At 35.1% G+C, this 72,089-nt stretch overlaps 1 protein-coding gene and 1 long non-coding RNA gene across 5 annotated transcripts; both read right to left on the reverse strand.

Moving 5' to 3' along the window:
* Positions 1–12,581: 12,581 nt before the first annotated feature.
* Positions 12,582–19,262, reverse strand: LOC139889675 (uncharacterized). The gene is made up of 4 exons (XM_071872612.1): positions 19,203–19,262; positions 18,848–19,131; positions 13,624–14,484; positions 12,582–13,476 (listed from the first exon to the last, which is right to left on the reverse strand). Exons 1-4 carry the CDS (start codon positions 19,260–19,262, stop codon positions 12,582–12,584), a joined length of 2,100 nt encoding a protein of 699 aa, XP_071728713.1.
* A 7,350-nt stretch (positions 19,263–26,612) lies between these two features.
* On the reverse strand, positions 26,613–29,853 carry LOC139893045 (uncharacterized). Of its 4 annotated transcripts, XR_011774318.1 has the most exons (6): positions 29,538–29,852; positions 28,911–29,397; positions 28,006–28,804; positions 27,873–27,919; positions 27,446–27,713; positions 26,613–27,278 (listed from the first exon to the last, which is right to left on the reverse strand). It is a non-coding gene; the product is annotated as an uncharacterized lncRNA (long non-coding RNA). The 4 variants fall into 4 exon arrangements; XR_011774316.1 differs by having other exon boundaries at positions 27,446–28,804; positions 28,911–29,059; positions 29,306–29,397; XR_011774317.1 differs by having other exon boundaries at positions 27,446–28,804; positions 28,911–29,059; positions 29,331–29,397; positions 29,538–29,851.
* Between the last annotated feature and the right edge of the window lie 42,236 nt (positions 29,854–72,089).

The following is a 72,089-nucleotide window of genomic DNA, read 5'->3' on the forward strand; positions in this document are numbered from 1 at the left end:
TCTTACTTGTAAATCACTTTACTATCTTCCGAATATTGTTAAAATGGGAAGATTTCTCAAATCCATGTGGACCTCTCAACAGAGACTCGTAATCATAATTCAATGTATCTAATAATTCAATCATTTGATATTATCTTTTAATTCCGTTGATAAATATTTTAAATATATTTTGAAATAAATACGTTCATGTAAGTTATTATACGTCTAATACTTTGTTAACGTTTTCAAGTTATAACATATACATATATACATATATATAATCATATCTGATTATAAAATAGTTCGTGAATCATCGGGATTTGGTCGAGGTTAAATGAATGTATGAACACAGTTTAAAATTCTTGAGATTTAACTTAACAAACTTTGCTTATCGTGTCGGAAACATATAAAGGTCAAGTTTAAATTTGTTCGGAAATTTCCGGGTTGTCACATAAGTCGTTCGCTGAGTAGGATCGTATACACTTCTCTTGACCTAAAAGCAAGGTTGGAGAATTCGGATCTCGGAGAGTTCTCGTTTGGACTTTTTTAGGGAGATCTCGACATCTCGGAATAATCTCGGAGAGATCTCGGACGTTCACTTACGTTGACTTATATACATAAAAACATAAATATATGTATATTTATATACCTTTTGATGAGATTTTACAAAAATATCCGAGAAATGAGCGAGAAAATTTTTAGAAATTACGAATTTTACAAGGAAATCTTACAAATTAGCAAGAAAATCCGAGAAATCGTGACTTTGACTAAGTTTGACCTCGTTGACCGAGAAATCTCGGGAGATGAACATCTCGTCTCGGTTGCCTTCTAAAAACGAGATCTCGAGAGAGATCTCGGGAAGATCTCGAGAGATTTACAACACTGCCTAAAAATATAGCGATAGACATGGCTAGAATAACGCTTTTGTTATAACATTTATCACAAATCAAGTTTCCTATAATACGACCATTGTAGTCTGACTATGGATACTAAGTTTAGCCAACCTATATGTGACATCTCAAAATTTATCCTTTTATATCCTAAATGCATGGGATTTTTGGTCGTTTTTTGCCATTTCAGTTATCCCTCACCTGCACATTAAAAAAAACCCTCCTTCCCATCCTCTCCACATCTCCTAGAACCTTCCTCCATCCCTTTTATTTTTTATATCCTAAATGTCAATGGATTTTTGGTAGTTTTTTGCCATTTCAGTTATCCAAACTACATCTCACCTGTACATAAAAAAAAACCCTCCTTCCCATCCTCTCCACATCTCCTAGAACCTTCCTCCCTCTATCCTCAAATCAAACAACTAATATCATCTCCATCGAACCATCCATGTCCATCTTCATCAACGACTTACAGGCAATTAGTGTAACTCACATTTTCCACTATATCTAGAATCCTCACCAACCCACCCACCTTCTACATTTATCACCTTCATCGCTCCCAGATCTCCATCGCGAATGCCAGCCGGTAGCGCCTCCACCTCCAACACCATCGCTGCCACAAACCCCATCTCTCGACATCGCACCAGCATCACCGCTTCTACTCAATGGTTTTCTCTGGAAGCCGTGACGGTACCAACGAACACCATTACAATGACTGTCTGAAGAATCAATTCTGGGTTGCTCAATCTCATTCTCCAGCTCCCTTTTCTCTAAATTGCAATTGAAATTGTAATAAGGTTAGTTTTATAATTTCTTTTTCAATCAGTTAGGGCTTGAGTTATATTTGGGGGTATTGCGTGTAAAATTGCTTTTGAATTCACGATAATCAGGTTGTCTGTTGAAATTCTAAATTGAGCACATAAGATAATTGATATAGTTCATTTTTTGCTGAAGTACAAATGAAATGAAGTATCTTGTTTGTGTGATAAATAAGCAAATATAATATACTTTGTGATATTTAAGCAAATAAGTGCTTTGAGAACACCAAGCACTGATATATAAACGATTTATATTTCTTTTTTGGTTAATAATTTCTTTTGCATTTGTTTAGGTAAAAATACCCCTACTATCTATTGTTTGCATTATGTTATTAAGTGATATGCTGGCAACAACAGGGTATTGAAAAAATGGATTCTTTTACTGTGTAAACAGGGTGTTTCTTTAGTTATGTTATTAAGTATTTTCTATATTGATATGTTTACAACTGGAAAACTATGCAACACTTGTAAACACTAGGTGTTGAGTGAAATTCTTAATTGAAATTTTTGATTATTTTTGTGGTTATATGTGTGTTATTTGTGTGAAATTATACATTGTTATGTTAGGTTTTACAATGTGTTCGATTAAATGGCTCGAGGTTCAATATGTATTATAGGTAGGGGTGTTCAAAATCGGATATAGAAAATACTTATAGTGGATTTAGTGGATTTGGTCATCCGATATCCGAATTCGAAATTTCGGATATCGGAATATCCGAAATTTTAAATAAAGCATTGTATAAATATATATCTGTTGTCCTCCACTTTCCATGGTTGAGATATCATCTTTTATAATTCTTATATAAACATAACTTCCACACCATGGACTACCTAAGGAACATATGTGCATTACATAATCTATCTATTTTGTACATTGAAGTAAAGTACTGTAATAGTTATTTAAATGATGATGCATTCATTGGTTTTGTTGATAAATTGTATTATTAGTTACTTCATACCTTATGTACATGATCATTTGATATAAGAAAAAATTTGACCAACTCCATATTCGTATGTGTAAGCTCATGACGTTTAATGAACCTGGTGGTTATATATTCAATTGGTTCAAAGCAAGCAGATGAAGCATTTACAGATGCAAACTGGAGAAGATAAATAGAAGACTGAATTTTTTCCCATGTATGTTTTTCACGGTAATGTTTGTTTTTAAATGATGGCTGATAAAGTTTCTGAATTGAAAAAATCATAGTGTTTCTACAGATGCAGGACTTGAAAACATAGGTGATACACTTGATGCATTATGATTGGTCTATGAAAAGGTTTGCTTCTGTACATTTTCCACATGTTCCGCAAATATTTACTTAGGCTCAAGTTTTAGAATGACTGGTGTCGTCTTTATAATCCCGAATGAACATCATATTTTCTTTCTTTGTGATTTGGATGTTGATTAACATAGCAGTTGCTCATGTAAGCATCAAATATGGCTTTGAGGCATGTGATCATTAGTAAATAAACTATTTTCCCTTAATTTGTGGATGTCGTTATTCTATCGTATATATGGTATGTAATTCGCGTGATTAATATTGTTGAATTCACATGATCAATATTTGATTCGTCATTCGTACACTAACATAAATGTTGGCATCTATTTGTGTTGTTTTCCAGCTAGAACAGAATACTAACGACGTGCAAGACCTAGCAACTTTGTACATGTTGCAGGTTAGAAACTACATGTAAGACTAAATATAAGGTACTCCATTCTTTTTGAAAGTGTGTTCTTCATACACTTTAGCAACTATTTGTAATACTTTAGTATGTCTAATATGTTCAAAAAAATTAAATGTACCCTACATACAACGTATGATCGAGTAATATAAGTTATGTAATATCCATTTTGCGTATAACATCATTAGGTATTACGAATAGAAATCAATGTCTACGAATATTCATCCCGGAAGGCCCCGTCGCATCGCGCGGGCCGATCCGGATCTAGTTTCTACTAATATTTTATAGGAAAAATTATTTGAAAATGCATCGAACTTCACCAAATTCCTATTGTATACATTCAACTTTCAAATCTCTTATTGTATTGTATGCATTCAACTATTTAAATTGTTCTATTGTATGTATTTAACATGTTATAGCATGTAATCTTTCAGGTCACTTCAATTTCAGTTTTAGACATTTACATAATTGATCCCTCATGTTTGCAAATCCTAATTTCATTGATCCTTCTATTACATAAAAGATTTTCATTTTCATCCATTCATCATCATCGATTTACAAACCTGAACAGCCGTCTTCATAATCAAACCATATAATTTGTGATGGTGTTGATTTATAAAATCCCAACTATTAAAACTCACCTTCAATCTACACATTAATTTTCACAAAATAATTCCACCATAAAATTAGAAACCCAACAGGTGTCACTTTCCTGAGTTTCTTGATGGATGTGAGCAGGTGTTCCCATACTTCTCATATCACCGAAATCATCATCACAAGCTTATTCCGACACAAAGATTTAAAATACTCATCTTATTCATATTCAGTTAAAAATTTCAAAAATTTTAAGAACCCAGAAATATTTATATGTAGTTGATTAAATGTTGAAGAGATAAAGTTGTTTAGTGGGTGGTGGTGTTATATATTACCATGACAGCTCGGAATTTTCTATACGGTAGTGTTGATGCCGCCGGCAGCTGCTACGGTGGTTCTGTGGTGCTGACAAATAAAGGGTTCATTCTTCATCTTCTTATTTTAATCCGATTGATCCGGTTTTTGTTCCCAGATCATCTACTTTTCAGGGTATGTCTTTTACAGTATGTGTTGTTAACTTTTTTTTTATTTGGATTATGTGTTCTATTGCTTAGGTTGCATTACTCGGCTATAAACCGTACAAGTTAATTGTTCACTTTTCATTTCGAGCTTTATTCAAAGGTGAGTCTACAGTCTCGCTTTTTACATGTTTTCAGGGATGAGAATACACGCTGTTATATTTACGTTTTCAAATACTTTGTATTGACATGAGTACTACACATATGCATTTTGAGTTTGTTCAAAAAGCCTCTAGCTTGAATACTTTTAATACCATCGGTGTAAGCACAATTTAGATGGACGGATCCGTTAGGTTGACAACCTCACCTGCTATAAAAACTGTGGTGCATTTACTTTGAACATTAAATACATTTGAACAAGTGTATAACATTTTACGAGGTAAGGCGGGTATAGTGGCTTCTATACTCGGGTCATTGCTAGTATTCAGGTGCTCGGTTTATGCAAATGATAGAATCTCATGGTCAAGGAAACTAAACTATTTTTCTGATAACTGTTTTTCAGATACTGTTACATTACTTTAAACCTGTAGATTCACCAACATTATTTGTTGATCTGTTTTTGCGTGTTGTTATTCTCAGGTCCTTAAGAGGTATGCTTCCGCTGTGTTTGCTGCATGACTGGCCGTGGAGTCAGCATTTGATTTTAAAGAACATTATTTACTTTCTCATTTAAAACTTTTATACTATTTAAATACTGTTAGATTGTGGTTACGATCACAACAGTGTTTCTATTTTGGGATTATTGACTTATGTTTTTGAAAGTTAATTTTTGAATAAAATTAAATGCGATTGCTTTAAACGTCTCATATAGAGGGCGTAACTGTTAACTGTGAGACCTGGATTAATGCGCCGTCAGATGGTAATTTGGCGGGGTGTTATAAACTATGCACATGAATATAATATATATATATATATATATATATATATATATATATATATATATATATATATATATATATATATATATATATATATATAAATTATATATATTATATTATATTATATTATAATGTAATTTGGTCTTCCACTAACTTTTGTCTAATCTAAAACTAAATTAATTGATTAATATGTAATTTGGTCTTCCACTAACTTTTGTCTAATTTCTATTAATTGACATATTTGTTCTTACTTGTAAATCACTTTACTATCTTCCGAATATTGTTAAAATGGGAAGATTTCTCAAATCCATGTGGACCTCTCAACAGAGACTCGTAATCATAATTCAATGTATCTAATAATTCAATCATTTGATATTATCTTTTAATTTCGCTGATAAATATTTTAAATATATTTTGAAACAAATACGTTCATGTAAGGTATTATACGTCTAATACTTTGTTAACGTTTTCAAGTTATAACATATACATATATACATATATATATTCATATCCGATTATAAAATAGTTCGTGAATCATCGGGATTTGGTCGAGGTTAAATGAATGTATGAACACAGTTTAAAATTCTTGAGATTTAACTTAACAAACTTTGCTTATCGTGTCGGAAACATATAAAGGTCAAGTTTAAATTTGTTCGGAAATTTACGGGTTGTCACATAAGTCGTTCGCTGAGTAGGATCGTATACACTTCTCTTGACCTAAAAGCAAGGTTGGAGAATTCGGATCTCGGAGAGTTCTCGTTTGGACTTTTTTAGGGAGATCTCGACATCTCGGAATAATCTCGGAGAGATCTCGGACGTTCACTTACGTTGACTTATATACATAAAAACATAAATATATGTATATTTATATACCTTTTGATGAGATTTTACAAAAATATCCGAGAAATGAGCGAGAAAATTTTTAGAAATTACGAATTTTACAAGAAAATCTTACAAATTAGCAAGAAAAATCGAGAAATCGTGACTTTGACTAAGTTTGACCTCGTTGACCGAGAAATCTCGGGAGATGAACATCTCGTCTCGGTTGCCTTCTAAAAACGAGATCTCGAGGGAGATCTCGGGGAGATCTCGAGAGATTTACAACACTGCCTAAAAGTATAGCGATAGACATGGCTAGAATAACGCTTTTGTTATAACATTTATCACAAATCAAGTTTCCTATAATACGACCATTGTAGTCTGACTATGGATACTAAGTTTAGCCAACCTATATGTGACATCTCAAAATTTATCCTTTTATATCCTAAATGCATGGGATTTTTGGTCGTTTTTTGCCATTTCAGTTATCCAAACGACATCTCACCTGCACATAAAAAAAAAACCCTCCTTCCCATCCTCTCCGCATCTCCTAGAACCTTCCTCCCTCCCTTTTATATCCTAAATCTCATAGGATTTTTGGTAGTTTTTTGCCATTTCAGTTATCCAAACGACATCTCACATGTACATAAAAAAAAACCCTCCTTCCCATCCTATCCACATCTCCTAGAACCTTCCTCTCTCTATCCTCAAATCAAACAACTAATATCATCTCCATCGAACCATCCATGTCCATCTTCATCAATGACTTACAGGCAATTAGTGTAACTCACATTTTCCACTATATCTAGAATCCTCACCAACCCAACCACCTTCTACATTTATCACCTTCATCGCTCCCAGATCTCTATCGTGACTGCCAGCCGGTAGCGCCTCCACCTCCAACACCATCGCTACCAAAAACCCCATCTCTCGACATCGCACCAGCATCACCGCTTCTACTCAATGGTTTTCTCTGGAAGCCGTGACGGTACCAACGAACACCATTACAATGACTGTATGAAGAATCATTCTGGGTTGCTCAATCTCATTCTCCAGCTCCCTTTTCTCTAAATTGCAATTGAAATTGTAATAAGGTTAGTTTTATAATTTCTTTTTCAATCAGTTAGGGCTTGAGTTATATTTGGGGGTATTGCGTGTAAAATTTCTCACGAACATTATTTTTATAATTTCTTTTTCAATTGAAATTATTTTTTTTTTCGTTTTTTGAAAAAACTTTGTTCACGAACATTATAGATTGGATGAAAATATGAACATTTAATAAAGTCACTTTGTGATAAATGTTTTTATTTTGCGGGAAAAGCTCGAAGAAGTAATATATAACAATTATCGTGTTTTTCGAGCGTATGTTGAGGTTTTAGATATTAGGATAGATCATATCGACGTCCAGAAGTTTGATTACTTCTTTCTTGACGACTTCTTGAATCATAGGATTGACCCTTCTTTGCCTCTGAACTGATGGTTTGAAATCGTCTTCCATAAAGATCTTATGAGTGCAATAATTGGGACTGATTCCTTTTATGTCGGAAATCTTCCAAGCAATTGCCTTCTTATGTGATTTCAAAACTTGAATCAATTTTGCCTTCTCTTGTGGCGTGAGGTCTTTCGAGATGATTACAGGGAGTTGCGACTCTTCTTCTAAGAATGCATACTCCAGATTGTCGGGTAACTTCTTCAATTCCAATTCTGGAGGCTCCTCGATAGATGGCTTCATTCTTGCTATTTCCGCTCTGTCTAACGAGTCATACCTCTCATGGAATTCTGATTCTTCATCATTAGTAGCGGTCACTGATGCTATCTGTTCTTCATTTCTGGAAATTGTCCTTCTTAATACTTCCTCTTCAGAAACGTCTTCTTTAGTTTCGAAGGTTGGTTCAGGAAACTCCTCACAGTCCTCTTTTGACTGGGGTTCCTGATATACCGGAATGAAATCTGTTTCTTCATTCGGTCTTCTCCTTAGTAGAGGTAAAGGAATGCCTTGTCTTAGCGGTGCTATTTGAATAGTCTTGCCAAGAAAGTTACTTTCAGAGAGGGGAGATATGTGTTGACTAAGGTCTATGGTTGAATGGTTGTCGAGATTTCCTTTAGGAGGTATAAAGAACAGATCCTTAGAAATTTGATCTTGACTACATATAGCCATAGTCTCTTCCAGGTATTCATTGACGAGTTCTTGAAAAGAATAAGAGAGATTGATATCTTCTTCGCCGGGGTGGCTCATGAGTCGATCGACATTAAATGTGACTTCCTCACTTTCAACTCTTAGTTTCAATGATTTGTCGTGAACATCGATTACGGCCTTGGCAGTATTTAGGAATGGTCTGCCAAGTATGAGTGGGACCTTCGTGTCTTCCTCAATATCCATAATGACGAAATCGACGGGAAATGCGAACTTATCCACTCTGACTAGGACATCTTCAGCTATTCCCCGAGGAATCTTAACTGATCTGTCCGCGAGTTGGATAGTCATTCTGGTGGGCCTTAAGTCATTTAATCCTAGCTTTTTGAATAACGAATAGGGCATTAGGTTTACACTGGCTCCTAAGTCTGCTAACACATTGCTAATTTGGACATCTTGCAGGTAGCAAGGTACCGTAAATCTTTCTGTATCTCCTAACTTAGGGGGAATTCCATGTTGTAACACTAATGAGCATTCTTCACTTAAGGGCAAGCTAACTATCTCTCTTAATCTCTCTTTGTCTGAAAGCAATTCTTTGAAAAATTTAACGCAGTTTGGCATTTCTACTAAAGCATCTACTAGTCGCACATTCAAATGTAAATTCTTAATAATATCCCAATACTTAGCGAATTGCGCTTCTTGTTTTTCCTTCCTAAGCCTACCTGGGAAAGATATGCGGGCGCGCGGAATAATTTCCGGGGCCTTAGGAGAGATAGGTTCCGGTGGATTGACAACTGGGTCAATTGGCACATGTTCCTTATCGAAAAAATTTTGTATGGGTATATTAACATTTGTTTCCTTCACTCCTCTAGTAATTACTAGGGCATCAAACTCACTACTCTCTAATTCAGCTTTAGCGGTTAAACGTTTAAGTGTAAGCTGAAAATTAATGATTAATTCTTCAAAAGTCTTTATCAAAGTGTCGAACTTATTCTGACATTCTATGACTTGAAGGTTTATAGTGTACTGCTTTTTCATAAATTCAACTAAAGCTTCTTTAGAGAGGGTAGCAGGTTTGTGCAACGGGAGGAGTATATTAAAGTCCGAGATATTCTGTTGTTTATGTGCCCATCTAGGGTAAGGATACCTTAGATTGGTTCTAGTAGCATCGGTACTTTTAGGATTTGATAAACCTTGAAGAGTGAGGGTGAGATCTTGTAACCTGGTTTTCAGCATTTGTACCGTATGAGTGAAGACGTCATCCTTCTCAGCAGCTTCATTGTTCCAATCCTCCTGCTGTGCAGCTATTGTGTCCAAGAGATCACATGCTTCGTCTGCTGTGCATGACATGAAATTTCCTTGCGAGGCCATGTCTAGGAGAGACTTATCATCCTTGGTCAAACCATTGTAAAGCGTGCAGATTATGTCTTTCTGACTTAACGAGTGATTCGGACATCTTTTAAGCATTACTTTTACTCTATTCCATGCTAAACACAATGACTCGTTTTCTTTTTGAGAAAAGTTGGCGATATCATTTCTTAAACAGGTTTGCAGGGAAGTGGATAAAATTTGTTCAAAAATTTAGTGGTTAATTCTTCCCATGAGTGTATTGAATTCAGGTTAAGACCATCAAACCATGCTAAAGCGTGTGAAGACAGAGAATATTGGAAAATATGAAGTTTCAAAAGGTTTTTCTCGTTTGCTTCCTTCTTAAAAGAGTCAACCAGACTGATAAATTTGTTTATGTGAAAGTTTGGATCGTCAGTCGGTAATCCTTGAAATTTACAGATCATACTGACTAGTTTAATCATGTGTGAACTGATTTCAGGAATTCTTTCGATTCCTAAGGTGATTGGTCCTCCTCTTTCTTCTAAGCATGACTTATGCATAGAAGCAAGGGTGTTTTGTTGTTCCATTTTTATGATTTTCTGTTTAAAAAGACTTAAAAGTAACTTTTAGAAAATGTTAATTTACTAAAAGGATCGATAATTTAAAAAAATAACAATTATTCTTGAAATTCGGTCGCTAACCAGATTGGATATCTTAACTGATAGGACTTCTCACAGATTACTTGTATCTAGGTGGCCAGGCCGACTACGGAGAGGCAGGATCCTTTTGGTTCCAATATAATTGGAGACTGTTCGAAAAATCCAACAACCAAGTCCGTGTATAATTGTCTTTCTTAGACACCACCAAACAATACTTTGTCTGTTTAAAATCTTTCTCGATCAAAATATTCGATCCCCGGCAGCGGCGCCAGAAAACTTGATATGCTACTAAGGATATGGCCAAAACGGACGGTTTTATTCGTGCGGTGTCGTAAGGTCGCAGGACGTCTAATTCGGTTGATCAAGGTAGCACGCAGTGGTTTTGTTTATTTATATTTTGCGGGGCCTAAATTTACTTTTACTTTCTAAGGTGTAGAAGGTGTAAGTTAACCTAGTGTCGTATTTGTTGCTGATTGACGAATTAAAGATCAAATGGATAATTGTATTTTAGTTAAATTACCTGGATAAAAGATAGTAGTTGATTTTAGCTAGAGGTCCTAAATGCAGAAAAGTAAATAAAGTGGAAGGATATCCGGAGTATGCAGATCAGGGAAATGTTGATCAAGATATCAGTATTGGGTTAGGAAAAGGTAATTATGCTTATGTTAAAACTATGCTTGGGATGATGTAGATCTGGTTGGATGAGCCAATTACACAGACCTACTTGTCTCTGAACTCTCGGAGTTCTCTTTGAGCAGTGAGAAGTATGTCACTTGGTCGTATAATTGAAAGGTAACAATACCTCGGAGGTTATCCTTAGTAAAGCACTAGGTTTGTTAGTGAGTTAAGCTCTAATCCTAACCCTCGTTATCAGTTTAGGTAACTGAATAACAACGTGCCGTGTTGTTTGAACACTGATCGCAAACGAAAAGAGTCCGTCGGTTTAAGTTGGCAAAACCTTAAATGAAAACTAACAACCATTCCATCATACTAATGAGATCATAGCAATTTAAGCATTATACAGCATCACAGTTAATATACTGGTAGTAAAGCAGATAGAAACCTAATGAATACCTAAACAGTTGATATGACTAAGACCTAAGGCAACAATCAAACAAGAACATGCAACAGGCTTGGGTCACACAGTGTAGGCACTAACTAGATCTTAACAGCTCCTAAGAGGTCTCTTCGGAACAGTCAATAGGCATACCAGGTCATTCATGTCTCAATTCCTAAGTTATGTGTCGTAAAAGCGCATTAAATGCCTCTCGGGAACTCCGGCCATACCGAGTTCATAGAATCTTCAGATACAGTATAATCAGGGGTCTTAATCCTATGAAGTAGCTAATTTCATATAGGTGGACAAGTCCTGATCACAACCTAGGTTGGTCAATCCTTAAGATGCTAGCACACAAATCTATCAGACTTCCTAGTTCAGCATTATAACAGTAACCGTACTAAATTAACATAATTACGCTAATCCAAACTTTTATCATGGCAACATACAGATTAGTTAAGCTATCATGGTAATATCGGAACGCATTATTAAACATAAAAAGTAAGAACACATGTTTAATACAAAAGACAAGCGTTTCGGATAAAAACCTGAAAAGGCTGAAGAAATCTGCCCGAGATCGCAGGGACTCGCCGGAATATCCTCCGGAAAATAAATGCTAAGCTAACTACTACTAAAAACTAACTAAAAGCTTGAAAATATGAAATGAATTACAAATTGAGTGTGTCTTGAAATTGATGGAGAAAGCCCTTTAAATAGACTTGAAATTTGCCTACAGACGGCTGGTAGGCCGTTTGGCAACCCGTTTGGCAGGCCGTTTGGCCAGCCCATTTGCTGAGGCAGGCCGTTTGCTTGGCCCATTTGCTGAAGCCGTATAGCAGGCCATTTTTGAGCCTGGCAAGCCGTTTGGCAGGCCGTTTGGCTTGCCAGGTCAGCATGATTTCCTGGATCGTAACTCGTTTTCTTGTCTTTCACCGTTTTCGCTCTAGATTCTTCGTTTTAGCTCCGTTTTACTTTATTCTTCTTGCATCGCCTTTGTAATTACTTAATCTACAAAATCAACTGACAAAGCGATTATTTTTGCGATAAAGTTTGGAACTTTATAGTTTTTAGGGCTCAATATTGGGAGTAAAAACGTGACTCTTTGCCCGATATCATTGAGCCATTGCAACCAATCGATACTAAGCTTCTTTGATCGTTTGCTTATCCATTCGAAACTTTTACATTGAATTTCACTTAAGATTACCGGACTAAGTGAGTGCTTTTTACCGAAGACTTTGTGATTTCAGCTTTTCCATATTATGTAAGCGCACCCACTTAACCGATTGCCATAGCCTAGCGCTAATATCCGAATGGGAGTATGGAGAGTTGTCGAAAACCTCGACTATAGATAGGGTAGAAACGTTCCCTAACCGCCACCATTGGAATACACGAGTCCATACTTCCATAGCATTTTTACAAAAAACAATAGCGTGTTCTACCGATTCCAAGTCATCGTCGCACATAGGGCACCTTACCGTGTGAAGATCGATTGATTTTTTATCGAGTTCCACTCGGGTTGGTAGCCTTTTCCTGCAAGTTCTCCAAGCAAAGATTTCGATTTTTCTCGGAACTAAATTATTTTTAACAGTAGGATGAGGCTGGAACGAGTTATGGAGTATTTTTTCATCAATTAGATTGGCCATCGAGCAGCATTTGAAGGACCCACTACTATTCATTAGCCATTTCCACCGATCTTGTTCGGCGGAGCTGAAAGTTATCGACGAAATTGCAGTCACGAGATGTTCAAGGTCAGATTGGGATCTTCCAAAGGGTTCCCTCACCCATTGCCATGAGAAGGTTATCCCCGAATCTGACCTACAAATTCTTTCACCTACAGAAGCTTGTTTCCTGGACTCGAGCTGATACAATCTTGAGAACCTGTCCCTGAAATGTTGATTACCGCACCAAAGATCTTCCCAAAATAGAGTGTTAGAACCGTCCCCAATTTCTTTCACAAAACACTGATTTAGCATTATACCAATATTGCTAAAAGTGGAGCCCAAATTTATTATATGAGACCAAGCAGAGTTAGAAGACAGCTGTGAAGCAACACCCAACCCACCTTCCCGCCCGTAAATACTTTTGATTATATTAACCCATAAAGCATCGCGTTCGACCCTAAAACACCACCATCATTTTCAAGTTAAAGCTAAGTTCTTAGCTTTTAACAAGCCAATATTTAACCACACCCCCCCCCCCCCCCCCCCGACTCGTAAGGAACAAGGATATCTTCCCACTTAACCCAAGCCATTTTTTTAACGTCACCCGACCCGCCCCAAAAGAACTTTACGTCTCATACTCTCGAGGAGATTGATGACACATGAAGGAGCCCGGAAGAGTGAGAAGTACAACGGTAAGCTTGAGAGGGCCGATTTGAGAGGTGTTAACCTTCCACCGAACGACATAGACCTACACTTCCAATTCGCAAGCCTTTTTTGGATTTTATCAACGACGGGTTTCCAATCATTAAGTTTATTCATTTTTTGCCATACCGGTAGCCCTAAGTATTTGAATGAGAGTGTACCAGTTGAGCAGCCCCACCTTGAAGCTACCATCTCCGTTTCTTCATTTGAGGCCCCAATTCCATAAAGTACACTTTTCGACGCGTTGACTTTTAAGCCCGAGGAACGTTCAAAGCATTCAAGCAATTTCATCACATTACTAACATTCCTCTTACACCACTTTCCGATGAATATTGTATCATCCGTGTATTGCAAGTGTGAGAGAAGAATCTTATCCGCCCCGATTTCAACACCTTTGATAAAACCTTGGTTACAAGCAGACTTGGCCAGAAAATTCAGCCCTTCACCGACTATAATGAACAAGTACGGAGAAAGCGGATCCCCTTGTCTAATGCCCTTCTCTAGTGTGAACTCCGAAGTGGGAGAACCATTTACAAGAATTGAAACAGTTGCAGACTTGAAACACGCCTCAATCCATTTTACCCATTTGTCTCCAAACCCCATCAATTTCAATAAATCGAGCAAATAAACCCAATTAACACTATCAAAAGCTTTTTCGAAATCGACTTTAAAAATAAAACTCTTACTTTTCCTACGCTTCAAATCAGCCACAGCTTCGTCAAGAACGAGAAAACCATCTAAAATTGACCTTCCTTTATAAATACTATATATAAAAATATGAGTTAGTATTGTCATATAAATACTATATATAAAAATAAAAATTCATGCGTGTAGTGTATTCGGAATGAGTGTACACTAAGTAGAAATGTGGATAATACATGAATCATCTTTTGAGTTATGTGAATGGATGACTAAGGTTCTTACTATCATTGCTTCTATGTAAAGATTTACAAAGTTGAAAGTCATGTTTGCATTAAGGGGCGTAACATATATAGGACAAAAAGGGGTATCCGCCCCCGCTCGATTTCGGGGAAAAAATTGTTACACTAAAAAAAAAAATTACAAAAAAATAAGGGTTTTTTTAGTGTTTACCCCCTTCGATTAGTTTCGCCACATCTTGAGTCGGGGTCAAGTTCCGCCACTAGTACTTGCATTAAGACTTGAATGTCAACAACTTATAGAATGCTTATTCACCTACTTAAAGTTAGTATAAATACATAGTGCCTTTCTTTCATTTAAATCATCGCATCATCATTTCCATCAAGTATAAACATACAGTATTAGTTGTAAAACTAGTAAATCAAGGATGATGTTATTATAGTATAAGGATAAGGTTGGGGAGCTAGGGCTACGATCATTATAAGGTATCACAAGTGCTTAATGATAATTAGAAAAGATCGTAAGTGAATGTTATCGTGTCATCTTACTTATATATAAATTGATGATGTGTTGGAGGTTTTATTTAAATTTCGTGTAGGGTAAAATAATCGATAGCCGGATAAATCACTGAATCGTGGTATCACTTTCCGAAAGTAATTATTCGACCCTTATTGCCTGGGTTACACGAATATCACTTTGGGATAAGACAGAGATTAGTTCTTGTTATTGGCAGTAAACAAGAACTCTTTTGCATAAGAGTATTAAGGTGTTTTTTGTATATCTTATTCTCATAAATGATAGTCCTTATTTATAGGCACCCAAAAATAAGTATTATTCCACGATGGAGATGTTTCACCTAGTGCAGGAATAATACTTCCATAATCACTCAAATTTGTGATAATGGAAAACCACTTTCGGGTCCGGGCAATCTATCACTTAATGGGTGTACACTCCGTACCTCCTAACCCGTTTACAAGTGTAGATTAAATCCCTCAATTACACTAAATTTCCAACAATCCTCCCCAATTTAGTGCAATTCGTTTCATGAGAATTAAACAAATTAAAACAAAAACTTATGCATAAATGAAAATATCTTGAAGATTGAATTTTCACCTTAGTACATTACACATTCCAAATATTCGAGAATCGGGGTGTTCTAAGAATTGAACCCTTCAACCCATTTGAATAATTGAAAATAACATACACATAAGTTTTCAAATACTCTAAAGCTATCCTGACACTTTACAAGCCATGTGTCCATATCCATTCATGAATGTATCTAAAGCAAAAGTCCAAGCTTTGTTGAAGCGGCAAAACTTCACATTCACATAGGTAGTTCATTTCAGTCATGCACCTGCTATTGCACTTTTTCAAATAAACCATTAAGAAGCTAAACTTCATCCTCACCTTCAACAGGTCCGAGTACATACCTTACCTTGGGATGATACAAAATTTTGTACTCCAAATTTCTAAGTATAAGCCTTCTACATTGAATTCAACTTCTAATTTTCATCAGAAGGGAATTGGGTATCTTATAATTAGAAATTTATGTGGACTTTAAACCCATCCCCACAGCAGACTTGTTCACCAAGTCTCTTGCCAATCCCTTCGTCAAGTGATCAGCTAAATTCTGTTGTGACCTCACGAACACTATAGAAATCACCCCATTCATGATGAGTTCACGAATCATGCTATGTCTGACACCTAAGTGTCTAGACTTTCCATTGTACATCTGGCTATAAGCCTTTGCCAATGTCGCAGCACTATCACAATGGATAGACATGGGTGCTATAGGTTTAGGCCATAATGGTATCTCATGGATCAAGTTTCTAAGCCATTCTGCTTCTTTACCAGCAGCAGCTAAAGCAACAAACTCAGATTCCATCGTTGAGTTGGTAATACATGTCTGCTTCTTAGAAGCCCATGAAATAGCACCTCCCCCAAGCAAGAACACCCAACCACTCGTTGAAGAATGATCTTCAATATTGGTTATCCAACTCGCATCAGAATATCCTTCTATTACCGAAGGAAACCCATTATAAGATAAACTATAGTCCATAGGATTACTAGTATATCTACTCAGTTTTCTCACAGCAAAAGCAATATCCGGCCTTCTACAAGTCATGGCGTACATCAAACAGCTAATCACCTGAGAATACTCAAGTTGTGATACAGCTTCACCTTGATTAGGCATAAGCTTCTCACTTGGATCAACAGGGGTACTCACAGGATTACATTCAAAGCAATTGAACTTTTTCAACACCTTCTCAATATAATGAGATTGACAAATCGAAATTCCTTTGCTTTCACGTTTGATCCTAATGCCAAGGATAACGTCAGCCTCCCCCATATCTTTCATGGAGAATTTTGATGACAAAAATTCTTTTGTTAAATCAACCTGACTTTGGTCAGTCCCAAAGATTAACATGTCATCAACATATAGACAAATTATAACTCCTTTACCAGAATCATCAAATTTACTATATACACATTTATCTGCTTGGTTTAATTTAAAACCACTAGATAAAATCACTTCATCAAACTTTTGATGCCATTGCTTAGGTGCTTGTTTCAAACCATATAAGGATTTCACAAGTTTGCACACCTTGCCTTCATTTCCTGGCATGACAAAGCCCTGAGGTTGGTTCATATAAACCTCCTCATCCAATTCACCATTCAAGAATGCTGTCTTCACATCCATCTGGTGAATAACTAGATTGTGAATCGTAGCCAAAGCAATCAGCAGTCTAATGGTAGTGATACGTGCCACGGGAGCATAAGTATCAAAATAGTCAATTCCAGACTTTTGTCTAAAGCCTTGAATGACTAACCTTGCCTTGAACTTTTCAATAGTTCCATCCACCTTCATCTTCTTTTTGAAAATCCATTTGCAACCCAATGGTTTGCAACCAGGAGGTAGATCAGCTAACACCCAAGTGTTATTGCCCATGATAGAATCTATCTCATCATTAATTGCCTCTTTCCAGAATGCAACATCCTGAGACCTCATTGCTTCATCATATGTTTTAAGATCATCATCAACATTGAAACAATACGAATATTGGGTAGAAACATCATCCCTAGAACCTTCAACTAAGTATAGTTGAAAATCTGGTCCAAATGATTTAGGTTTCCTTTTTCTTTTGCTTTTTCGAAGCTCAAGTGACTGATCAACAGCCTTTTTAGAGACTTCATCATTACAATCCTTATTGATTCCATTGTTACTTGGAATCATATCCTTTGGTCTAGGTATAGATGAAAATCGATTTTCATCAAAGATTGCATCCCTTGAATCAATCACAGAATTGATTGAGACAAACTCATTAGGCTCTATTACATAGAACCTATATGCCTTGGAATGTTCAACATATCCAACAAATATGCAATCTATACCTCTTTCACCTAAACTTTTCTTCTTGGGATCAGGTAGTCTTACAACCGCCCTACAGCCCCATACCCGAAGATAATTCAAGTTAGGTTTCCTTTTATTCCAAAGTTCATAAGGTGTAATCTTGTTTCTTTTGTTACGAACTCTATTAAGCAAATAACAAGCTGTTAACATAGCTTCCCCCCAAAATCCTTCACTTAAACCCGAATAGGATAACATGGAATTAACCATTTCCTTAAGGACCCTATTCTTCCTTTCAGATATACCATTTTGTTGTGGAGTATAAGGAGCTGTGGTCTCATGGATAATACCAACGGATTGGAAATACGATTGGTCAATGTATTCACCTCCCCTATCTGTTCTAAGTCTTTTAATCAAAGCCTTTTGTTGTAATTCTACTTCAGTTTTAAATATTTTAAATTTATCTAATGCTTCATCTTTAGTATGTAACAAATAAACATAGCAAAACCTAGAAGCATCATCAATAAAAGTTACAAAATATTTCTTGTTCCCTAAAGTAGGAGTAGCATGCAAATCACATAAATCACTATGTATTAATTCTAAAATCTCAGTATCACGATGTATATTTTGAAAAGGTTTCTTAGTGATCTTTGTCAACATACACGTTTTACATTTTTCATTGTTCATATCAAAGGCCGGTATTAATCCATCTTTAGACATATCTTGCATTCTTTTAAAGTGTACATGTCCTAGTCTAGCATGCCAAAGAATATAATTATTTATGCTAGTAGTAGACATACAAGCAATATCAACACTTACATGTTCAATGTTTAGTCTAAACATTCCATTACTCAAATAACCAAATCCAACAAATAAACCATTTTTAGATAGAACAAACTTGTCAGATTCAATAACTTGCTTGTAACCACAATTATTCAACATACTACTTGAAACCAAATTTTTTCTAATTTGTGGTACATGCAAAACATTAAACAAAGAAACAATCTTTCCAGAACTAAAACTTAAATCCACACGATCACGTCCATGAATAGAGGTTGTTGACTCATTTCCCATATGAAGAATTGATCCATCAGTCACCGACTCGTAAGTCTTAAACCAACATCTATCCTTACATACATGAATAGTAGCTCCAGAGTCAACCCACCACGCAACATCATCATCCTGCACAAAACAAATCTCAGATATATACGAAACATAATAATTCTCAATTGAATTATTAAATATATTCTGACCTTTTGGGGCTTGGTTGTTCGAACCATTTCCCGAACCATTTGTGCTAGATCCCTTAGCATTGTTAGTGCCAAAAATAACCTTGCAATCCCTCTTCAAGTGTTCAGATTTACCACACTTCCAACAAGTCAATTTAGACTTCTTATTAGGATCAACTTTGTTATTACCTTGATGTTTACGTTTTCCCTTTTTTGTCATTATTACTAGTGAACTTTTTATGTTCCACCATATTGACAACAGACGTACCAGCAACTTCGTTGCTCTTTGGCTTGTCATTATCCTGCAACTTGAGGGATTCCTCAATAAAAAAGATGACTACCCAACTCAACAAGAGTTAACTCCTCCTTCTTATGTTTCAAAGAATGTTTAAATTCTTTCCAAGATGGAGGTAGTTTATCAATTATGCTTGAGACTTGAATAGACTCATCCATGTTCATCTTATGTTGTGTGAATTGACCAAGTATACGAATGAGCTCATTGTATTGTTCCAAGACCGGTCTAGAATCGACCATCTTGTAATTATTAAAATTACTCACAAGGAACTTTTTACTAGAAGCATCCTCAGACATATACTTGGTTTCTAAACAGTCCCATAGTTCTTTAGCAGATTCAATATTTAGGTAAATATCAAAAAGGGAATCAGCCATACCATTGAGGATTAAACCTCTAGCGATGTAGTCATCGTTCTCCCACTTGCACCTTTTCCGAATTTGTTCAACGGTAGCATCATCACCATGATCTTCAGGAATTGGTGTGCTGAGTACGTACACCACACTCATGCTGCTCAGAAAGAAGTGCATCTTCTTTTGCCATCTCCTAAAATCAATTCCCTCAAACTTATCAAGTTTGGAGAAATTCGCCGTCATGTGTTTCATCGTAGCCGCCATCGATTATAACAAATAATTACTTTCGATTGTTGGAGGTTTTATTGAAATTTCGTGTAGGGTAAAATAATCGATAGCCGGATAAATCACTGAATCGTGGTATCACTTTCCGAAAGTAATTATTCGACCCTTATTGCCTGGGTTACACGAATATCACTTTGGGATAAGACAGAGATTAGTTCTTGTTATTGGCAGTAAACAAGAACTCTTTTGCATAAGAGTATTAAGGTGTTTTTCGTATATCTTATTCTCATAAATGATAGTCCTTATTTATAGGCACCCAAAAATAAGTATTATTCCACGATGGAGATGTTTCACCTAGTGCAGGAATAATACTTCCGTAATCACTCAAATTTGTGATAATGAAAAACCACTTTCGGGTCCGGGCAATCTATCACTTAATGGGTGTACACTCCGTACCTCCTAACCCGTTTACAAGTGTAGATTAAATCCTTCAATTACACTAAATTTCCAACACGATGTCGCTGAAATCACTATGGATGACGTGACAAATTATGAGAATGAGTTTTTATAATTTGATGATGTCAGCAACTATAAATTCAATTAAATAATTTAATTAATACCTATTATCTACTATTATTTTTGTTTTTAATTTTTATTATATTGAGGCAACCTGTAAAAAATATGGGACCTCGTGAAATTAATACTGTAAAATTTTTTATTGTTAGTATCTGATCTATTTCCTAGACAACTTTCTCGATTTCTCATGTTGCATTAACCACGCTTTGTTTGAAAGGAGATATTGTGTAGTTCCTAGACTAACTTTTCAACTTCACCCTCTGTTAAATACTTCATGACAGTCATCAAACCCTAACTATACTTCCTCCAAAATAACAATTGTAAATTAAAACAACAACAAAACACCGTCTTTTTCTCTACACTGTTGTGCTCTTCTCAGATACATCACCTCTGCATATTTCTTTACCTTTTCGCTAGAGATACTACATTTGATGATGATGCCACCACATTACGAAGTTATTTTTACCGTCTTGCGTGTGGTGGAGGTGGTGTTTAACTGCTTGTGGTGGAGGCGCCATGTTTGAGTAATTTTGATCAAGTTAGTTTTTGATGAATGTTCTGTTTCGTTGTTATGCATTTTCTATTTCGGTTATGGGTTCCAGAATAATGCATTGGAATTACTTATCCAAATGTTTGATTATAATCGGAGTTTGCCCTAACCATGGAGTTTTATTGATTTAATATTTTAACCATGTTTTCACAAAGTTTATCTCGATCGGATGAAGTTATTAGTGTTTTTGTTGTGGTTATTAGGTGCGATTTGATTATCATCAACACACCTCTCGATTCATAAGTTTAAGTTTCGATTTTTTAGGAATAATATAGTACTTTGTGCCTCTAAGCAACATGGCATTTCAACATTTGGTATGGAAATTTGGAAGAATAAATTTTTTTGGCAAATATTATACTCCGTGGTTTGTTTTGAAACTAGGTATGTGGACTGCGCGTTGCTGCGGGATTTTTGGTCTTTGTTTTTTGGTAATTTTGTTGATGAGTTTAGTGGAAATATTCGTTTTTGCTAATTTTTTTGCAAAAGTGCTTGCAAATGTTGAACACAACGCATTCATTTACAAAGTTGACAATTTAATCATACTTTTAACTAAAATTGAAAAGTAAAACGCACCTGCGAATTTCAAGTGGAATTTGCAACCAAATAACAGACAGTTTAAGTTGAACATAAATTCTCTTTTATCCGAAGTATCACACAGGAGAAGATTCAACCATACAACAATCCATCAAATGTTATAAAGTATGAAATAAAAAACACATAATGCAAAATAAGAAATACCGTAGTATTGAGAAAATGACGCTTTACTCGTGTCACCCTCTTCATTTCCAAAACGTCACACGTTTTGTCAACTTTACGGTTTACTCGAAGCAAATTTTACTTCAATGTCAAGTAAAAAAGAGTACCACCTTGCTCTGCAACATCTTGATAGCTTCCACGACCATTAATCTATGTAAAGGAATCCCACTAATCGTACATGTAATTCGTAATCCTTATCAAAACTTAAACATTCAACATAAGATTTGAAAAGGTTAGCAACTTTATCAAATATACATATAAAAATAAATAAATATAAATATAAAAATAAAACTGAAAACTTTAAATATCGAATAACTAACAACTTACAATATAAAACTAACAAATATAGATATAAATATATAACTATAAATATAAAATCAATATCAATAGTTAGACTAAGTTTTTTTTTTTTTTGCTTTTGATAAAACATCACAAACCCGTGCATATTGAAAAAAGTGTATTGAAAAAAGTTTTACGTACATTTTTAGAAGTCTAAAAATGGCTGATTTTTGTGGTTGTTCTATGGCTGAGACCGCAGTATCTTTAGGTTGTTCAATCTGCTGTGACGTTTTGGAATTGCTGGTGCACGTATTTGCAGAGTATTAGCTGAAACTTGTGAACATATATAACCAAACAACACAATGATAAACTGCTACCATTAACCAAAAAAATCAACAACATATATAGAAACTATTAACTAAAAGAAAAGAAAAAAAAAACATAACAAAAAAGTAGCTCACATAGCAATTCAATCGTTAACGCGCTTTATATATCGACATCAGCTGGCCAGCTGCAGTTAACTACAAATTCAGGTCAGGTATTTAAAAAACGTGCACTGTCTTCACAAAGATGCGATTAAGGTGAGGGATTTAAAAAAAAAACCGTTTAATTTGAAACTATACATATCAAAAAGCATGTTGTATTCATCAATATATCAATTTATACAATATAACATTTAGAAATGGCAAAACGACATCTACTTCACCTGTTTAGAAGCCATGGTACTAAGTTATGCATCATTTGCCTGAGATTAGTGAAACAAACAAAACAATTTAACAAACGCAACTTAATGTATCATCTCAATAATCTTGGCCATTTGTGTATGTTGTCAAAAATATTAGACTAAACTTCACATTCTTAATGTCGTAACAAATCAGCTCTACCAAAATAAACAGACATATTTCGAGTTTTAACCAAAATGAAAGAAACTTACTGTACAATGTCGTTAATCACAGGTAAAGAAGTAAGCCACAACAGCAAAGCGCAACACCCACCTGTAAAATTAAACACAATAACGTTTAAAAAAACCCACAACATTCTACAAAGAATTTCATAAGGGTACTACATTCTAGTCTCATTATTATTAGCACTCCCCATTTATGAAAATGTCAATTGATAAATTTCTTATCCTCGTCATCCCATATCCTTACCACCACCAGAAACTTCATTATCATTAGTAACTATAAAGTATGATTCTAAAATAAAGTTACTATTAGGTCTAAAGGTTATAACAGCATTCCTAAGATCATCACAAACATTTGGACCAAACGTTTTAAATTTGGATGGTCGGTATCTGCAAAAAGCAAATTTATATAAAGTATCACATGTCTAAAGGTGACAATTTGGGTTGGATTTGCAGGTTAAAACTACAAACCCAACCCGAATGAGAAATCTATGTTCTATTTTTGTTTATATTCACAACTTGGACAAACTATAATATCCTTCATCCTAAAGCAACACCTTGAATAAAAGAAAAAGGGTTTTTATACCTATGTTGCCCAGAGTTGCACAATAAAGCAACACCTTGAATAAAAGAAAAAGGGTTTTTATACCTATGTAGCCCAGAGTTGCACAATTGCTTTGATAAATAATAAAAATCACAACTATGCTTCAAAAAAAAAAAAAAAAAAACCTAGCAATCAATTTCGCTTACTATCATTTATACATGTCAAAAACCAACTGTAAATAACAAAAAAGGAATCACAAAAATTAGTGATTTTGAAGACAGATACACCAATTTCATTCATGTAATTTGTTTAAATCTTTTAAACAACAAAAAACCCTAACAATAATACGATTTAGGTTTCCGAAATCAAAGTAACAATAGATCCCTAAATGAAAGTGAAACAAAGAATCTTACTTTATCAATTTCAGAAAAAACAGGAGCCGACAAAAAAAAGTGAGGCGGATGACGGAAAATGGTATCTGTTGTGACATCAGCGGCGACGGTGGAGGAGGACACGGTAGCAGCGGTCACCTCAGGCGTTTTAGGGAACAATCTCTGGAAGAATAATAGCGCGATGGAGGTGAGTGAGAGAGCTGAGATGGAGAATGGCGGTGGAGGTGGAGAGTTTACAGAGACATGGAGAATCACAAGAGAGGTCGAAGAAGATATCTTTGAGAGGAAAGGTAGAAGAGGATGGAAGGGTCTGGAATGAAGGTAGAAAGGCAGAGATGGATAGCCAAAATGGAAGAAAATGGGGGTTACTATTAACGAATGGTATGGACCAATTAAATGTTGAAATCATTTACCACAATTTATATATATATATATATATATATATATATATATATATATATATAAATAAATGTGTGTAGCTGGTTCATATTTTTTTTAAAGTATGCTTATTAGCCATGAAAGATCAATTGGCTTCTTTACGAGTGGTATTGGCATAGACATAAATAGCTATATAAGTCATAATTAAAGTATTAGACACACTGTAAGGAGCACTAGTTGATATTATGTTATTAAAATGTGTTTAATTAAATTGATATTAGGCGTCCAACTGAATCGGTGTGAGTGATGATCTACATGACATCTTACATGTTAGTCACTTGTTTTGCTGTTAGTTACCTAATTTATATGCAGGAGAATATGATCTTATGTGCCATTCGCTTGGTAAGTTCTATTATGTTTGTCACTTGTATTGCTGTTAGTTACTTGATTGTCTTGAAGATGGGTTTAAGGTGCTTGTATTGATGTATGTACCTTGCTTATTTAAACTTCTAATAGTCCTTATATTCAGCTCATACATATATTTACCTTTTTGTTGTATCAAAATTAAAAGTATGCTAGATGAATATGCTAGACACAATAATTGATGTTTCGTTTTTCATGGTTCTTTGCAGAATGTTTCTTGAAGTGTACCTACATGTAGTACCATAACTTATCCTGTGATGTGGAACCCATTGGACAATACCCTCCTTGATGGATCTGGCTCACGAATCATTGTTCGTAAGAATTCTAAATGTCTGACTTAATATAATTTAGTTAGCATAAATTCAGGATGAATATACCAATTAGGGACCTTACCAGAAGTCATGTTAAGGTTGTTATCAAACATAGGCCTAATAGGAGATTAGAAATGGGTGGTGAGGCAAAATTAAAATTCCCTAACGAATAATGGTTTAAAAGTGCGGAGAGAAAAGAAGATTTTAACCGAGCACGTGCAAGAATATTCATCTCTAACTCTGGATCTACGCAGGAAGCAGTAGGTGAAGTAGTACAGAGAAGGAGCTGCTTTTTAGATCAAGGAGTAATAGTAGAGTTGCCGTCTTTCGTGACCGAGAAGTTGAGCGGAAGGATCTTGATTATGACTGAAATTAAGACATGTCAAAGGCATGTCTTCTTCATTGCTTATTGTTGTTTATGCATTCCTTTATTGTTTAAAAACCTTTCTCATTGTTAGTGCATTAGAAACGATCTGTTCTTTGTTTTATGTTTGTTATAGTAGCGTAACATTTAATTTTATTTTTATAGCAATGAATTTAGAGTATAGGATAGTACCATGTTAGGTGCATAAGAAAATCGTTTCCTAGAAAAATCGAAGCTCAGAACAGAATGGTAGCTTATATTCATATTAAGTTTATTCAACGTAACTTCTAATAAACAATTTATAATTAATAAAGATATATTATGAATGTTAACAGTTAACGTACATCCAATGTTAACAGTTAACATTCATCCGATAAATGTCAACAGTTAATACATCTAATGCATGTTAATAGTTAAATACATCCAATGCATTTTAACAGTTATGATGACTAATCAACTTAACTTCTAATCGACTGTTTCTAATTTATAAAAGGTATATTATGAATGTTAACAATTAACATACATCCGATGAATGTTAATAGTTAACATACATTCGATGAATATAACATACATTCGATGCATGTTAATGGTTAACATACATTCGATGCATGTTAACGGTTAATACAATCTCATAAAAAATGTAAATTATTCATATTTTTTACAGAGAGTGGGAATGAATTCTATTATTTGATTGACATTGATATAGTTACTAGACCTAAAAAAGAGACATACTTGTAGTTAAGCCAAATATAATTCATCATCAACATAATTCATTACATATAATCAATAGAAGCAATTAGCCATGTGAAAACATTCTCGATGTACTTGCATTCTGATCTATCTCATTTACATGGAGTATTACACAGCAAGAGTCACGACGCTTCATACGACATTCGTTAGTCATGACAGCAGAACATATAAAAGCGAGTCCTATTCAAATTAGAGTTTCTCAATATAATGTTCCAAGTTAATATTAGAGCTTCAAATATGATTCACAAAATAAGTCTGCCAACTCAAATTATAATACAGTAACTTGTTACACTGACAACTCGAAAGAGATTAACATGTCTTCATTTCCAACAACTCCATGTACATAATATGCATAACCTCATTACATGTATAAAGACATAATTTCAAATAAGTGATTACATACAAGCTTACAAAAATTCTGCAATTTTTTTTAGAAAGACTTTCATTAAAACACCAAATGGCCCAAACTGGGCATAAAAAAGTCATGAAAACTTGTACCCATACTACAACACCACTATTAAAAACATACAATTACATTTACATCCGATTGCACTCCCAAAAACTATAAACGCAAGATGCCAATTAGATCTTCAAGATACAAGACTACAAGGATGTTCCTTTACAGTCTTCGAAAGCAATGAACCATTTTTTCTTCTGATTAGTAATCCAAAGATGAGCCAACATTTTTATAAAAGGAAGACGTCTTATTTTAATATTGCAGATCGGCAATCAGCTGAGTTGTGGATCAATTTGTTCCTCCACTTTCAAATCGACCAAAGTAACACATACCTAGATGCTAAGCAAGCTGTATTAACTGGTTCAGAACCCAACTGAAAATTTGCACTACGGAAACCCCATTCGGCACCAAATTATTTGAGCCCCACCAAGTACAAAATTTTCTCCATAAAGAGGCCGAATATCTGCAAGTGGTAAACAAATGGTCCGCGTCTTCACAGGTTCGGCCACATAAAAGGACAGAAGCCACCATTCACACCTACCCCTCCTGCAATGAGATTCGAAATGGTCGCGATCTTGTTTAGACTTGACCTCCAAATGAAAACATTAACTTTTTTAAGAGACAAACAAGCCATTTAAAGGAACACAAAGGTGTATCTACTCCGCATAGCTTATCATATAAGAGTTTTGACATCAGATTAACTGCAAACATACCTTTATGGCTCAAATTCCACCACCAACCGTCCATGGTATCCAAAGATAAATGATCAGCAGCCTGCAATATTACTTCCAACGAATGAAGCTCATCTTCTGACCTTCCACGAACTCTAGATCTCCAATCCCGGATTCCTTCCAATCCAACTGGAAACATCGAGCACCAAATCTGACACTTTGGCTTGCTTAATAGATTCTAAGGCAAACAATCTAGGGGATTTTCAGCTAAGCAAACAGAAAGTGTGGGGATCAATAACCTAATAACAATCTGCAATTAATTCATCATACAGTCGGGTTAACAATTATTCAAAAAAAACTTAATTAAAAAATAAAACATTAAAAAGAAGAATGTAGAAGCTATTTGTTGAGATTAAGTGCATATCAATTAATCTGTACTGAATGTAGGCTATATTAGCTAGAACTGTACCTTTCATATCACGAATGATAATTGAGTTCATATAACGAATGATAACCCTGAAATAAACTTTGAGCTAATAATATATAATGTATTTTTTAAAACATATGACTATATAAATAACTAAAACAAACACAAATCTTACCTGACGTTGCCAATAGGTTACGCTGAATGCAAGTTTTAACACCGAGTTCCATTAACAACATAAGATTTGAAGCTGCAACCAGGTGGGCAGAAATAAGCAGAACTCCAATTACAACTTCTTTTTTCCTTGGAAATTTTTGAAGGAACGAATGAGATAGCAATCAATAGTGAAATAGCGCCCGCAGATGTTGAATGAAAGATAAATAAGTAAATGTATAATCACAAAGATGCATACATCTATACTGTATACTAAAAATTAATCAGTCAGCAACCCTCAAAAGCAATAACTACAACTTATCCAATTTTATAAAAAAGCAGTAAGCAATACCCATTTACTTAATGGCCCAAACTAATAATTAATGTAACAAATTATGAAAAGAAAGTAAGGCTGCACAATTACGCATTCAACACGTATGAAAGCAATAATAAGAAACATATATGATACAGTTGCAACTGATGTGTTAGTAAAAACATGTGAATATCAACACACTTTCATACACAAATAAACGACACATAAATAAAGTAGAAATAAAAAGAGAAAAAAAAACTTCTGGCTGAAGATGTGGTTGTATAACTTGCAGAAAACGATCACCAGAATGGGTAGCATAGAATAGATAAAAGGAACATCATCATTCCTCAAAGAAGCACCTATTGTTACACGCATAACCATAATAAAAATTCCTAAAGATAAAAATAAAGAGCTGCATAATGCAACATGGGAAGTGAATTTCGAAACACTAAGACCAACTTCAGCAGGTCGTATAACTCGATCTTGCAGTGTGTATCCCAGTGTATCCCACCTGCAAAACCAAAAGAAACAAACGACTTAACTTACGCATAAAAAAAAACACAACCTACAAGTCTTGCACGCTTCAGAAGTATATTATAACTGCTTTGGTAACCTACCTTGAGCACAACTGCAACAGTGTCAGGGGTGTTGGTAGGATCTAGGGCATAAATACTGCATTATGAATCAGCATACCTACCTCATTTGTTCATGAACCAGCAGTTTCTAAGCACCACTTTTTCTAAGCTCTTGAACAAACAAGCAGTTGCTAAGCACAAAAATTGCAACAAAACGATTACAATAGAATCAGGGTGACTCAAATTCGTCATAAGATAACTTAAGAATCCAAAAATTAGTTCATGAATCAGTAAACACATTTCAAACTGAAGTTTGTTCATGAATCAATTCAAACAATCACTTAGAATTAACAGCAAACACATAAGGAAAATAACTAAAGACATAAATTCAGAATTCATTACATCTACATATACACAATAACAACAAATTAGCTTACAATTCATCAAGGATGCTTAACATACATCGAGTCCAGAACTGGTTAAGCTCCAACACGAACTCACAGTAGGGTTCCGACATATGATTTGAAAGCTGAATCAAATCAATAGATTTTAAGAATTTAGGGCACCAAACTAAAATTGATGATTAAATCGAATAAAATATAAAACGTAACTGAATTTGTACATGATAATATACAAACGAAACAAATTGATAATTAAATCAGAACTAACATTCGGTGAGAATCACAGAATATGGAAGTTAATCATTGAATAATCGGTTGAATAGTCTAAAAATAAGAATACAAATCGTACGAGCAATGTATCTATGAACAAATTGATGAAGAGAGTGTGTATAATGGATGAAACAATCGAATTATAGTTAATTAATTCAGTAAAATAAAATGACAATAATACCCTTTTTTTCCTTGTAAACAAGCTGAATCGCAGGATGACAAGAAGAAGGGAGGAGTGGAGGAAGATGAAGATAATGGACGGTAGGATCGTCGCTTATTTGCTTATCGCCAGATTAGTAGCTTAGCGCTAGATCTCAGGGAGTAACCATTTGGGGGAAGGGACTTATCAAAAACTATTTTTTTTCGTTTTTTTAAAAAACTTTGTTCACGAACATTATAGATGAGATGAAAATATGAACATTTAGTAGAGACACTTTGTGATAAATGTTTTTATTTTGACGGGAAAACGCTCGAAGAAGTAATATATAACAATTATCGTGTTTTTCGAGCATATGTTGAGATTTTAGCTATTGGGGTTTAGATATTAGGGTTTAGATATTAGGGTTTATAGGGTTTAAATATTAGGGTTTAGAAATTTAGGGTTTAGGGTTTAGATTTAGGATTTAGATTGAGTTTTTAACACGAACGGTTTAGAGTTTAGGGTTTAGGGTTTGGTGTTTTGGGTTTATGGAATAAACCCAAAACACCAAACCCTAAACTCTAAACCCTAAACCCTAAACCCTAAACTCTAAATCGGGCTAAATTTTACTTCACAAAACATGAAAAAAAGACGTTCATATTCTTAACGAACAATATTATCTTGAATGTTATTTTTGTCGATCATTTTCCCGCCTAAATAATGACATTCATCACGAAGTGTCTCTTCTAAATGTTCATATTTTCGTGTGATCTTGATGCCGGAAAAAAAAAATTCCAAAAAAAATGAAATTTTTTTTTTTTTGCTTCCCCCGCTTCCCCCGATTGGTTACTTCCCCATTGATCATGCCCATATATATATATATATATATATATATATATATATATATATATATATATATATATATATATATATATATATATATATATATATATAAACCAAAAAGTTTTTCTTGATTGTGCTTGAAAGTTATTTATGGATTGTTATATGTATAGATTATATATATTATTTACAATTTACAATTATTTATTTATATTAATTATATTAAATAATATAATATTAAATGTACTACAATATTACTCCGTATATGTTAATTTGGAAGGTAAACAATACTAATTTTCAGTTACGTTCAATTGAGCTAAAACACAAATTTTTTCCATATGAAGCTTTGGATTTAAAAGTTCCGTTCCTTGATATTAGTATTTGTATTGTATATTCCATTTAAAATCCAGTTCAAAGAATCAAATTACTTGATATCTAGATATTTAGATTAAATTCAGAATGAATGGAGGAGATGAACTAAATTAAATATTAAGAATTTTTTGTCAATGTTAGATGATAAAATTTGTTAACACCAATCGCTCTTATTTATTGAGAACTAGAAATATAACGGACCGCGCGTTGCGGCGGTTATGTTTGAAACAATATTGGTTTGCCTTTGTTATACGATATGGTACGTTTGCGTTGCATATTTTTATAAGTTCCCAACTGGTTGAGGAAATGATCACCAGATACATAATAGCAATAATCGGTAATTTCTTACATTCACAAAAAATGATTAATTGAACAAATTTACATGCATTAAACCTTAACTTCTAATATAAAGGACCTTTATAACCGGCAGATCGAACACGCGATAGATCTAAGGAAAATTGGAACTGCTACTTGTTACTTATTATAACTACTATACTTACAAACTAAAGACGAAATCAATGTTGAGTCGGGCTCGAGAACAGCCCTTATATGTAGGGTTCCATACCTGTACATATATACGAACGTCATTTGTAACGGCCGTTAGGTAAACATATTCCATTCATGATTAATGGACCAACAATTATAAAATTGTATATGAATACATTTGCAGGTCTCGTATTCCATTCCATTCGTGACTATTAAAAGTGTGAGAAACTCATAACATACCTGATCAAACTTGATCATCTGAAGAAGTGCATGTACGGTAACATTTCTTTAAACTGAATTGAATGCAGTTCATTTTCCCTGGGTAAATTGACCCGTCCATTTTCACAACACTTATTATAATGCATTCGGTGATCAGTGGAACAATCCTGACCCGTTCATCATATAAAAATATTGCCCAACAGTAACTACAAATACAATGCAGTCACCGAGATTCCGTTAGAAATTAGTAAACTTTACTTTGTAACAATATTTACTAAAGAGCAAGATGACACTGAAAAGATATATACAAAACAACACAAATTTAAAACGGAAAAAAAAGGTTAAGCAACAATTTTAATAACAATTTTATAACGACAAATATAATGAAGGTTGTACCTACCTAATAGGAAAATGATATTCCAAACAAACCTTCAACCCGACACAACCCAATTAGACTTTATAATTGATATTGCAAATGATATTTTTGAACTTTAAGTAAAAATAACAATTGGAGGTATGCGGGTTTCTGTTGGTACATCAAACATAAAAAAATATGCCATTTGAACTTACCAGAAAAAAAATCAACAATAGTCCTCACCTTAATATCTCACTTATTTACATGTAGTCAAGTTTAGTGAAAGCTTTTTCTTTTCACCAGATCAAACAACTCACATCATCGTTGCAGCAGCTGGAATTCAGATTCGATAAGTAAATCAGTATAATAATTTGTAAATATATATATATATATATTGAAAACAATAACATAAGACTTACCTCCCTAACTTGGCCTAAAGGTTTCTAGTCAGAAAGAGTAAAACTTTAACAATCTTCTAACTTCCGGCCACTTTGGCTTATAAATCTGATCTTTATCAACGGATGACTGGACTAAAGAGTCACAATTTATGAGTGCCATTTTATAAAAAATGTATAATAAAACAGGTAAACATCAACTTCAATTAAAAGAATTAATAACAACGAAACAATAGAAAGTCACATATACTCTGAAGTGTAAACTACCATAAAGCGCATCAAAAGAACTTTCGCTGACCTATTTGTTTTGTAAGCTGAGTATTAGAGAAAGTGGGATAAGATATAAGGGACATAGGCTCAGTTAAGTGGATAATATCAAGAAAGTGAATGCGAAGGCCCGCGGCTGCAAACTATAAGTTGCCTCGCCACAACGCGAGTCCTTTTTTCTCATTTCTCGACAAAATCCTTACGAATTAATCATCATAGCCTTTTATATAAAACATCTTTCTATGAAGTTTATTCATCTTTATTTGGGCATAGGCTCAGGTAAGCAAGTAATATCAAGAAATAGAATAGGAACCCCATGGCTGCAAACTGCAAGTTGCCTCGTCAAGACGGAGAACCATTTTTTCTCATTTCTCAACACAACCCTTATAAAATTATCATCATAGCCTGTTATAGTAAACTTCTTTCTATGAAGTTTATTCATTTTAATTTGGAAATGTCAGCAACATAAGACACAAATGTTAGTACGGATGTAGTCTGTCACTTAAAAATACCACTCATAAACAATATATTTGCAAATCATTGTGTTAGCGACTGAAACTTAGTTGTCATAGCTGCACTCCGGAGAATGACATGCCAAGATACGAAAATAATTAATTGGTTCGCTCGGTCATCAACGGTAGTGTAAAAAGACATGGAGGCCCATGTAAAAAGATGCAAATACCCCAAAACAGGCAAAAGGATTGACTGTGACACGCTTCGAACCCGCGTGGTTCGATTCAGCATACAACAAAGTTTACCACCCAAGCCAATTAACATTCTAAGTTATATTCCATATATATATATATATATATATATATATATATATATATATATATATATATATATATATATACACCAATAAATTAATGGCATATATAGTGTGGCATATGTCGTTTTGGGGGTTGTTTGTGAATCAAACGGCACAAAAGCGGATAACATTTAGTATATAAGAGTTAAATGATATTAAGAACAATAATTATTAACAACTAAAAACATGTCAAGATGGCTGCAATTAAAAAATTGACATGCCAATATATGATCATGTTTTGTCATTGTAAGGGTCAAGTTTTTTTTTTTTTTTGGGTAATTGTAAGGGTCAAGTTATAACCCTAAAGTTTATCTGCAAAACAGAGCAAAGAACTCGAAGCATTAGAAAGCATCAAAGAACAAACCTGACAATTATAAGTGAAAATTGAGCAGTACCTCAGCTTCAACAATAAATCCATACAACCTGTAGTGAAGCAGAAATAAATATTTCAGTGTTTCAAAAGGTGCAACGAACAATAAGTATTCAACAATAAGCAGTCAACAATAAGCAGACATTTACAATTTTATTTGAATAAAAACGTGCAATCCATAAACCAATTGATATTTACACGTAAAGGCAATTCAAAAGCACCAAAAATTCAAGTTAAGACACCATTTCTCCATATAGTACATGAATTTTTTATTTAAGTGAAACATACTGATGTTTCAAAAAGTTCAACTATATAGCAATTACCTCCATTTTTGTTTAATTAATAGAATGGAAAACCCTGATTAATACGATGAACATTAACTACAACACTCAATTACAAAGCTTGAATAAGTAAGATAAAAAAATATACAATAAAAAAAACGATAATAAGATTACTTGTAAGAAGAAGCTCTGGAAGTACTAACAACAGACTATCCAAACGATAGTGACAAATACTTCAACCTGCAACATAAACATAATTACAATTGATTCGGCAAAAAAATGCCCAAATCAGTAAAAAAGCATAATTAATAAAATAAAAAGAAGATGACACGAATATGAAAGTGCATGTGAAATTAACAGAAAACGAAACAAAAAACACACACAAAAAAAGAATGAAACTTTATCTGGATTTATACCCTGGGTCAATCAATTAGATCGGTAGAAATTTAACCCAGATCCGTAGGCGATCTGGAATGAAATTAAATCGGCGGTGGCGGTGGTGATGGCAACAGCGGTGGCTGCGAAATCTAATTCGGCGGTGGCCGCGGTGATGGCCGAAACGGTGGCTGTGACGATGGTGGAAACGGGAGCGGCGGTGTGGTGATGATGTTGGAGACGATGCAGGCGATGGTGATAGTATCAATTTGGTGAAAATACAAAGGGATTGAAAACCCTAGAGTTGAAGAAGATTCACCTGTAGGAGAGCAGAGAGGAGGGAGAGGGAAGAAATGGGTTTTTTTCTTCTTATTTTATATAGTGTGGGATATGTCGTTCTGAGGGTGTTTGTGAATCAAACGACCAAAAACCGGATGAGGTTTAGTATATAAGATAAATAAATAGATTTATATTAATCAATATTGTTTAATTATTAGTGAATTATTAACATAATAATTGCACTTAGGCAAATTAAACCTGCAGTTAACAAAATGTAATTTAATAATTATATTATATATATTTATATTTATATTACATAATATTATATACTCCGTATTAAAAAAATATTAAACATGAAAAATAAAAATAAAAATGTAAAGCGTTAAATTACTAACATCATTTTTAAAATTTATGAACACTACAGTCTTTTAAACTCAAAAGAAATTTTAACATTTGTCAACATCACGGACTCTTAAACTCCAAATTTTTTTTAACATGTGTCAACACCACAGGCTCCTAAATAATTCTTATATTTTTTCTATTTTCTTAGTATATGAATGCAAATTATATTTTTTTTCACGGTTCTTTATACACATGTGCAACGCACGGGCTCAAAAACCTATATATATATATATATATATATATATATATATATATATATATATATATATATATATATATAAACCAAAAGTTTTTTGTTGATTGTGGTTGGAAGTTATTTATGGATAGTTATATGTATAGATTATATACATTATTTACAATTATTATATATAAAACTTTGTATAGGATACTATCCGTAAAAATAATTGTATAGAAATATATTGTTGTAAGAAATATGCCACATTAGCTATTACACTTATCCAAGCTTAAATTTATATTTACTAATTCAATACAATAATAACTCGAATAATTTAGTTAAGTAATTTTTAAAGACATGACGGACCAAAAAAAACATGAACATAAATGGATGAATAAAGATATACAAAAAGTATTATAATACCTACGTCCCACCAGAGGTGTCTTTGTTAAAAAAAATTGTATATAATAATTCTAAAATATTTTACCACCGTCCAACGTATGGACTCTAAAACTAACACAACGGGCTCTTAAACTCAAAAGTATAATGAAAAAGATATTAATTGTGAGAAATAAAAAAATTTGTAAACCTTAAATTACTAACACCGCTTTTAAAATTTATCAACATCACAAACTCTTAAACTCAAAAGAATTTTTAAAATTTGTCAACACCACAGAATCTTAATTAATACTTATACTTAATCTATTTTTTTAGTATCGCTATTTACATAATCTATTTTTTTAGTATCGTTATTTACATACCAATATGAACTTCAAATTATATTTTTTGCACGGTTTTTACACACCCGTGCAATGCACGGGCTCAAAAACCTAGTATATATATATATATATATATATATATATATATATATATATATATATGAAGGAGTAAGAGAACTATCGGTAATATATATATATATATATATATATATATATATATATATATATATATATATATATATATATATATATATATATATATATATATATATATATATATATATATATGTATATGTATATATATGAAGGAGTGAGAGAACTATCGGTAGTGAGAGAGTTATGGCTCACGAACGGTTATAGCACCTGCCTCTTTCATAGGCGAGCTTTTGACTGACTTTCCAGCGTTTCTTTATGGGATAAATCCTCCCGCAAGTGATTGAAATGACAAGCTTATAACTAATATGAAATCGGAAGACAGTAAGTTGGACGAGGAGCTCACTTGGCTAACCAAGTCTTTCCTATTTAACTTTGAATTTAAATATTTTTATTTGTCCTATTTAATATTTTATTTAAATTATATAGAATGGGTTTAAAAATGTATTTTTATTAATATAACTTTTATTAAATATTATATAATATAAGAAAAAAGAAATTTATAGTCAAAAATAAAATTAAAAATGGACGACACTATATTTGTAGGAGAATGGAGCTTGGCGAATCTAACTAGTCTTCAAAACCTTCTCAAATGTTTTGAGCTATCATCGGGTCTAAAGGTAAATTTCCAAAAAAATTGCGTGTATGGTATTGGTGTCATCTACTCATCTCGGAGGAACTAAATGAAGTTGCTAGTCGGTTGGGATGTCAAGTTGGTTCACTTCCATTTACATACCTCGGTTTGCCAATTGGGTCGAAGATGAGAAAAATCAAAGAGCGGAATTCGGTCATTGTAAAATTCCAATCTAAACTTGCAAATTGAAAAATGCGTACCATGGCATTTGGAGGTCGATTGGTGCTTATTAAATCGGTTCTATCTAGTCTCTCACTGTACTATTTCTCACTATTTCATGCCCCGTCAAGTTCACTAAAAATTTTAGACGCTGGGAGACGCTCTTTTTTTTTTGGGCGGGACGTGTTCGGGTTCTAAATTGCTTGGGTTAAATGGGAAAACGTTTTATCACCTTACCGGGGGGGGGGGGGGGGGTGTTAAACATCGGGTCACTAAAAAGTAAAAACCTCGCCCTTCTGTAAAAGTAATGTTGGAGGTTCAACACCGAAACCGATGCACTTTGGGTAAAAGTTATTCGTAGCATCCATGGTCCGTGTGGGGGCCTAATTGAAAAATTGATGCACGTCAATATCCCTCCTTAGGTACTTGGCAGAATATTACTCTTGCAGGTTATTCTTTGGAAGAACTAGGTATCCCGTTCAAAGACTCCTTTGTGAAGATAATTGGCGATGGCTCATCAACCTCCTTCTGGCATTACATGTGGGCTGATAACAGGAAACTATGCGAATTATTTCCAAGAATTTACAGGCTAGAAATTGAGAAAAAATGCTTTGGTTTGCGACAGAGTCAACAACGACGGTGATGATGTTAATGTGATGTGCAATTGGGCTCGGGAGCTGATCATATACATAGCATTGTATATGTATATTTTATTTACTAAAGGCTGAAAGTAGAAGTTACTCGAAGTATATTCGAAAGACTCGGAATATTCGCTGAAAATAAAGATAGCGGGTCAGTTTCCGCGCTAATGAAAGACTGCGGGTCGCTTCGCTAAGTTTTCGCGGATAGTTAAGCAATCCGCAGACCGCGGATATTTTGAATACTATAAATAGAGAGCTCGGCCACTCATTTATAGGTTGTTGATTCTCTGCTATTTGCCTGAACCTTTGTAATTTTCTCTTGTGATCTTGCCCAAGGCACTTTACATTGTTTTCAAGGTGAATCATGCTAAATAACAATCAAGACCGGATCGGGGTGGTTGATCACTTGATAGTTAAAGTGAAAGATGATCATCGGGGCCCAAAATAATCATCAAACATCCCATCCTCCATTTTAATCTTATTGCACTCAATCCTTAATTAAGTAATTCATTAATTATGGATTGATCAATTGGCGCCATCCGTGGGACTCATTTTAAAATTAAACTCGAAATTTTTTGTTTTGTGCTGACAAACAACTAATTGGCTTGTTTAATTTTAATCGTGTTTCGTTCTGATGATTTGTATGTATTTTCTAGGACGTATCAGTTGATTTGATTATCGGCCATGGCGGCAAACGCAAAGCAAGTAAGTGGTTCATCGAATGCCGATGTGATGGTTGGTGAATCGCAGAATGCCTTGTTGTTCAATTCGCAGACAAACATTAATGCTACTACAAGCAAAACGGTCCGAGAACCGCTCGCTAAAACTTCTAATGATAACACTGCTAATAATGATTCGCAACTAGAGGTTGCTGCAGAAAAAATGGTTGCGCGCAGAAATCTGCAACAAAACTGCGATGAAACCATTGTTGAAGGTAAGCGGCTAAGGGTTTTGGCTAGAAAAGCAAATTTGAAAATAGATAAAGTTGTTGGCAATGCTATTGAGCAAGCTAAAAAAGACACCAAGTTTGGTCGTGAACCTCGCATACCGCGAACTTACTTATGGCCGTTGAATGATTCTGGATCACAGGTTGATCGCTTAGTTGTTGAAAATTGCGATAGTGATAGCGATAATGCAGAAGAGCATGTCGTTTTAAATTCTGTCTATAATTCAAAGAATGCGAAAGCGCCAAGAGAAGAAAGTGAATTTTCTGATGATTCAGATAGTGCGGAGGAATTTGTAAAAATTCCACATGTTAAGCGTAGGCGGCCACCAATACCCTATCCTCGCCATGGGGATGAGGGTGAAGCTTCGGATGCTATGCGCAGAGAAAATGCTCAAAATTTCTTAGCAGATGCTTTTAAAAGCATTGCGCCTAAATCAATGCAACACAAGTTTGAGCAACCAAGTTTTTTACAAGATATGATAGCTAAATTTTGTGCAGAAAATACTGATATCCGCACAAAAAAGGCGACTGAGATTACCACGGCTGCATACAAGTTTGTCCAGCATATCTCTGATTATCCGATTATTACACCGCCTATTGTGCCAGCAACATTGGGGGTTTACTCGGGTTTAACTGATCCTTTGGATTTTTTGCAGCGGTTTGAATGTAACATCTCGCATTTTTCCTTTAAATTTATTTTTAACGCCGTCTTTTTTATAGATAATATCTTTCGTTACCTAATTTGTATCTTTCGTCAACTAACGTTCTTAATATTTCCGTTATTCGATTGTAACATCTCCCGTTTATTCTCGCGTATTTAAAATAATTCGTTTGGTTAATTCCCGCACCCGCTTTAAACTTGGGGGACCGAAGTTGCCAAGTGGGCAAACTAGTTGACTAGGTCAACTAGTCAACCCACCATCTCATCCACTCATTCACTTCTTCTCCTTCTTCCCTCTTTTTATCTCTAATCACCAAGAACACATTTTATCATCTTCAAAGATTCATCATCTATTTCAATTCAAGCAAACAAACATCAAAACAAATTGTACTTTCGGAATCTTTGCATCTTCCTCTACGTTTTAGTACCAATTTCACTACTTGGGGTAAATTTTCTAAAAACTCTAGATTTCTCTAATTCATTTTATAGACATGAAATGGTGTTAGTTAGTGTCTATGGCTCGCTAGGTTGTTATATATGTAATTTATATGCTCGATCTTGTTATTTGAGTAACTAGCATGAACACTTGAAATGGGTTAGTTTAATCTTTGATTTTGATTGATTAAATGTTGTTAGATGTTAAACCTACTGTGTTAAATGTGTTACTAGCATCATTAGCTTCAATTTGATATGTTGATTGGCTTGGTAAGACCTCATTAACATGATTATTGATTTCATGATTCTTGGTTAAGGTTTGATAGATTTTAAAATGAACTTTCGATGCATCAAATGCTATGCAATGTTGTTGGTAAGTGTTTAGTTGTATTTTATGCGTAATTACCTACGAAACGGCATATTATATGTGTGCAGTAGGTTCCCAAATCATGAAATACGTTTTACGAACTTGAAACTTTGATAATGAACTTTTAACGATCATTCGAAGAGGATTTTGGTGTTGTAAATGATGAACTTGTTTGATGAAATGTGCTTAGTTGTATTTCTCGTTAAAATACCTTTTCAGCGATATAAAATACGTGTTTGGAGTGTTTTCGGTTCATAAGTTGGGTTTGAAATGAGTTTGGTTCGAGACTTGTCAAATTTGCAGCAACAGCAATCTGTAACTCATTTGGACGCCGTCCCACACCTTGGATGCCGTCCAGGCCTTCATTGCTGGACGCCATCTAGCCAATCTGGACGCCGTCCAAATGAACTGCAGATTTCTGCTTTGCTTGGTCGTTTACCGTTTAATTCTAACTATGCTACGCACCTCCTATTAACATGAAACTAGGCCAACATATTCATATATGATTACTAATTGAAGAAAAATTTTCGGATACCCGACCTGACCCGTTGACTTTGACTTTGACCAAGTTTGACTTTTAGTCAAACTTAACCAAACACTCATGCAGTCGTTCTAACGTGCTTTTATACTTATATCTTGCATGAAACTTGACAATGTGATTCACATGCTATACAATCGAGTCGTAACAAGCCATAGGACTAATTGAACACATTTCGCCCGACCTTGTGTCGTAACCGATAATTGATACAACTTATTTGTTTAGGTCAAGGCTAAGCAAATTTCATTTGCACAACGTTTAATTTCAAGTACTTTGGCATGCAACTACGGTGAGATCATAGTCCCATCTTTTCAACAAATTTTATACTTTTAAATCATGGGATGAGAAATATATACGGTTTATACTTTTATACGTTGAACACAAGTACGAAAACAAATATTCCACGTGCGAGTTAGAACAAAAAGCCTCAATTCTATTATCATTAGTTACACTTGCAGGGTGTAAGTGCGAAATTATGTTGTGTGGCCATACGGGTTTGACGAACCCTCATTCGGACAGTTCGCTACCGTTAGCGGATGAAATGTAATTTTATCGTGTATAGTGTAGGTTCTAACACTATGATTCAGAGGTACCATTCACTAAAGCCTTGATAATTGTGTGCTCAACATACAAACAACATCTTTGGAATGCAAACGATCTGGATAATCAACTATACTAAATCTTGTGGTTCAAAAACATACTTTACAAATATACCTATGATTTCACCAACATTTTTCGTTGACAGTTTTCTATATGTTTCTCAGGTTCATGAATGGCTATTTGATACATGCTTCCGCGTACACTTATACTTGCTTGGGGTCAAGCATACATGCATACACTCTGATTACTTACTTGGGGTCAAGCATACATGCACACGCTAATGATAGCACCTTTGGATTCAAACTTAAAGCATACATACTTACGCTATTTATAGCAACCGTAATTTTTCAACTAATTATGTCGCAAGTTATTTCATTTATACTTTACAACTTTTGTAAACTTAAACTGTTGTCGAACCGTTTGGTAACTTAAAACTTTGCAAGTCATGCACGTTTCAAATGAATGCGACATAATTTTGGTCAAACGCATTTCATTTAGGGACTATGACCACGCAACGGGACCTAAGTTAACGGCGCCGTCAATGACGATTTTGTCGGGTCGTTACATTGAAGGGGTGGTAAGCACTTATAAATGGGATGAGCCGGTTGCATGTAGAGTATTCCCTATGGTTTTACAAGGGTCAGCAAGGGAGTGGTTTCATAGCCTGCAAGCTCGCTGTGATGCCCCGTACAAAACCATCGTGTACGAATCATCAACAACAGGATCATTACAAGGTCAAATACTATATGCTGTTTCAAAAAGAGTTTGCATTCATGATAAAAGGTGACGTTTTAACCAGCGTCAAATGTTTAACATCCGAAAGTATGCTTAAATGAATAGAAATCAAGAATAATAGTACGTGATCCGTAGGTCGTTACAAATACATTGTTTCAAAAATGACATTTTTTGAATGCAAATTAAACGTTTCATGCGGTGACATCTCTAATAAGCGCAGCGGGTGTCTACAAAGCATGACTAGTACAGCGGAATCAAGCAAACCTTAAGAACCTGAGAAAAACATGCTTAAAAACGTCAACACGAATGTTGGTGAGCTATAGTTTAGGTATAACAGTAATGTAAGGTAGGCCACGAGATTTCAGTGCTTCAAACAGCGTTTCAAAACAGTATGAAAAGTATATGTATAACCGTGGGCACTTGGTAACTAACTTAACGTAAATAACACTCCCTAAAAGTACACTTGGCGAGTGCGTAAGTTTACGAAGTATTAAACACCCGTTAAATGCTAGCACTACTCGCCCGAGTGAGGATGTCAAACCCTATGGATCCATATCTAAGATTCGCGTTCACCGGTTCAAAGACCAATGACTAAATGTTACCGAGCTAAGGGGAGAGTTTATGCCGTTGTATAACCCACACATATATAAAGTTTAAGTACTCGTGCCTAGTATGTAAAACGTAAAATGCGCATGTATTCTTAGTTCCCAAAATAGTTAAAGTAAAAAGGGATGCTATAACTCACACTGGAAAGTAGTAAAAGTCGATACGCGGGAATAGTAAGCAAGTGGTTGGTCCGAAAGGTCCTCAACCTAAGTCAAAAGTTACTAAGTCAGTAAATAGTTCCCAAAGGTTTAAAAATATGTAAATTAGGTCTTAAGTATCATCATCATTCATCATTAAACAAAAAGTGTAAAGTAAGTTTTATTCAAGAATAGAGTTTGAAATAAAGGCTGACTTCGTTCAGTCGCCACGACCTCTATACAAACTGAAATAAGGTCAGACCAGTGTCCATGGCTCCGTATATGAGTCCCCTAGGTACTGACCAATTTCCAGAACCAAACTCATCTTCGTTTGACCGTGGTGACGGTTTAAGTGCAAGTAGGTCAGAAATTTCAGCACAACGTTAATAGGGTGTAGTGACTTTCGGGAGGCCATAGATCCTAAACCGTAACTAGGATTAAGACGAGGTCTAAACTAAAAATCATCTACTCGAACCGAAATAACTGAAAATAAACTTTCTAGTAGCCCAGGTAGTCTGATCAGTTCCAGAAACAGTAAGTAAAGGTGTTCCGGTGGGTTCTTGGTGCTTGATGCGCATCACGGTTCTCATCCTTGATGCGTATAGCCTCAAGTGTACAACTCATTGATGGGTTTGCATCATTTTAACCAAGTTTTGACCATAATAACACTAGTATAAGTCTAAGATAAGTAGCACAACTCATTTAAGTTTTGTAAGTAGTTTGATGAACCAAAGTTACATCAAGATCTTAGATCCGACACATACATGAGTTATAAAAGTAATATTAAGCTACAAACTTGAAAGTAAACTAAATAATCAAGATCATAAGTTGTAGAACTTAGATCTTAGCTAGATTTTAAAAATCCTAGACTAGAAAGTCTAGATCTAGTGTTCTTAAGTTAGATCCTAAGTTATAGAACTTGGATCTTCACTTTAATGAAACCATAAGTTATGAAACTTAGATTTTCAACTTGTAAAATGTATGCAAGCTTGTAAGCTCTTATTTACAACAAAATTAGAAGACCATAAGTTATATAAACTTAGATCCAACATAAGTATATGAAGTTATAACTAAAAAGTTATACTTTCATGTTCTTGAACTTATAAAGTTAACTTTTAGTTTCAAGAAATATGAGATCAAGATTAACTAGTAATACTTGACCAAATTAACAACATCACAACTTTAAAGTACATAAAATGAAGAGATAAACTAAATCTACAAGTAATAAGTTCATGGTTGTTCATACTTAGAAAGATTCAAGCCAAGGCTTTGATCTTTAAGAAAGTATACCTCAAGTTTACAAACATGAACACAAGTATGATTTATAAAGCTCATGAACTTTTAAATCTTTTGATATTTTAAGTGTAGAACCATAAGTTATAGAACTTAGATCCTTGTTCTTGGTTCTTCATCAAACAAAGATGAAAGTAGCCAAGATTACATGAAGATACAAGTTAGAAAACTTGATCTTTAACATAAACAAGTAACAAGTAACAAATCAAGTAAAATGATGATGATATAGGATTCGGTTTTATGAAGGAAAAAGAAAGAACATAAAGCTTATTACTTACAATATTTGAGAGAGAAAAAGAGAGAAAATGAAATGGTGTTTGAATGTGTGTGTAAAAGTGAAGTAATACTTGCAAATATAAGTATCAAAAAAAGAGAAAAGAACCCCTCCATGGAGCATATGGTGGACGGTTTTTCAAACAAAAGGGGAAAGGTCAAAAGCTTGCTTTCATGCATGGGGAGAAGGTTATAACGACCCTCATTTTTCCATCTATATAATGCCCGAACAAAAGATTTAAGTATAATGAATAAACTCTAAGTACTAATAAAAGGTCGTTATATACATACGAAATTAACGAACGTTAAACGAATAATAAATTTTATTCAACAACGTACGCGTAAGAATTTTTATAAAAAAAAAAATTTATGTCATAACATGATTACATATAAAATACTTATATTAATTTTGTATTTAGTTAATATATTATACAATTAATAAATACAAGTATATATAAATGTAGTAACATATATAAAACTAATAAAATTATAAAGTAATAATTTAATTAAATAAAAACCACATTTAGTAATTATAATTTTATAAATACCGAATATATATTTATATTTATCAAAATTCGTATTTAATAATTAAATAAAAATAGAAATTTAGTTAGTTAACATTTTTAGAACTATGATATATATATATATATATATATATATATATATATATATATATATATATATATATATATATATATATAAAGTAGTATTTTTTTATATATAAACTAGATCTAGATCCACTTTTATTTATTTTATTCCTACTTTTAACTTTACTTTTATTTATTTATATTTTGAAATGGTGGCATGACTGGCCATAAATACTTTTAATTTTTTTTACAAGACACTAGTTATTTTTTTATATAAACTTTTGTATTTTTTTTATTTTCTCTTTATCAAAAATTGTAACTATAAATACCATAGCCTAGTTCACAAATTTTGTACACCAAAAACTTGAAGAATTCTCTCTCAAACCTCTGCAAAAATTATTTTTGTAAGTTCTCTATATTATTTTTATAGTTTTTATTTAGTTTTTATCATATTTTTGTGCTAGTTTTATGTTAAATACCAAATAAATACGAAATTAATTATAATAAATAATGTAAATACATGATAATTAGTATTAAGTATCCTAATGACTATAAAAATTATTTTTATGAATTATACATTCGAATTTATATTTATTAAAAATCAAAAACTGATTTTTTTTATATTCGGTATATATAGATAATGAAGAAATAAATAGTAAACAATTTTATATATTATGTTTTATAATTTTTGCTTGTTCCTTAGGTCATAAAAGTAATTATAAAAATTTATGTTTGATTTATTTGTCATTTTAAATAATTAATTTGTATTTTCTTCTACTTTTGCTACAGTACCGGAAAATCTGTTTTAAAAAGAAAAATAGAATTTAATGATATAACATGTTTATGACTACAATAATCAATGGAAATTACTTAGGAACTAATAAGAAAGTTATAAAAATTATTTTTAGAATTAATAATTATATATTTCTATTTAATTCTAAATTTAAACTAAAAACAATACAAAAGTTGAATTAAATAGTTAAACTATTAATATAAATGTACAAACTTTGATTTATCTTGAACCGAAAAAGAAATTAGAAATAAATACTTTTACACCATAACAAAAATTTATAAATTTTTCCTAAGTTTATTTTGGTCAGTAGTACCTAAGAAAAATATAAAATGTGTTGTTAAACTTGTTTATCTATTTATTTGTATTTTAGCTATAAAAAAAATTTAATATTTAATACATAAAACTTAATATTTATGTATAGAAATTTTATATAATGTTTTATACATGTCACTTACTGTTATGAAATCAATAAAACACTTGTTAGCATTTTTAGATAATTATTGGTACTTATATTGACATAAAACTTAAAATTAAACTATACATATTTTAACATATAAGATAAATATATATATATATATATATATATATATATATATATATATATATATATATACATATATATATATATATATATATACATATATATATATATATATATATATATATATATACACACATATTAACTTGATATTAATACATACCCATTCATAAAACACAATTTCTATGTATAACACTTGTTTACCTACTTAAATATATCCTACTTATTATTAGGATTTAAAAACAAACAATCTTAATAACGATAATACAATCGAACTTAAGTAAATACTTATTGTATAGTATTTAAAGTGTTGTATTCCTATACGCACCTAAAAACGTATTGGAACGGTATATTAGATGGGTATAGATCTTGATCTTTCTCGAGTGGATGGACGCTCGAAAGTCTAGGCGGAGAGTTTGGATTACCGAGTTAAAGGATCCTGTGGCTCAGAAACCTATGACCTGAAAAGGCCATTTTAAATTGAAAGTGTTAGATTGGAAGCTTGTCTAGTATGAAAAGCCTTTCCAAAACGATAAACCTTCTTTAAACTTACTATAAAAGAAAATACTTACACTTATCATAATACGGGCAAAACATCTAAACTATTCTCAACTTATTCTTAGGTTGACTTCTCTGTGCTTCGATCATCCATACTTTCTCTTTAAGGAATACTTTCACTCACCGAATTACTAAGGTGACTTTCATAGCCCCACTCTTATTTCTATAGCACTTTTTATACTTAATGGGGTGAGACACATGCTGCTTTTATACTTTAAACAACTTAGACACAAGTACGAACCTAAACTGTACTATGACTAGCTTATGCTACTAAGACCCCACAGTGATATTTTTTAATTGCTTTCAGGATAAGGCATTCTTAATTATTGGGGGTAGGCCTATCGGGAGTAACGTCCCCGATACATTTGACCGCGATGTCTTTGTATTACTTAATAATGATCTAAACATGGTGATAAGGTACTGTCAACTTATCATTGGGGCAACAAAACAAACGTTTAGTCTAAAATATCACGAATCAGTACTACTTTTGGATCTGCGTGATCTACTTTTATAACAAATCTTGTGGTATAAGAACAAACGGTCAATCATATTTGTTAAACCTATGAATTTCACTCAACCTTCTTGGTTGACACTTTTAGCATGTTTGTCTCAGGTACTGAATGATCAGGACCTCTATATCTACTGCTTATGTGATGACTTACTTGGCTAGGATCAAGACTTATCGCATATTTACTTTTCTGCATTTGAACAATTTATAATTCTTGTAACGACATTATTAATCATTCCGCTGCAAATTTGGTTTTATTCATATAGTATTTGTTCTCATTTTATAATATGTTGGTATGTATTATGATATTGAATCACATTTCGCCCAGGTCCTAACTGGGGGTGTGATAGATTGGTATCAGAGCATAACCAGGCTGTTATAGAGAACCAGGATTGCATTTTATGTGTGCCTTACTTGTTAGCTAGGGTACCTTAGCGATCTAGGAAACTATAACCTTTCCTGCCTTAGACTTTAAATCACTTAGGATTACCTTAGAATGTTAAAGCAAAGAGTTCAACCCTACCTCTCATTCTTTACAATCCTAGCTTAAAAATCTAATCAAAATCTCTATCTTAATGTTAGGATGTCAAGCTATCATCAAATAAACAAAATGACTCTTTTCAAACCAGCTGAGAAAGATACTGAAGGATCTTCTACCGAAAAATCAGTTCGAAGCCCACTTTATAGTCCTCCTTCACCACCAATGAACTATAGCCCGAACACTCGTTACAACTCGCGTGGGTCTCCCGAATATTATCCAACCCCGAGAAATGAAAGCAAAGGAAAACATCATGCCAATACTGCTGACTCTCATCAACCGATGAATACTCCCAAATGGAATGCTCTTCAAGACCTCCCTAACTACGATAGTGACTTCTCAGGTTATGAGCCTGAAGAAGAGCCTATTAAAGAATCATCTGAAAACTCATCTCGAAAGAGAAAACAACCCGAACCCGTCGCCACTAGAGAAGCCGATCCATTATTTTGTAATAACATGGAACACGTAAGGGTGAAGTCTGATATCCTCAACCTTCAGCGAAGTTGTGATAAGAATAAAGAGTATAGTAGGCGCCAAGTTGCTCGGATAGAAATGCGTCTAAACAACCTAGAAAAAGAAAACACAATCTTGAAAGAAATCATCAAAGAGTCCTTCGACTCTCAAACTGAAAAACTAGAAAAACTTGTGAAAAATAACATGGACAAAGTAATGGAGACAGTAATGAAAGTGAAGACTGAGGAAGAACGGAATACCCATTGGGGAAAGCAATCTCTTGCCTACCTCCAAGAACTAGTTGAGTCTAAGATGAAAATAGAGAAAAACCGAATCAATCATCAACTGGCTATCAAGGATTTCAACAACAACTTTGTCAACAGCCGCATCACTAACCTCTACGATAATTTTGAATACCTCCACGAGAAACAAAAGGAGAAAAATGAAAAGATAGAGAAATTTATGAAGGAAGCTGAGAACGAGAAAAAGAAGAACTAAAACCTACCTTTTGTTTTCCTATTTTCCATTTACCCATCTATGTAAAGGCTTATGCCTACACTTTTTCCATTCCAAACTCGTGTAATAAAGGCTTATATAATGCCTCATTTCCAATAATGTTAAGTGTTTATTTAAGCATATTGTCTTATTCACCTATGTGTGTTGTGCAAACGTTATAAATCATGATTGTAAACTTATAACATCTTGATTCTTCAACTAATAATGTATTTATGTATTGAAGATCAATGGCTCACTCAACTCGTGGTAACAACAACAACAACAACAATCTTATACCAAATGTCACTCTTTCTACTGAGCAATTTCAATTGCTGCTAGCGGCAGCCCAAGGCAATAACAATAACAACAACAATCATAATGTTCCTTCTAAAACTTGCTCCTATAAAGATTTTAAGAACTGTAACCCACCCACTTTTAGTGGAAAAGAAGAAGCCGTAGAACTGGTTCGATAGTTTGAAAAGCTAGAATCAATCTTCTGTATCTGTAACTGCGGAGATAATGATCGAGTGAAGTTTTCCACAAGTTCACTCACTGGCAATGCTATGACATGGTGGACTGCTCATGCCAAATCTGTGGGAATAGATAATGCTAATACTACCCCATGGGATGAACTCAAAGGCATGATGATCACTAAGTTTTGCCCAAGAAGTCAAGTCCAAAAGCTCGAGGCTGAGTACTGGGAACTCAGAGTTAAAGGAACCGATATCGAAAGCTATACCAATCGTTTTTTGGAGCTTTCTACCTTATGTCCCGAAATGTTCCCAACTGAAGCCTGCAGGATAGAGCGGTATATCGAGGGTCTACCCGAGGATGTTCAAAGGAATGTGATTTCTGCCGAGAAGGTTACTGTGGATGCTGTGATCCACATGGCACAGAGTTTAATGATGGCTAAACGTAGGAGAGTTTCGGTTAATAAACAAGTTGAAGTTAAAAACGGTGACAATAAGAGGAAATTTGAACCATCTCAGGGTTCAGCTCAAAATGTTAATAAGAAACCGGCGAATGGTACGAGACCCGGTTATCAGGGTACTAGTCCGTTTTGTTCTAAATGTGAAAGGCATCATCCGGGAAAGTGCACTGCTGTGTGTACAATATGTAAGAAGATAGGCCATGCTGCAAAGAATTGTAGAACCCTACCTCAGAATAGAGCCATTGTTCCGGCTAGAGCTCCTCCAACATGCTATACTTGTGGTGAAAAGGGGCATATTAGCCCGAATTGTCCAAAGAAGAAAGATACTCCAGCTACTGGAGCGAATGCTACTGCCAAAGGTCGTGCTTTTGTGATTACTGCTGCAGAAGCCATTGATGAGGATGAGGTCATTACCGGTACGTACCTCGTCAATAATTGTTATGCCACTATTTTATTTGATACGGGAGCCGATAAGAGTTATGTGTCAAATGAGTTTTGCACCCTTTTTACTGAAAAGCCCCAAACCCTACAAACCAGACGATTAGTAGAAGTGGCTAATGGGAAGTTAATGAAAGTTGATAAAATATATAAAAAATGCAACCTAATTCTAGCCGATAAGGAATTCAAGATAGACCTTTTGCCGGTCGAGCTAGGTAGTTTCGATGTAGTGGTTGGAATGGATTGGTTAGGTCCATTGAGAGCAGCCATCATGTGTTTTGATAAGACCATTCAAATTCCGTTAGGAAGTGGAGAAACTCTTATTATCCAAGGCGAACGAAGTTGTTCCAATCTTAATATCATCTCATGTCTTAAAGCCCGTAAGTACCTTGTGAAAGGTTACTCCGCCATACTAGCTCACGTTAAAATGATCGAATCCGAAGAAACGCGTATTGAAAACGTCTCGGTTGTTAAAGATTTTCCCGATGTATTTTCCGAAAATCTCCCTGGTCTTCCACCGCCTCGTCAAGTTGAATTTCAAATCGATTTATCTCCAGGTGCTGCACCCATTGCTAAAGCACCGTATCGTTTAGCACCTTCCGAAATGAAGGAACTTTCTAACCAACTCCAAGAACTTTTGGATCTAGGTTTTATTCATCCAAGTTCGTCCCCGTGGGGAGCTCCTATCTTATTTGTCAAAAAGAAGGATGGTACGTTGAGAATGTGTATTGATTACCGAGAACTCAACAAGCTTACCATAAAGAACCGTTACCCGTTACCTCGCATTGATGATCTATTCAACCAACTTCAAGGGTCAAGCGTTTATTCTAAGATTGATTTAAGATCCGGTTATCACCAGCTCAGAGTCAAGGAGTCCGACATTCCTAAGACTGCATTCCGCACCCGATACGGACATTACGAATTTTGTGTTATGCCTTTCGGTTTAACCAATACTCCAGCCGTATTTATGGATCTTATGAACCGTGTTTGCAAGCCTTACCTTGATAAATTCATTATTGTTTTCATCGACGACATCTTGATCTATTCTAAAAGCGAGAAAGAACATGAGCAACATTTACGATTGATTCTTGAACTCTTAAGAAAAGAAAAACTCAACGCAAAATTTTCTAAGTGTGAGTTTTGGCTTAGAACCATACAATTCCTTGGACATGTTGTAGATAGTAATGGAATACATGTCGATCCCGCTAAAATCACCGCTGTTCAGAATTGGGAAGTGCCAAAGACTGCGAAGCATATTCACCAATTTTTGGGACTTGCCGGTTACTACCGAAGATTTATTAAAGATTTTTCTCTTCTTGCAAAGCCTCTCACCAAGTTAACTCACAAAGGGAAGAAATTCGAGTGGTCCGAAGAACAAGAGTCTGCATTTAAGATTCTGAAAGAGAAGTTGACTACTGCTCCGATCTTATCTTTACCTGAAGGTTCCGACGATTTTGTTGTCTACTGCGATGCCTCGAAACAAGGGTTCGGTTGTGTTCTAATGCAACGCAAGAAGGTTATCGCTTATGCCTCCCGACAATTAAAGAAACATGAAGTTAATTACACCACACACGATTTGGAGTTAGGTGCTGTGGTATTCGCTCTGAAGATGTGGCAACATTATCTATACGGTACTAAGTTTACGATATTCACTGACCATAAGAGTCTTCAGCATGTCTTTAATCAGAAATAGCTAAACATGAGACAGAGACGATGGCTCGAATTGTTAAATGATTATGATTGTGAACTAAAGTATCATCCGGGAAAGGCAAATGTAGTTGCCGATGCTCTAAGTCGAAAGGATGAAGTTAGGCGTGTTCGTGCCTTGAATCTTAAGATCAAATCGAATCTCATCTCTCGAATCTGCGAAGTTCAAGTTGAAGCTATCAAACCTACACTTATCGAAGGAGAAGGACCTATAAATTTCGAAAACCAACTGCAAGTTAAGTCCAATGGTACAAGATACTTTGGTAATCGAATTTGGGTTCCTCGTTATGGTAATCTCCATGAACTAGTCTTGGATGAAGCACATAAGACTAGGTATTCTATTCATCCTGGTTCTAGTAAAATGTATCAGGATGTGAAAGAGTTCTACTGGTGGCCCAACATGAAAGGCGACATTGCTACTTATGTGAGTAAGTGTCTTACTTGTTCGAAAGTCAAAGCCGAGCACCAAAAGCCTTCTGGTCTTCTAACTCAACCCGATATTCCACAGTGGAAGTGGGATGGTATAGCTATGGACTTTATCACAAAATTGCCTAAGACTGCAAATGGCAATGATACGATTTGGGTCATAGTTGATCGTCTCACTAAGTCTGCACATTTCATACCAATCAAAGAGATTGACAGAATGGAAAAGTTAGCTTTACTCTATGTTAAAGAGATTGTTACTCGTCATGGTGTCCCTACTTCTATTATCTCGGATCGCGATAGTCGATTTACTTCCAATTTCTGGAAATCCTTGCAAGCATCTCTTGGAACTCGACTCGACATGAGTACAGCTTATCATCCGCAAACGGACGGTCAAAGTGAACGAACTATCCAAACTTTGGAGGATATGCTACGAGCATGTGTTATCGATTTCGGTAAAGGGTGGGATAAACACCTACCTTTAGTCGAGTTTTCTTACAACAACAGCTATCACTCTAGTATTAAAGCTGCACCATTCGAAGCTTTATACGGTCGCAAATGTAGATCTTCGTTGTGTTGGGATGAACTCGAGGACAGACAATTAACTGGTCCTGAACTTATTCATGAAACTTCTGAAAAGATCGTGCAAATCAAGAAGCATTTAGAAACCGCTCGTAGTCGACAAAAGAGTTATGCCGACCCTCACCGAAAACCGTTAGAATTCCAAGTTGGAGATAACGTTATGTTAAAAGTATCTCCTTGGAAAGGTGTTATCCGCTTCGGTAAACGAAGTAAACTCAGTCCGCATTATGTTGGACCTTTCAAAGTTATTCAAAGAATCGGTCCCGTTGCGTATCGATTAGAACTTCCAGCTGAACTAAGTCAAGTACATGATGTGTTTCATGTCTCAAATCTGAAAAAGTGTCTCGCCGAAGATACTCTTGTTATTCCTTTGGATGATATCCGCATTGATGAGCAAATGCACTTTGTCGAAGAACCTATAGAGATTATGAAAGAAGAGGTCAAAGAGACTCGTAAGAGCAACATACCTATTATTAAAGTCCGTTGGAATTCGCGTAGAGGCCCCGAATATACCTGGGAACGCAAAGACCAAATGATACGAAAATACCCCCATCTCTTCCCAACTGTTGATGAAGCAGACGGGAACTCCACTTAAAACTTCGGGACGAAGTTTTCATTAACGGGGAGGTACTATAACGACCCTCATTTTTCCATCTATATAATGCCCGAACAAAAGATTTAAGTATAATGAATAAACTCTAAGTACTAATAAAAGGTCGTTATATACATACGAAATTAACGAACGTTAAACGAATAATAAATTTTATTCAACAACGTACGCGTAAGAATTTTTATTAAAAAAAAAATTTATGTCATAACATGATTACATATAAAATACTTATATTAATTTTGTATTTAGTTAATATATTATACAATTAATAAATACAAGTATATATAAATGTAGTAACATATATAAAACTAATAAAATTATAAAGTAATAATTTAATTAAATAAAAACCACATTTAGTAATTATAATTTTATAAATACCGAATATATATTTATATTTATCAAAATTCGTATTTAATAATTAAATAAAAAATAGAAATTTAGTTAGTTAATATTTTTAGAACTATGAAATATATATATATATATATATATATATATATATATATATATATATATATATATATATATATTTTATAAAAAGTAGTATTTTTATATATATATAAACTAGATCTAGATCCACTTTTATTTATTTTATTCCTACTTTTAACTTTACTTTTATTTATTTATATTTTGAAATGGTGGCATGACTGGCCATAAATACTTTTAATTTTTTTTTACAAGACACTAGTTATTTTTTTATATAAACTTTTGTATTTTTTTATTTTCTCTTTACCAAAAATTGTAACTATAAATACCATAGCCTAGTTCACAAATTTTGTACACCAAAAACTTGAAGAATTCTCTCTCAAACCTCTGCAAAAATTATTTTTGTAAGTTCTCTATATTATTTTTATAGTTTTTATTTAGTTTTTATCATATTTTTGTGCTAGTTTTATGTTAAATACCAAATAAATACTAAATTAATTATAATAAATAATGTAAATACATGATAATTAGTATTAAGTATCCTAATGACTATAAAAATTATTTTTATGAATTATACATTCGAATTTATATTTATTAAAAATCAAAAACTGATTTTTTTATATTCGGTATATATAGATAATGAAGAAATAAATAGTAAACAATTTTATATATTATGTTTTATAATTTTTGCTTGTTCCTTAGGTCATAAAAGTAATTATAAAAATTTATTTTTGATTTATTTGTCATTTTAAATAATTAATTTGTATTTTCTTCTACTTTTGCTACAGTACCAGAAAATCTGTTTTAAAAAGAAAAATAGAATTTAATGATATAACATGTTTATGACTACAATAATCAATGGAAATTACTTAGGAACTAATAAGAAAGTTATAAAAATTATTTTTAGAATTAATAATTATATATTTCTATTTAATTCCGAATTTAAACTAAAAACAATACAAAAGTCGAATTAAATAGTTAAACTATTAATATAAATGTACAAATAATTTTTCTAAGCTTAATACACTATATTAGGCTTACGAAAATTTTAGATGAATTAATTGAGTTGATATAATAATTATTACTTTATAAACTTTGATATATCTTGAACCGAAAAAGAAATTAGGAATAAATACTTTTACACCATAACAAAAATTTATAAATGTTTCCTAAGTTTATTTTGGTCAGTAGAACCTAAGAAAAATATAAAATGTGTTGTTAAACTTGTTTATCTATTTATTTGTATTTTAGCTATAAAAAAAATTTAATATTTAATACATAAAACTTAATATTTATGTATAGAAAATTTTTATAATGTTTTATACATGTCACTTACTATTATGAAATCAATAAAACACTTGTTAGCATTTTTAGATAATTATTGGTACTTATATTGACATAAAACTTAAGATTAAACTATACATATTTTAACATATAAGATATATATATATATATATATATATATATATATATATATATATATATATATATACATATTAACTTGATATTAATACATACCCATTCATAAAATACAATTTCTATGTATAACACTTGTTTACCTACTTAAATATATCCTACTTATTATTAGGATTTAAAAACCAAACAATCTTAATAACGATAATACAATCGAACTTAAGTAAATACTTATTGTATAAAGTATTTAAAGTGTTGTATTCCTATACGCACCTAAAAACGTATTGGAACGGTATATTAGATGGGTATAGATCTTGATCTTTCTCGAGTGGATGGACGCTCGAATGTCTAGGCGGAGAGTTTGGATTACCGAGTTAAAGGATCTTGTGGCTCAGAAACCTATGACCTGAAAAGGCCATTTTAAATTGAAAGTGTTAGATTGGAAGCTTGTCTAGTATGAAAAGCCTTTCCAAAACGATAAACCTTCTTTAAACTTACTATAAAAGAAAATACTTACACTTATCATAATACGGGCAAAACATCTAAACTATTCTCAACTTATTCTTAGGTTGACTTCTCTGTGCTTCGATCATCCATACTTTCTCTTTAAGGAATACTTTCACTCACCGAATTACTAAGGTGACTTTCATAGCCCCACTCTTATTTCTATAGCACTTTTTATACTTAATGGGGTGAGACACATGCTGCTTTTATACTTTAAACAACTTAGACACAAGTACGAACCTAAACTGTACTATGACTAGCTTATGCTACTAAGACCCCACAGTGATATTTTTTAATTGCCTTCAGGATAAGGCATTCTTAATTATTGGGGGTAGGCCTATCGGGAGTAACGTCCCCGATACATTTGACCGCGATGTCTTTGTATTACTTAATAATGATCTAAACATGGTGATAAGGTACTGTCAACTTATCATCGGGGCAACAAAACAAACGTTTAGTCTAAAATATCACGAATCAGTACTACTTTTGGATCTGCGTGATCTACTTTTATAACAAATCTTGTGGTATAAGAACAAACGGTCAATCATATTTGTTAAACCTATGAATTTCACTCAACCTTTTTGGTTGACACTTTTAGCATGTTTATCTCAGGTACTGAATGATCAGGACCTCTATATCTACTGCTTATGTGATGACTTACTTGGCTAGGATCAAGACTTATCGCATATTTACTTTTCTGCATTTGAACAATTTATAATTCTTGTAACGACATTATTAATCATTCCGCTGCAAATTTGGTTTTATTCATATAGTATTTGTTCTCATTTTATAATATGTTGGTATGTATTATGATATTGAATCACATTTCGCCCAGGCCCTAACTGGGGGTGTGATAAAGGTGTTAGCTTGAAATGGTATTAAAGCTAATTGGTATGGGAATAAGGTGTAAGTATACATGTAACTAGATTTCTCATGTCACTAATTACTCTTGTTTATCATTAAGAAGTTACTAGCATAAAAGTGGGCTCTTAATTAATCCATTAAGAGAAGTAGGGTGGGCTTCCAAGTCCATGTTCAAATAATAAAAGCCCAAGTCCAAGTATGTAACAAATTAAATAAATAAGCCCAAGTAATTAACTACTTACACTAGTTAATTAAAAATGATTAATATTAATTAATCATGAATGTAAATAATATTCGAAAATATTATTCGTGTAAAGTACGTGTGTCACAAAGACAAATCGGGCATGTAAAGTTAAATACGGTAACAAGTAACACGTATAAGAACACGTTTATTAAAACGCAAGCATTAATAATAAATTATTAATAATTAAACGTTGGAAAAACCAGGGTCGTTACATTACTTACCTGTTAAAGAAAATTTTGTCCCGAAAAGGTGAGGATACTTCTGCATCATTTGATCCTCTCGTTCCCAGGTAAACTCAGGTCCTCGTTTGGAATTCCATCGTACTCGGACGATCAGAATCTTGTTGTGCTTAAAAGTTTTGACCTCACGGTCCATAATTTCGACAGGCTCTTCCACGAAGTGGAGTTTTTCATCAATCGTAAGTTCCTCCAATGGTATGACATGTTCCGATTCAGCAAGACACTTTTTCAAATTCGATACATGAAAGGTAGGATGAACTGAGCTCAATTGAGTCGAAAGATCCAAGCGGTAAGCAACGGGTCCAACACGCTCCAAGATCTCAAAAGGACCAATGTATCGCGGGATGAGCTTCCCACGTTTTCCAAAATGAATCACACCTTTCCAAGGAGCAACTTTCAACATTACATGGTCACCCACGTTGAATTCAAAGTCTTTACGTTTAAGGTCTGCATAACTCTTTTGGCGGTCACGGGCCGTCTTGAGTCTCGCTTGAATCTGGACAATCTTCTCAGTTGTTTCATGGACTATCTCGGGTCCGGTGATTTGCGTTTCGCCTACTTCGGCCCAACAAATAGGAGATCGACATTTGCTGCCATACAACTCTTCAAAAGGTGCGGCATTAATACTCGAATGATAACTGTTGTTGTAAGAGAACTCGGCTAGCGGCAAATGCCTTTCATAAGCCTTTCCGAAATCAATGACACATGCACGCAACATGTCCTCTAAAGTTTGAATCGTGAGTTCGCTTTGTCCGTCGGTCTGTGGGTGATACGCAGTACTCATGTCGAGACGAGTCCCCAAGGCTTCTTGCAAAGAACGCCAAAATCTGGAAGCAAAACAGGGATCGCGATCTGAGATGATCGATAAGGGCACGCCATGATGAGATACAACCTCTTTTATGTATAGTTGAGCGAGTCTCTCCATCGTATCCGTTTCCTTCATAGCTAAGAAGTGTGTAGATTTGGTAAGACGGTCAACAATAACCTAGATGGTATCGTATCCGTCCACCGTCTTTGGTAACTTCGTAATGAAATCCATTGTTATCCTTTCCCACTTCCATTGTGGGATTTCCGGTTGTTAAAGTAATCCAGAGGGTTTCTGATGTTCGGCCTTAACTTTCGAGCAAGTCAAACATTTCCCAACATAAGTTGCAATGTCCTTCTTATGATTAGGCCACCAGTACTGTTCCTTAAGATCGTGGTATATTTTACCGGCTCCTGGATGAATCGAATATCTCGACTTATGGGCTTCATCTAGTATAAGGTTCCGTAGATCTCCATAACGAGGTACCCAAATTCTTCCAGCATAGCATCGGAGTCCAGTTCCTTAACTTCAAATCGAGAAACGAGAATGTTCAAGTATTCATGAGATATATTCTCTTCCTTGAGAGCCTCATCTTGGGCTGCTCGGATCTGACTATTGAGGTTCGAATGAATGATGATGTTCAGTGCCCGAACACGAAGAGGTGCCATCCTCTCCTTTCAGCTCAAAGCGTTAGCTACAACATTGGCCTTGCCAGGGTGATAACGAAGTTCACAATCATAGTCGTTCAGCATCTCGATCCATCGACGCTGTCTCATATTCAGTTGCTTCTGATCAAAGATGTGTTGGAGGCTTTTATGATCGGTGAAAATAGTGCTCTTAGTTTCATAAAGATAGTGTCTCCACAGTTTTAATGCAAAGACAACGGCTCCAAGCTCGAGATCGTGCGTTGTGTAATTTCGTTCGTGAATCTTCAGTTGTCAGGTGGCGTAAGCGATAACCTTTGTTCGTTGCATCAGTACACAACCAAATCCACTTTTCGAAGCATCGCAATAAACGACGAAATCGTCACTGCCTTCATAAAGTGATAAGATAGGTGCGGTGGTTAACTTCTTTTTCAAGGTTTGGAATGTTGATTCCTGTTCGGGTTCCCAAATGAACTTCTTCCCTTTGTGAGTCAGCACGGTCAAAGGTCACGCAATCAGAGAGAAACCTTCAATAAATCTTTGGTAGTAACCGGCGAGGCCTAAAAATTGGCGAATGTGGGTTAGAGTAGTGGGGGTTTCCCACTTGCTGATAGCTTTGATCTTGGCGGGATCAACTTTGATACCTTGATCACTCACAACGTGACCCAGAAATTGGACTTCCTTCAACCAAAATTCACACTTGGAGAATTTGGTGTAAAGTTGCTATTGTCTCAAGAGTTCCAACACTAGACGAAGATGTTGCTCATGTTCTTCTTTGCTTTTGGAGTAGATGAGGATATCATCCATGAAGACGATAACGAACTTATCCAGGTATGGCTTGCATACACGATTCATGAGGTCCATGAATACGGCAGGTGCGTTGGTTAAACCGAATGGCATCACGAAAAACTCATAATGACCATAACGAGTTCTGAATGCAGTCTTCATCACATCGCTCTCTTTCACCCTCAACTGGTTATATCCGGATCGCAAATCGATCTTAGAATAGACGCTCGATCCTTGTAGTTGATCAAAAAGATCGTCAATTCGGGGAAGAGGATACCGATTCTTGATCGTCAATTTGTTGAGTTCATGGTAGTTGATACACATGCGGAATGATCCGTCCTTCTTCTTCACAAATAAAACAGGTGCGCCCCAAGGCGAGAAACTTGGTTGGATAAATCCACGGTCTAGCAGTTTTTGTAATTGGCTCTGCAACTCTTGCATTTCGGAAGGTGCAAGTCGATAAGGTGCGCGAGCTACAGGTACAGCTCCTGGCACTAAATCGATCTGAAATTCTACTGCTCTCGGTGGCAGTAATCCAGGTAATTCTTCCGGAAAGACATCGGAAAATTCGTTCACAATTCGTACGTCATCCACGCTCTTCACCTCGGTTTCTAATGTTTTCACATGCGCTAAAACAGCAAGACGTCCTTTCTTCATGATCTTTTGCGCTTTCATGCAACTAATGAGATTCAGTTTCGAGCTACATCTCTCTCCGTAAATAATCAGTGGCTCACCATGTCCGTGTGGTATACGAAGAGCTTTATCTCCACAGATAATGTCAGCCCTCATATTGGTCAACCAGTCCATACCAACAATAACATCAAAGCTTCCCAACTTAATGGGTATTAAGTCAATCTTGAAATCCATACCAGCTATGTTGATAATAGCCCCTCGGCTAATTTGGTCAACTTTCTCAAGTTTTCCATTGGCTACCTCTACAAGCATACTCTCCTTTAAGGGAACTAACGACCAATTTATCTTAGAGCAAAAGTGTCTACATACATAACTTCTATCAGCACCAGTATCAAATAGGACAGAAGCTAATAGATTGTTGATAGTGAAAATACCTGTGACCAAGTCGGGGTTCTCACGGGCATCCCTTGCGTTTACATTGAAAGCTATGCCACGCGGTGGTCCGCCATCCTTTCGCTTGTTGGGACACTCATTTCTGAAGTGGTCCGTCTGTCCGCATTCATAGCACTTTCTCGGTCCCGTGGGGTTCGGCTTCCCAGTCATGGTGGTGATCTTGCAGTCCTTGCCAATATGCCCGATCCTTTTGCACTTTTCACAGACAACATTACAGTACCCGATATGGTGCTTGTAGCACCTCTTTCACTATGGTAGACTACCCTTATAGTTGGGGTTCGAGTTGGTGTTCGGATTGGGGTTCCTCCCATCGTTGTGCCTCTTAGCGGGGGTTTGGTCATAGGCTCTCCCCTTGTTGTTATCCCACTTACGCTTCTCACTGCTAACCCCTGATTAGGATTTTGCCCTTTGTTCATCGCTGATAATTTGGTTCATTAAGGTGTGCGCCATGCGCATTGCTTCCGGGACATTAGCTGGCTTAGAAGAGGTGACATTTCCCTTAATGGTCTTAGGAAGTCCCCACAAGTACCTTTCCATACGCTTAAACTCTGGGGTAACCATGGTAGGACACATCAGGGCTAATTCCAGATACCTACGGTTGTAACCATCGAGATCTTTTCCTACCACTTTCAGTCCCCAAAACTCAGTTTCCATCTTCTGTATCTCCGTACGAGGGCAATATTCCTCAATCATGGCCTCTTTGAATTCCTCCCATGGGGTAGCATACGCCTCATCAATACCCTTTGCTTGAGCCAGTGTGTTCCACCAGGTTAGTGCGTCGTCTGACAGCGTACAAGAGGCATACTTGGTTTTGTTCATCTCTGAGCAGTTGCTAACTCTGAACACAGATTCTAATTTCTCAAACCACCTAGTGAGACCAACCGGCCCCTCAGTACCACTAAAGTTGTGGGGCTTGCAGCTTTGGAATTCCTTATATGTACACACATTACGAATGGGCTGGTTAACTGGTGGGGCTTGGGGTTCATTTCCGCTAAAGCTGCGGCTACTCGTTCAGTGATCATTTCTTCAATCTGAGCTGCTGTGGGCGTTGATCTTCCATTGGCCATTGATGTTCTAAACAAAAATTTTGACTCAAGTCAAAATCCAGTATTCAAATAATAATGATACAGTATATGGTAACCATCATGGAATTAACACAACACATGCTAATTAAGTAATGCAAATAGATTCAGATACCACAAAATCATCACACTGTAACGTAAATAGAACACCGTGCAAGAATTAAACAACACAAAGTTCTATTCATTAATAAAAATTTGCATACATCCGCATAGGTTCGTACAGTACATAAGTAATACATGAAACTACAAACGAGATTACATAATGAAATCTAATACAAATGTCCTATGGTGATGGTGGGTAAAGGATGTCCATTACGTGGGACATCTGGTCCTCGAGCTCAGTGACCCGAGCATGGAGGATCTCCACTTCCCTCGTCAGTTCCTCGACAGAGGGAGATGGTGGGGCAGGCAGTGCAGTCGGTCCGGCACCAGAAGTAGATGTTGCATAACGGGGAGCCTTACGTATGAATGGATCAGCAGGATACGGCACAAGCCGCTTACGGGCGGTAACTCTAGTCCTCAGCCCATGTGCGTTAACAGACGATCTCCCTCCATTAACCCCAGGAATAACAGTACCGTTGAAACGATACCGCTTCTTTGGCGGGGTAGAGGGTGGCTGCACGGGCGTCACTGGAGTCATCAGAGGATGAGTCGTCGGATGATGAGTCGTCAGAATCATCTGGGGGTGGCTGCACGGGTGGCTCTGCTCGGCCGGCTATCATCAGTCGGTATCTGAAAGGCAGGATCGGCATGAGACGTCCATCAGGAAGGCGTCGGCACCAATAGTTATGCTCATTACAGAACAGGCCTTTCCCAAGTTCCGCGGGAATCACAGCACCACCGGAATGGTGCTGTGGCTTTGAGGGTCCTGGGACAAGTGGAGCTGGAATCTCCTGTAGGTCCTCGGCTCCGTCTGAGGTGATCACTGGGTCGGGTGCATGGCTACTGGCTCCAGAGGACGAAGCACCAGAGTCACTGGAGGGTGTCGACGACGGGATCTGAAAATCGGCAACAATGGCAGGCGAGGTGGTGGATGAGTCCAAGTCGCTCTCCAAAATGATAACAGGTGGAATATCCGACATCTGAACAAGGAAAAATAACTTTTTCCATGTTAGTAAGTCATAAAGCAAGCACGTATTAGGCAAAGTAACTACGACAGTCTAGATCATCTATAGCAGTAAGTAGCATGGCAATAACGACAAGTATCATGCAATCGAAAGCAGATAATAGCATGCAGTAGTGAAATCATCTAGTAACATACGGCATATAGCAGTAAAAGTAAGTAGCAGCATGCAGCAAGTTCCGCAGAAACAAGTAAACTAGCAAGTTATAGATTAGTCCTATTAGTGAATCCTACTCGGGTCGGTCCAGACTCACTAATGCAACCTAATTCCCTACAACCAATGCTCTAATACCCAAATGTGATGCCCCGTACAAAACCATCGTGTACGAATCATCAACAACAGGATCATTACAAGGTCAAATACTATATGCTATTTCAAAAAGAGTTTGCATTCATGATAAAAGGTGACGTTTTAACCAACGTCAAATGTTTAACATCCGAAAGTATGCTTCTACGAATAGCAATCAAGAATAATAGTACGTGACCCGTAGGTCGTTACAAATACATTGTTTCAAAAATAACATTGTTTGAATGCAAACTAAACGTTTCATGCGGTGACATCTCTAATAAGCGCAGCGGGTGTCTACAAAGCATGACTAGTACAGCAGAAGCAAGCAAACCTTAAGCACCCGAGAAAAACATGCTTAAAAACGTCAACACAAATGTTGGTGAGCTATAGTTTAAGTATAACAGTAATGTAAGGTAGACCACGAGATTTTAGTGCTTCAAACAGTGTTTCAAAACAGTATGAAAAGTATATGTATAACCGTGGGCACTTGGTAACTAACTTAACGTAAATAACACCCCCTAAAAGTACACTTGGCGAGTGCGTAAGTTTACGAATTATTAAACACCCATTAAATGCTAGCGCTACTAGCCCGAGTGGGGATGTCAAACCCTATGGATCCATATCTAAGATTCGCGTTCACCGGTTCAAAGACCAATGACTAAACGTTACCGAGCTAAGGGGAAAGTTTATGCCGTTGTATAACCCACACATATATAAAGTTTAAGTACTTGTGCCTAGTATGTAAAACGTAAAATGCGCATGTATTCTTAGTTCCCAAAATAGTTAAAGTAAAAAGGGATGCTATAACTCACAGTGGAAAATAGTAAAAGTCGATACGCGGGAATAGTAAGCAAGTGGTTGGTCCGAAAGGTCCTCAACCTAAGTCAAAAGTTACTAAGTCAGTAAATCGTTCCCAAAGGTTTAAAAGTATGTAAATTAGGTCTTAAGTATCATCATCATTCATCATTAAACAAAAAGTGTAAATTAAGTTTTATTCAAGAATAGAGTTTGAAATAAAGGCAGAATTCGTTCAGTCGCCACGACCTCTATACAAACTGAAATAAGGTGAGACCAGTGGCCATGACTCCGTATATGAGTCCCCTAGGTACTGACAAATTTCCATAACAAAACTCATCTTCGTTTGACCGTGGTGATGGTTTAAGTGCGAGTAGGTCAGAAATTTCAGCACAACGTTAATAGGGTGTAGTGACTTTCGGGAGGCCATAGATCCTAAATCGTAACTTGAATTAAGACGAGGTCTAAAAGGAAAATCATCTACTCAAACCGAACTAACTGAAAATCAACTTTTCAGTAGCCCAGGTAGTCTGATCAGTTCCAGAAACAGTAAGTAAATGTGTTCCGGTGGGTTCTTGGTGCTTGATACGCATCACGGTTCTCATCCTTGATGCGTATAGCCTCAAGTGTACAACTCATTGATGGGTTTGCATCATTTTAACCAAGGTTTGACCATCATAACACTAGTGTAAGTCTAAGATAAGTAGCACAACTCGTTTAAGTTTTGTAAGTAGTTTGATGAACCAAAGTTACATCAAGATCTTAGATCCGACACATACATGAGTTATAAAAGTAATATTAAGCTACAAACTTGAAAGTAAACTAAATAATCAAGAACATAAGTTGTAGAACTTAGATCTTAGCTAGATCTTAAAGATCCTAGACTAGAAAGTCTAGATCTAGTGTTCTTAAGTTAGATCCTAAGTTATAGAACTTGGATCTTCACTTTAATGAAACCATAAGTTATGAAACTTAGATTTTCAACTTGTAAAATGTATGCAAGCTTGTAAGCTCTTATTTACAACAAAATTAGAAGACCATAAGTTATATAAACTTAGATCCAACATAAGTATATGAAGTTATAACTAAAAAGTTATACTTTCATGTTCTTGAACTTATAAAGTTAACTTTTAGTTTCAAGAAATATGAGATCAAGATTAACTAGTAATACTTGACCAAATTAACAACATCACAACTTTAAAGTACATAAAATGAAGAGATAAACTAAATCTACAAGTAATAAGTTCATGGTTGTTCATACTTAGAAAGATTCAAGCCAAGGCTTTGATCTTTAAGAAAGTAAACCTCAAGTTTACAAACATGAACACAAGTATGATTTATAAAGCTCGTGAACTTTTAAATCTTTTGACATTTTAAGTGTAGAACCATAAGTTATAGAACTTAGATCCTTGTTCTTGGTTCTTCATCAAACAAAGATGAAAGTAACTAAGATTAATGAAGATACAAGTTAGAAAACTTGATCTTTAACATAAACAAGTAACAATTAACAAATCAAGTAAAATGATGATGATATGGAATTCGGTTTTATGAAGGAAAAAGAAAGAACATAAAGCTTATTACTTACAATATTTGAGAGAAAAAAAGAGATAAAATGAAATGGTGTTTGAATGTGTGTGTAAAAGTGAAGTAATACTTGCAAATATAAGTATCAAAAAAAGAGAAAAGAACTCCCTCCATGGAGCATATGGTGGATGGTTTTTCAAACAAAAGGGGAAAGGTCAAAAGCTTGCTTTCATGCATGGGGAGAAGGTGTTAGCTTGAAATGGTATTAAAGCTAACTGGTATGGGAATAAGGTGTAAGTATACATGTAACTAGATTCTTCATGTCACTAATTACTCTTGTTTATCATTAAGAAGTTACTAGCATAAAAGTGGGCTCTTAATTAATCCATTAAGAGAAGTAGGGTGGGCTTCCAAGTCCATGTTCAAATAATCAAAGCCCAAGTCCAAGTATGTAACAAATTAAATAAATAAGCCCAAGTAATTAACTACTTACACTAGTTAATTAAAAATGATTAATATTAATTAATCATGAATGTAAATAATATTCGAAAATATTATTCGTGTAAAGTACGTGTGTCACAAAGACAAATCGAGCATGTAAAGTTAAATACGGTAACAAGTAACACGTATAAGAACACGTTTATTAAAATGCAAGCATTAATAATAAATTATTAATAATTAAACATTGGAAAAACCAGGGTCGTTACACTCGCAGTATTATCGGCTTTATTGATCTCCGCGATAAATTTTTGTTGCAGTTTCAGAATCTTTTGCCACAGAAGAAGACGCATATAGAATGTCATGATATCAAACAAGGCAATAAGGAAACTTTAAGTGCATTACTTACGCGGTACATTTATGAGTGCCAAAAGATACCTAGTTTGAATGAAGATCAAAAAATTTCTGGGTTTTTGCATGCTATTAATCTGCAGCGACATCCAATGCTTGTGCGTCGACTGCGAAGAGATGTTCTGCCAACTTTCGCTAAGGTGCAACAAGAAACGTATGATTATCTTGGAGGTGGAGAGGATAGTACTATAACCCCTGCATGTGGGTGGGGCAAGGATAAAAGTTAGCAGGATGGTAATGATTCTTTTCGTGATGGAAATGGCGATAATTATCGCGGTTCAGGATATCCACGGCGAAATGGCGGTGGTGGTTACCCGCGCAATGATAGACATCAAGGTCAAAATGATAATCACGGATATGGCCGTCGGGATCGCTATTCTACTCGAAAATGGAACAACGAGTCTTTTAATATCATTCAGATGTTAACCAAAACGCCCAAAGAAATTCTTTTACAAGAAAGAGTTGCGAGATCTTTTCCTGATCCTCAACCTTTAGCAGAGAACAGTAGGCGAGACAAATCCAAATTTTGTATTTTCCATGATGATTATGGACATGATACCAATCGTTGTAGAGATTTGGCAGAGCTGATCGCAGAGACATATGAGCTAGGTAAGCTGGACCATTTAATCGCGCAGGGTGCTGCAAGTACCGTGAATGCGATTATCCTGCCTGCAGAATCTAACGCTCCGCAAGTGCCAAATGCTGCTGATCGAAAAGCTCCCACGGTGAAAAATCTTGGGGTAAAAATGGTTAGTAAAAAAGAGAATTTGTGCGGAATTCAGGTCATTAATGTGGTAGAGGTACAAGGCGAAATGTCAGTATTCCAAATATCTGAACAACTCGCAAGCTGGCAATGTCCCTCTATTACTTTTCCTCCTGCGAACCTGACCGCGGATGTTGAAAAACCAGTGGTGGTTTCATGCCGCATTGCGAATACTGGTATTGTGATTATGAAAGTGCATGTTGATACTGGTAGTAGTGTAGATGTAATGTATGAGCAATGTTTCAGCAAGTTGCCTGCAAACATTAAGACTTTGATGAAACCTACTGCAGTTTCACATGCTGGATTTTCAGGAGAGTCAACTTGGCCTATTGGTCAGTTGGAATTGCAAATTGAGCTAGTTGATGATCGCGATGAATCGTTAAGGCGCCAAGCTTTGTTGAATCTTTATATAATGCAAAATCAGTCACGATTCAATATGATTCTTGAGCGCACTGCTTTGCGCATGTTTGGTGCAATACCATCTACTCTACATGGCTTGGTTAAGTTTTCTGCTAATAAGGGAATTGGCACGCTAACTTCTGCGGTGGTAGAGCCATTTTGTGCTATGATTGTGGCGAGAGAAAGTGTAGGTGTTGAGGGGCATTCAGTCCACGCTGAATAATGCGAACATTTGTAATTAAAGACTTTTGATAGAATGCTTAATCATGTTTGATCAATGATCAATATGTTATTTTCATTTTCTGAGTTGTTATTGCAGAAAAATAATGAATAAAACAAAGTTAGTTTCGGTGTTAGTAATTGTTTCTATACAAAGTAAAAACACTTCGTGTGCCCACGCGTGGTGATTATTTTGCAGAATGCAATTGCTTAACTTTCAAAACACTGAATTAATGTTTGTGCAAATGCGATTAGTATTCGCAGATATTTTAAAGCATATGGCATTATTTTGCTAAGTAATGATGCAGTTTGCTTAAGCTATATAAATGCGAATATATATTGCGAAATAATGATTTTAAAACCAAGTGATGACATTTCCCACTTGTGTTAAATACATGTTACGAAAGGATAAAATTTCCTAAGTATTTGATCTTGCCATACTTAGATGCTTCGCAATGCTAATAAATTACCTAAGGATCGTTTTGTCGGACTTAGAAGATTCATAATATATAAAAGATTGTTTCGCATAAGTACGTGTTTATTATGTGCACAATAACGAATATGGAAATTGCAAAGGACAAGTCTGAATTATGAATACGTATATATTAAAATAGAGCGCTATATAAATAACACAAGTTGCAACTGCGGAATGTAAGCATTTCATTAATAAACGCGATGTGAAAACGCGTAATATTACAAAAACACAATTTATAATTGCGGAATATAGATTTACAATTCAAATAAGATATTTTAAAGCTCAAGCGCCAAAATGTCTTCAAAAGTAACACCTTCGTGTCGGCTAAGCTCCTCTAACGCCGGGATGGCGATCTTTTCAACTCGCAGCGAGTAGCAAGTTTGGCAACTTGGGCGTACGCCTGAAACTTTTCGGTAACTGGCGCTGAGTCCATTACTTGGTCGCCGAGCTCAGGCAGGTACTTGACAAGCTAAGAGAATTTTTTTTCTGCGTATTCCACTCTCTTTTTGAGCGTCGCATTTTCATTCGCAGCTTTTTTCAGTTGCATCTCAAGCTTCTGCGCTCTCCTTTGCTGAGCGTTAGCAATCTTGACCTGTTTCTCATATTCGTCAGACATCTCATTAAATCGCTCAACATTGTCAACTGTCAAGCAAATAGCGTTGAAACAATTGTGAATCCGCTGTCTTTCAGCTTGAGCGAATGTGAGTTCGCGGTATTGTTGCTGTACATTTTGTGGTACGAACTTGCAAAGTTTGCGGTAGAGTTGGTTGGCTTGCTTCTCTTCTGCAGCCTCCTCCGCATCTTCTTCTTCGCGGATTGATGCTTCGGCGTTAGAAGGAAGATTCAAATATTCATTGCCGGGCTCTTCCAAAATATCTTCAGGGATATCTCCAGTAATGTTGTATAGCTGTTCTGGCTCCCCTGTAGAGTCTGAAAGCACAACTAACAGTGAATAAGAAATTAAAATAAGTTAGGAGATATGGAAATACTATTCACAGAATATATGTGGTTGTATTGAATTTAGCTAACTTACTTGTTTCTTGCTCAGCAATAGAGCGAATGCGTCTTTTGCGGGGAGTAGTTGCCCCCTCCGTCGTTGCTTTACATTTTCCGCAGTCTTCGCCACCGAGAATCGAAAATGTATTGAGAATTGGTTCGTCAATAGGTATTATTTCGCTGTCGCCCTCTTTTAAGCGGCGCGCAGGTCTAATCCCGTTAACATCCGCGGACCTCATCACCAGCTCAAGGTCAATTTCTGCAAATGGTACCGCAAAAAAGTTATACAACTATAGGAATAGTATATAGTGCGTATTTGTGTAAAACAAAAAGTATAAGCAATATACCATTGTTGGCTGTGTCGACCAAAAGAGCATCACAATCACCCCATAGCCAATACATAGATACTCCGCCAATGTAAAGCGGCACGTTGGAGTACGCCCACATAATCAAGCCCACATTCTTGATTGATTTAAGAATATCTTGTTCAAGATCATCTGGGGTGATCTTGTCATTCACTGTGGTGTCCATCTCGGTACACCAAGTTTTGGGTATGTTACTATCGACATGGGCGGTATTATTGATAAAGAAAAATGAGTTGCGCCAATTCCCAATAGAATCCTTGGGAGAAGTCATCACGCCATGACGACAACAGAATGAATACCACCCCTTGTCATAAGGTGTAAGGCTATTAAAAGCGCGAAAGGCGTTAAGTAATGGTTGCTTATTGAGAGCATTGCAATACATCTCAAAAAGCACAATCTTATCAATAGCGTTAGGGTGCAGTTGTGCAACTGCAACCTTGTAGTATTCGCATACACTGTGAAATAAGGGAGTAAGCGGCAGGCGTAAATTGCCATGTGATATGGCGGCCTCGTAGATGGTAATCATGCCCTTGAGAGGGGCATTAGCTCTATCCTCCGCTGATGGTGCGGTGGGCGAGAATTGTGCAAGGAGTGGATAATGTTCTTGTAGGGATTGGATTTTCACCTCCGTCATATATGAAACGAAGGCGCTAGGTGTGTTGTTAGATGACGAAGATGCCATTTGTAATAGTGTAAATAGATCTGGTAACGGATTAACAAATAATGAAGGATGAATCGCTAAATCGAAAGTGTTGCGTATAAATTTTGGAAAAACAATTTAATCGATTGAGAAATTGAAGATGAAAGCGTAAAGTTGTTTATGTGAGTCGATTGGCTATTTATAATTAAAATCTAGGCGAGGAAGTCGTAAAAGCAATGATTAATTTTTAACGGCAAAAATTACCGCAACGTTGCAACGGTAATTAAATAGCTGTTACAGCGTTTCTGATTTGACAGCTTCGCAGAGTTGCTGTTATTGTTACGCGTTGCCATTGAGAAAATCAACGGTAATAATTTGGCGATGGAAATTATTAAAAACGTTGTTGCAAATATTTTTTAAGTTGCATGTCTTATTCTTTAGAGTTTATCATGATACATTTGCTTCGCGAAATATATCATAATAAACTGGGGGGACTTGATCATATACATAGCATTGTATATGTATATTTTATTTACTAAAGGCTGAAAGTAGAAGTTACGCGAAGTATATTCGAAAGGCTCGGAATATTCGCTGAAAATAAAGATAGCGGGTCAGTTTCCGCACTAATGAAAGACTGTGGGTCGCTTCGCTAAGTTTTCGCGGATAGTTAAGCAATCCGCAGACCGCGGATATTTTGAATAATATAAATAGAGAGCTTGGCCTCTCATTTATAGGTTGTTGATTCTCTGCCATTTGCCTGAACCTTTGTAATTTTCTCTTGTGATCTTGCCCAAGGAACTTTACATTGTTTTCAAGGTGAATCATGCTAATTAACAATCAAGACCGGGTCGGGGTGGTTGATCACTTGATAGTTTAAGTGAAAGACGATCATCGGGGCCCAAAATAATCTTCAAACATCCCATCCTCCATTTCAATCTTATTGCACTCAATCCTTAATTAAGTAATTTATTAATTATAGATTGATCAGGAGCCTCCTGGATGAACACATGGAGACATCGAGAATCTTAAATCTGTTTTGGATAAATGTAAATTCAACAACAATCAAGGTGATGGGTGGTCTTGGCGACTTGCAGGGGACAAAAACTTTACGGTTAAGGTTCTATCGGGTTTAATCGACGAAAATATTTACTAGCAGCAAATTCAGAGTCGGAGGCAACCCTACGGAATAGTTTGGTTCCTAAAAAACTCGAAATATTCGTATGATGGCTTATCAAGAAACGAATCCCGCTTCGGGTCAAACTTGACAAAAGGGGTATCGACTTACATAGTGTTAGATGCCCCCTTTGTGATGACGACTTGGAATCCTTGGATCATACATTCATGTTTTGTTTGCATACCATGGATATTTGGAATCGAGTATTTCGATGGTGGGGTCTTGGCACCTTTACGAACCTTAGCGTAAGCAAAATCCTCAAAGGAAACACATCGGCTACTTCGTATTCGGTTGGAAGAAAGGTTTGGCAAGCGGTCGAATGGATATGTGCGTATTATATTTGGAAAATTCGGAATGAAAAGATCTTTCGTGGAAATCGTGGAGTACATCAGTTGCGATAAATGAAATTCAAATTAAATCTTTTAAATGTATATCGCAAAGATCGAGAGGGAAGAAATTCAATTGGCTAACTTGGTTAAGTACTCTGAGTGTGTATCTTACGATCTAGTCCTCATTAGATTGGGTTTCCTTTTTGCTTTGTCAGGCCAGCTCATGTTGTGTAGTTTCGTGCAACCTATATGTAAAATACCTTGTGTTTCATGACCCGTCCTAATCTATCTGGACGAATACATTACATTTGGTTACATCGTGAGGTACTTGACCTCTATATGATACATTTTACAAACATTGCATTCGTTTTTTAAAAGACAAACTTTCATTTCATCGAAAGTTGACGGAATGCATACCATTTCATAATATATCCAACCATAATTGACATAATAATAATCTTGATGAACTCAACGACTCGAATGCAACGTCTTTTGAAATATGTCATGAATGACTCCAAGTAATATCTCTAAAATGAGCAAAATGCACAGCGAAAGATTTCTTTCATACCTGAGAATAAACATGTTTTCAAGTGTCAACCAAAAGGTTGGTGAGTTCATTAATTTATCATAAACAATCATTTCCAATATTTTAGTAGACCACAAGATTTTCATTTATAAATATATGTACACTCGCAAGTG

Source organism: Rutidosis leptorrhynchoides, chromosome 2 (assembly GCF_046630445.1).
Source record: "Rutidosis leptorrhynchoides isolate AG116_Rl617_1_P2 chromosome 2, CSIRO_AGI_Rlap_v1, whole genome shotgun sequence".
Lineage (NCBI taxonomy): Eukaryota > Viridiplantae > Streptophyta > Magnoliopsida > Asterales > Asteraceae > Rutidosis > Rutidosis leptorrhynchoides.

Coding starts and splice junctions, on each gene's coding strand:
- LOC139889675 (XM_071872612.1), bottom strand. CDS start 19,262: ATGCTAAGGGATCTAGCACAAATGGTTCGGGAAATGGTTCGAACAACC. Junction 19,132..19,202: donor GAACAACCAAGCCCCAAAAG/GTCAGAATATAT, acceptor TGTTTTGTGCAG/GATGATGATGTTGCGTGGTG. Junction 13,477..13,623: donor GTTCTTTTGGGGCGGGTCGG/GTGACGTTAAAA, acceptor GTGGTGTTTTAG/GGTCGAACGCGATGCTTTAT.